This window comes from Suncus etruscus, chromosome 1 (assembly GCF_024139225.1).
Source record: "Suncus etruscus isolate mSunEtr1 chromosome 1, mSunEtr1.pri.cur, whole genome shotgun sequence".
Taxonomy (NCBI): domain Eukaryota; kingdom Metazoa; phylum Chordata; class Mammalia; order Eulipotyphla; family Soricidae; genus Suncus; species Suncus etruscus.
Window position 1 is genome coordinate 15,469,055 of NC_064848.1, and position 68,818 is coordinate 15,537,872.

The following is a 68,818-nucleotide window of genomic DNA, read 5'->3' on the forward strand; positions in this document are numbered from 1 at the left end:
GGTTGGTTCGAATCCCGGTGTCCCATATGGTCCCCCGTGCCTGCCAGGAGCTATTTCTGAGCAGACAGCCAGGAGTAACCCCTGAGCACCGCTGGGTGTGGCCCAAAAACCAAAAAAAAAAAAAAAAGAACTGGGTGCTGAAAGAGGTAAAGTGATGTGTACTATACCCTCTCAGTAATAATATTGCAAACCACAGTATCTAAAAGAAAAGAAAAGGGGTGGATTGGAGGATAAGTGTGTGGAGCAGGTTGCAGGGGGGGGGGGTTGATGGTGTGTAGACAACTATACCTTTTACTACAGCTCTAGGTCAGAATTTCTTTTTTGTTTGTTTGTTTGTTTGTTTTTGGGTCACACCTGGCAGCACTCAGGGATTACTCCTGACTTTATGCTCAGAAACTCCTGACTTTATGCTCAGAAATTGCCCCTGGCAGGCACAGGGGACCATATGGGATGCCGGGATTTGAACCAACGTCCTTCTGCATGAAAGGTAAATGCTTTACCTCCATGCTATCTCTCCGGCCCCTCTAGGTCAGAATTTCACTCACAAACAAGAGCAAACCAATATTTGTTACCTGTATTACCTGCTGTTTGCAAGAGCTAATAACCTACAACATATGGCCATACTATTTATAGTTTCAAAGGATCAAGCTGGGGGGTACATACAGACAAGGACAGACCAGCAAGCACCATCCCCCAAAGAAGGCAGAACAGAAATACTTTTGGAGAAGACAGTTTTAAGGCAGTTTTCCACCCACTATAGGGGGTGGGGGGGAGTACAGTGTGCCTAACAGCATGACTCAAAAGCATAAATAACAAAAGAGGAGAGATAATTATGAGAAAAAAATTGGAAGGATGGGCACTTGCAGCACATGCAGCAAACCCAAATTCAATCCCAGCACTCCATATGAACTTTTATTGGGGGGGGTTACACTTGGCTGGGCTCAGGTGTTATTCCTGACTCTAAGCTCAGAAACTACTCCTGACATGCTTGGGAACCATATAGGATACCAGGAATTGAACCTGGTTTGACTACATGCAAGACAAATGCTCCACCCACTGTGTGCCTCCCTCCACTCCTGTCCCCCCTCATATGAACATTTGAAGCATAATCTTAAAACACTATTTTACTATTTTACTTTTGGGGGGAAAGAAAGAGAAAAGGCAATGCATTTCAGGAAGAAAATCAAAACCAAAAATACTTCCTGCACATATTTTAATGGGGATTTTACATGTTTTAGTTTTGTTTGTTTTGGGTGGGCCACACCTGGCAGTGCTTAGGGCTTACTCCTGGCTTTGTGTGCAGTAATCACTCCTGGCCACTTAACACCACTTCAGGGTCATAATGGGGTGCTGGAGATCAAACCCATGTCTGCTGTGTGCAAGGCCAGCGCACTGCCCATTTTGTACTATCTTTCTGTTCCCCACATATAAGCGGAGCCCAGGCTCCAAAACAAGGATCTGGTGAGATGCAGGTCTGGAAGCAAACATTGATGCAGGAAATAATCCCACACAGTGAAAAGGTATAAGAACAGTTCAGAAAATGCAGCATTCAAGCAAGGAATCCCACCACGCAAGCCTTCTGCTCCAAAGAAGAAAAACAGTTTAGTGGAAGAAGACCAAAGAATGAGTGCTGCCTTCCTCAGATCCCAGCTTTTATTGACAAGAACCAGGCTACACCCTAGGGTGGGAGAGAAATACCCAGTAGGGAATAATCCAATAATCCCATCACCATATCACAATTTAGGGTAGAGTGTGAATATTGACTAGGATGGGACCAGTAATCCAACATCTTCCCCTAATTGACTTTATAGAAAAACAAAATAAGGGCCCAGAGAGATAGCACAGCGGCTTTGCCTTGCAAGCAGCTGATCCAGGACCAAAGGTGGTTGGTTCGAATCCTGGTGTCCCATATGGTCCCCTGTGCCTGCCAGGAGCTATTTCTGAGCAGACAGCCAGGAGTAACCCCTGAGCACCGCCGGGTGTGGCCCAAAAACCAAAAAAAGAAAAGAAAAGAAAAACAAAATAATTCACATCCCATGGTTCAGTGGTCGGCAACCCATGGCTTGCGAGCCACATGTGGCTCTTTACACTTTTTTTTTTTTTTTTTTTTTTTGTGGTTTTTGGGTCACACCCGGCAGTGCTCAGGGGTTACTCCTGGCTGTCTGCTCAGAAATAGCAGGCTGACTCCAGGTTCAGAAATTGCTCCTGGCAGGCACGGGGGACCATATGGAGTGCCGGGATTCGAACCGATGACCTCCTGCATGAAAGGCAAACGCCTTACCTCCATGCTATCTCTCCCGCCCTGGCTCTTTACACTTTTAATTTGGCTCTTCTGTGTGCCGGGCGGCCACTCCAGGAGTCAGAACTCTGCTCCTAGACTCTGTCAGTGCGCGCTCTGTGTGGCTCTCAAAATAAATTTCAATCGTGGTTTTGGCGAGATTTGGCTCAGTTGAAAAAAAAAGGTTGCCGACCACTGCCATGGTTCTAAGATTAGGGTGACTGCCTCTAGAGATAAATATAAAGGTTGACAATATTTTCATAGGTGCATAAAGAGTTGGGAAAATATAAAGAAAAATATAAGGAAATATATAAAATATAAAGAAAATTGACCTAAAAACAGTATCCCTTCCCACAAAGCATCCTGCCTTAAGATCATCTACAGGCTCCAGGTACTCTAAATTATCTAACCCAATAGTCTTTCTTCAAGGTCCCAGGAAAGGTTCTCCTCAAACAGTTTTCACTGTCAGGTTAGCGTGTTAGCCCATGCTGAGGTAAATGCCAAGACAATTCCACTCATTCCTAGATGATCTCTAATTTTCCCAGACCAACCGCCTTTATGATCTCCCTGTAATGTCAGGTTTACCCAGGCCTGGTCAATGTAAAGATGCAAAAATCAAATCAAAATGATGACCTGAAAGTGGTCTTGGGTCTCTGATCCTCTGCAGGAATGTCCTGTTGGAAAGGGGTCTGTCCAGTCCCTCTTCAAGATTAAGAGACACTCCATAAATTTTGGGAGATCTCAATAACTTTTTTAGATATTAAGAGACCAGGCTGTGGTAGTTGGTGCAAATCAGTGTTGGTACTGGTAGATTCCTGGTGCAGAGAACCATGCTAGACCCAAGGTTCAAGGGTAATCGGCTGATGTGCAAGTGAATAAAGATAAGTCAAGTCACCAAGGCAAATGTTCAGGGTGCAAGGTCCCTGTAGCAAGAAATTACTGAATTTTTATCCCTAATGGATAATAACTCCTCTTAGTTTCTAATATTGTCTGATTTTAATGTGCCTATGCAAAAGGAACAGTGCCATAAGATACTATTGGGGCCTAAGGGGAAGATAATAAACCAAACAATCCCTATCATGGTTCAAAAGAACAAAGACTTCAAGGGTACTGTTTATACTATCTTCTAAGAATTTCTACTAGCAAATCTAAATAAAAAGGGGAAAGCATAATACACCATAGAGAATATACATGTTAAAGAGAATCACTTAAGAAGTGTAAGAATAGGGTTTACCTATCCCCTAAGTCTTTTGAGATAGTCTGAGGAAAGTAGATAAACTCTGGATCCCAACTTAAGTTTGCAACACGGAGTGGAGTGGAGTGGAGTCTGAAAAAACATCTCAAAGCGTTCACTGTTCTAGGTCCAAGAATCTCTCAAAGCTGAAACTAGTTATGTTCAATAGTCTATAGTGAAATGAAGTGGTAGAAATGGACCACCAAGAACACATTAGCAACAGCAGTGTGCCTGCCTTCTTTGAGGATGACTCACAGTTCAAAGACTCAAGTAACTCTGACAGCAGCAGCCAGAGAGATGACATACAGCAGAAGACCTTCATGCAGGGTGAGTCACTGGAGAGGACCATGAGCAGTTCACACACCAATGATGCTGCCCAAGCCCCGCTTTTCATGCAGTGTGTTTTTCAGAGCAAATCCAGCTGGGTTGATTTATATTGATTCTTCAAACTTACACTGGAGCAGTACCATAAACGCCAGTGTTACTGCTGCAGCAGTGGTCTTCCTGGGAAAAAGAAATGGCCATATAAAAGAAGGGCTAATTACAATATAAACAGACATTACCTATATTACAGCTGAACATTAAACACAGAGGTGGGGCCCGGAGAGATAGCACAGCGGTGCTTGCCTTGCAAGCAGCCAATCCAGAACCTAAGGTGGTTGGTTCGAATCCCAGTGTCCCATATGGTCCCCCATGCCTGCCAGGAGCTATTTCTGAGCAGACAGCCAGAAGTAACCCCTGAGCACTGCCGGGTGTGACCCAAAAAACAAAAACAAAAACAAAACAAAAAACACAGAGGTGGCCACCAGACACACACACATAGACAAAAGGATTGACCCATAGAAAAAACTGACTCAGGTAGAATCGGTCAAAGTGCTTCAAAATATAAAGCCAGCGTGTCAGGTGAAAAAGTTTTTTAGTTCCTTGGAGTATTCAAGGAACATTGATTAAGGGGAATTTTGCTGGAAAAAAAAGTCTTCATGGTTTAGAACATGCATAAAAGCAATAATAATATTTAAGACTAAAATACTGATATGGTGATGAGCACTATAAGAGTCTATGGCATCCAGATGCTTTATGCAAGGATCTCTGTGGAGAGAGACATTAGAAGATATAGGCAGATAAAATCAAATGGAAAACGAATGATTTAAAATACTTGTTAAGGCAGATGAATGGCTAAAGAAACTGTGGTACACATACACAATGGAATATTATGCAACCGTCAGGGAAGATGAAGTCATGAAATTTTCCTACACATGGATGTACATGGAATCTATTATGCTGAGTGAAATAAGTCAGAGGGAGAGAGATAGACACAGAATAGTCTCACTCATCTATGGGTTTTAAGAAAAATGAAGGATATTATTGTATTAATCCCCAGAGACAATAGAGATGGGGGCCAGAAGAACCACTTCACAATATGAAGCTCTCCACAAAGAGTAGTGATTCAGTTAGGGAAATAAAGACACTAACAACTATCATGACAATCTTAATAAGTGAGAGAAGTAGAATGCCTGTCTCAAATACAGGCAGGGGTTGTGGGAGGAGGAAAATGGGGGGCATTGGTGGTGGGAACGTTGCACTGGTGAAGGGGGTATTCTTTTTGTGACTGAAATCCAACTATAGTCATGTTTGTAATCACAGTGTTTAAATAAATATTTATATTTAAAAATAATAAAAATATTTGTTAAGACATCATAATGAGCACTGTACTAGGAGTCCAACAGAAAATATCACTGTAATGTGAAACTAGGGTATCCAAACTATATCTCCATGGATCACTTTTAACAGAAGCATTAAAGATTATTATAAACTTAATAGAATATAAAGACATTTAAACATTCTAATAATGAGCACTGTAGTAGGAGTCTGCATCCTGCAGCTGTTTTTCTGTACGTAAAAATGCTAAAACATCATTATAGACATCTCTAAGGAACATTCAGTTAAACATATGCTAATTTATTATTTAATTTAATTTAAGCTGTATTCATAGCAGCAAGTTTCTTTGGAGTATAGAAAAGAATATAAACTACTGAAGATTTTACAGTTATTTCTAAAATTGCTTGATCATCAAAGTTAAACCAATGTTTCCTTGCTGTATTTTTACAATACATAGGCTGTGCAATGACCCTTTTCCATTTCACCATAATGGTTCGAAACAGAGAATAATTTGGTTTGTCATGGTTGTTTTTAGAATCCACAGTGTACTGTGATAGATCAAGGTTTTCTAAAGGAAAGTCCACATAGGTCTGTAGTTTTTTGTTTTGTTTTTGTTTTTGTTTTTCATCTTCTAGCCATTGTAGAAGCTTTTCAAATGTATTAAGAGCACAGGTGGTAGTTTCCAAATTTCTGTCTTTTTTAAGGAACATTGCTGTGTTCACAGTGGCTGCAATAAACCCTTTTATTGTCTCTTAGTTCCTCTTCATTTAAAAAAAAACTTTTGGGTTACACCTGGTGGCACTTAGGGGTTCTCCTGGCTCTGTGCTCAGAAATCTCTCCTGGCAGTCTCAGGGGACCATATGGGATGCCAGGGATCAAACCCATGTCTATCCTGAGTTGGTCACATGCAAGGCAAACAACCTATCACTGTGCTATCACTCTGGCCTAAAAATACACTTTAAGGCAAGCTTGCAATGTGCATCTATCTGTAGATGTCAAAGACAAGGATAAATGAGTAAAGACATATGATTGCTGAGATTCTTGTTGGCAGATGAGGTATGGAATTGTAGATTTAAGCTGGCCTTGGAAAAGTGTAGAAATAATAGACTCATTAAACTGCTTGTGTCACTGCAAAGCTTGTTTTAGAGCTTTTGAGTCAAGATATCTCTATTTTCTTCTATATGTCTATTCTGCATATCAACTTCGTTCAAATGTTGATGAAGACCTTCCATCAAGAATAGAAGTAGTGGGGCTGGAGAGATAGCATGGAGGTAAGGTGTTTGATTTTCATGCAGAAGGTCATTGGTTCAAATCCCAGTGTCCCATATGGTCCCCCAAGCCTGCAGGAGCAATTTCTGAGTGTGGAGCCACGAGTAACCCCTGAGCACTGCTGGGTGTGACCAAAAAAAAAAACAAAAACAAACTAACAAAAAAAAAAAGAATAGAAGTAGTTCATGTAGTTCCTGTTGACTGGCTCCTGAAAATTGATTATCTTTCCAATGGTCATCTTAAAGTCTTTTGGGTTGATATATCTGTTCTGTCCTGTCCAAACAGCTTTTATAATCTTACCAAACTCTTCTGCCACCTTGCCATTAGGTCCCAACGGATTTGATCTGTTAATGTCCTTCTTATAATGGTTCTGGTAAAAGTAAACAGTCAAACTGAGAATCTTTTTTTTTTGTTTGTTTGTTTGTTTTGGGTCACACCCGTTTACTGCTCAGGGGTTATTTCTGGCTAAGCGCTCAGAAATTGTCCCTGGCTTGGGGGGATCATATGGGACACCTGGTTAGTGCTTGCAAGGCAGACACCTTACCTCTAGCACCACCTCTCTGGCCCCAAACTGAGAATATTATACAGGCATTTTAGTACTGAGTTCATGTAACAAGTGTTTCCTAAATTATGAAGTCCAGTAAGAGCAAAGCCATGCCTCATTTATAGCATCCAGATTCTGGAACTGGTCATTTCCACTCCCAATAGTCTCTGCCTCATAGTGTGGTGTCAGCTGATTATCCAAGTTACCTGTTGAGGACACAGTTTGTTTTCTGATCACATTGTTTTGAATAATCTGTATTGGTTCTGAGGGAAAGTTGGCACTCCAATCATGTATTTGTATCTAAATTATTTCATTTGTCAGAATTCTGTTTTGAACAAGGAGTAGTGGGACCCAAAGTTTCTTTTTTTTTTTTTTTTTGGTTTTTGGGCCACACCCGGCGGTGCTCAGGGGTTACTCCTGGCTGTCTGCTCAGAAATGGCTCCTGGCAGGCACGGGGGACTATATGGGACACCGGGATTCGAACCAACCACCTTTGGTCCTGGATCAGCTGCTTGCAAGGCAAACGCCGCTGTGCTATCTCTCCGGGCCCGATCCAAAGTTTCTTGGCAGGATTGCCATTTGTAGAAACATAAGCATATCTTTTTCCTCGAATGAGATTACCAGCAATCCATTTATTATCCATTTTTACCCAAATAGGTGAAGTAATTGTTTTTCGTACAGAAACATCTTCTTTAAGGTGTTTTTCTGCAGCTGTATCAGGCTTTCCTTGGGGTAAGTTTAAGAATTTTAGTGAAAATAATGTTAAGGATAAAATGTCCATGGGGGTTGTGCCTATTTTTCTGTATTTTAATAGTTGAGTTTTGAAAGTTGTGTGAGCTTTCAGCTATGGCTTGTCCTTGCAGATTATATGGGATGCCAATACTATGTTTGATTTTCTATTCCTTACAAAATGATTGAAAAGTTTTACTGGTATAGACTGAGCCACTGTCTATCTTTACAGATTGAGAGACACCTATAACAGAAAAACACTGAAGCATGAAGGTGCAAACTGCTTTAGCTTATTCATTGGAACTCCCCATATAAAATGGGAATATGTATCTACCACCAAATGAAGATAGGGTTTCTTTGGGAAAAAGTCAACATGTGTAGAATCCATTTGCCACAATTCACTACTCTGTAAACTTCATCATAACTTACTTGGCCCCAGCTATATGTAATCTTTTATTCAATGGTGCAGAAATGGTACATGTATTGACTACTTGTCTGGCTTGCATCCATGGAATATGATAGTTGACATGCAAACAACAAACATTTGTATAAAGCACTGCATGTTCTTCTGCAGGCTACTTAAATATTGGCATAGTCAGACAGTCAGCAGTTTCATTCCCTAAAGCCATTGGCCCTGGGAGGCCAGAGTGGGCTCTTATGTGACTGATAAATATTGGCTCAGAACGTTTTTTCAGAAGGGCTTGTACTTGCTGCAACAAATCTTGAACAACCTGGTTATCAGCATTTAAAGAGGCACTTATTATGCCTGGGAACAATCATACTATGTAAGCTGTATTGTTTACTATGTTGTACAGCTCTTAAACATGAGATAATAAGTAATTTAAAATATCAAGTACCACTTGTTGAGTAGACTTGTAATTTGTATGTTGTGGTCAGAGAAGGACCATTAATACTGCCTTTTCCTGATGACGATCATCAATGTAAAAGAGACATCAGGTATAGGGAAGGAGCAGATAATAGATGAGACCACAACATGTGTCCTCTTAAAGAAGGCCCAGGCCTTTCCAGCAGGATAATGGTAGGAACCTTCTCCTGAATAATCAAATAATGCTCACTAAGAAGTAATATACATTCCATTTCTTTTTTTATAGTCAGTAGCACTATTATATCATAATCAAAACCTAACAAGGAAATTTTTCTGAGCCTTACCTTGATGATAAGAGCAGAGGTTAATTACAAATAGGGTAAAATCATGTGAGGTTGCTTTTTTTTTTTTTTTGGTTTTTGGGCCACACCCTGTGAGGCTCAGGGGTTACTCCTGGCTATGCGCTCAGAAGTTGCTCCTGGCTTCTTGGGGGACCATATGGGACGCCGGGGGATCGAACCGCGGTCCGTCCTAGGTTAGCGCAGGCAAGGCAGGCACCTTACCTCCAGCGCCACCGCCCGGCCCCGATGAATTTGATTCTTTTTTTTTTTTTTTTTTTTTTTTGGTTTTGGTTTTTGGAGGTTGCTTTTTGTGTAAATAAACCCATTCTAGAGGCCCAGGCAGCTGAGCAAAAGCACCATAGGGGAAAGAGGGGTTGCAAAAATTAAAAGCCTCACCTTCTCTACAGGTATGTACCTGAAATGATAGGACTTTTGGAGCTGATCCATGAAAAAATTCTAATTTCTGTTGGGTCTTTTGTGTTAAACACCTGGAGCTATTTAAATCTGGATTAGGGGCCAGAGAGATAGCACAGCAGTAGGGCATTTGCCTTGCAAGCAGCCAACCCAGGACAGACAGCAGTTCGAATGCCGACATCCTATATGGTCTCCGAGCCATCCAGGAATGATTCCTAAGCACAGAGATAGGAGTAACTCCTGAGCACCATCAGTGAGACCCAAAACAACAAAAAATTTGGATTACCTTCTAAAGTATTAAATAAGTTGCTGAGTTCTTAGTTTGGAATCCCAAAGGAGGGAAGGATCCAATTTATATCACCTAAGAGTTTTTGAAAGTCGGGCCCGAAGAGATAGCACAGCGGTGTTTGCCTTGCAAGCAGCCGATCCAGGACCAAAGGTGGTTGGTTCGAATCCCGGTGTCCCATATGGTCCCCCGTGCCTGCCAGGAGCTATTTCTGAACAGACAGCCAGGAGTAATCCCTGAGCACTGCTGGGTGTGGCCCAAAAACCAAAAAAAAAAAAAAAAGAAAAAAAAGTTGAAAGTCATTAAGAATTCTTAGATTTTTCTGATAAATAGAAATCTTTTGGGGATGCACTAAAGTATGCTACAACATAAAGCCCAAATATTGCAGTGAAGGTTAAGTCTGGATTTCCCCCCTGTGGCTACTGTTAAACCAGCACCCTGCAAACAGCTGAGGACAAATTCATAAATACATTGTGATTCCTTGTGTCTGAGCCAACAGTAAGATGTCATCCATGGGCCAGAGAGATAGCATGGAGGTGGGCGTTTGCTTTGCATGTAGAAGGCTTTAATTCCGGCATCCCATATCGTCCCCATGCCTGCCAGGGGTGATTTCTGAGCATAGAGGCAGGAGTAACTCCTGAGTGCTGCCGGTGTGACCCAAAAAATAAAACAAAACTTTTTGCCTTTATTTATTTATTTATTTATTTATTTATTTATTTATTTATTGGTTTTTGGGCCACACCCGGCGGTGCTCAGGGGTTTCTCCTGGCTGTCTGCTCAGAAATAGCTCCTGGCAGGCACGGGGGACCATATGGGACACCGGGATTCGAACCAACCACCTTTGGTCCTGGATCGGCTGCTTGCAAGGCAAACACCACTGTGCTATCTCTCCGGGCCCACTTTTTGCCTTTATATCACACACATGAATGAAAAGAATTCAGTATGAGTCCTTCCTCCTCCCTTCCTCCCCCTCCTCCTCTTCCTCCTTTTTTGGCTCACACCTGGTGGCGCTCAGGGGTTACTCCTAGCTCTAAGCTCAGTAATCGCTCCTGGCTGGCTCAGGAGACCATATGGCATGCGGGGATTCAAACCACCATCTGTCCTGGGTCCGCTGCGTGCAAGGCAAACACCCTACCGCTGTGCTATCTCTCTGGCCCCGTATTTTTCTTCTTTTGATTTTTTTCTTCTTCTTTTGATTTTTGAACCCCACTCAAAAACATTACTTCCAACAGTGCTCAGGGATCAAATTCAGGGCTCTTGTGTACAAGCCATATATCACACTTATTTATCCAATCTATTTTATGAGAGCACACCCTGAGATACTCAGGACTTTCTCCTGACTTTACATTTTGAGATCAATCCTGGTGAAGTGCAAAGTATCATAGGGGGTAACAGGCATCAAATCCAGGTTGATTATGTCCAAGCAAATGGCCTCTCCACTGTACTATTGCTTTGATCCCATATCTAATTTGGTATTGCTAGAAATATAAGTGGCTTCCAAATTTTAGCTTTTTGTTTGTTTCTTTGTTTGTTTTTTTGTTTTTGTTTTGGTTTTGGTTTTTGGGCCACACCTGGCGTTGCTCAGGAGTTACTCCTGGCTGTCTGCTCAGAAATAGCTCCTGGTAGGCACGGGGGACCATATGGGACACCGGGATTCGAACCAACCACCTTTGGTCCTGGATCGGCTGCTTGCAAGGCAAATGCCACTGTGCTTTCTCTCCGGCCCTAAATTTTAGCTTTTATAAATAACACTATAATCAGTACTGAGATGCATGTAGTGGTTTGTGTTTTTTTGGTTTGTTTCCTTTTGTTTTGTTTTTGTGACACCTAGTGGTACTAAGAGCTTATTTCTAGCTCTAAGCTCAGGAATCACTCCTGACAGTGCCCAGGGGATCATATGTGGTGCTAGGGATCAAACCTAGGATGGCCCTCCCCAATGTACTACTGCTTCAGTCTTTAATGTTTTTTATGTTCTCCAAATTAATACCCAGAAGTAGAATTGCAAGATCATATGAAACTTCTATTTTAAATTTACTTTTTTCTATTTTTAATTTTCCAAAAATTTTAAGAGTTAATTTTAATTTATAAAAAATGAATTCATGACAAATTTTTCAGCTTGATACAGAATATTTTATTTTTTGTTTGTTTGGGGGCTCTACCCAGCTGTGCTCAGGTGTTACTCCTAGCTCTATGCTCAGGAATGCTTAGGAGACCAAATAGAATACCAGGAAACCCTGATTGACTGCGTGCAAGGTAAACTCCCTAATCGTTTAATTTTAAAGTGTCAAATATTAAGTTGTAAGGCAATGGAAGAACTATACCAAGAGCATATATAATTATAGAAGCAAATTCATACTCAATTCACATGGTAAAGATATGATATAGAAGCTATAATTTTTCCTTTTAACACATTCTAGAAGTCAATTCAATTCAGCTATTGTTGTGGTACATAAATAACGATGGGGCTGGATGGCGATGGATGGAGGTGGATTTCTCTGTCTGCCATCCCAGGCCACGTGGCTCAGCAACCCCCATGCAGCCGGCGGGTTCCAGGCCCAGGTAATCGGCGTAATCAAGACTCACTCACAGGCAGGCATTAGGAACCATCAGCTTTATTCATGCCCTAGCCACCACGTGTGTGTGGCCTATCTCATAACCTTTTAAGCATTCAGCCATTCCAGGCTACCCTGCGTCTAAACTGTTTCAGCCATCATCCTCAGAGCGCCCAGCAGGGCCAAAAGGCAAAGACCCTTAATCCCCTGGCTTCCGGGTTTATTTACCTATTCCAAGACCCCTCCCAGGAATGGGCCGGGTCTTGCAGGTAAAGTCACACCTATTATCCGGTTCCCAAGACCCCTCCCAGAAATGGGTGGGTCTCAGATAAGTACCCTACAAGCTATTTAATTATTCTAATGGTTAAACTTTTAATTATACATTTAGTAGCAAGAAATACCAAATTACTAATACTGAATTTCTCATTTATAGTCATCTCAAAAGAATGATTATAGATTAATTGATGTTGGTATCTTTGCGCCACCACTCCAGCCCCTTCTTTTAGAGAGATATTAGCTGATTTGTTTACTTCTGGGTCCCACCAACATCCTGGCTGATTTATTTGGAGAAATTGGCAAAACTTATTCTAAAATTAATATGGAAGTTCATGACCCCCCCCAAAATCACAAAATAATTCTATAAAAGAAGAAAAAACATAGAGGACTTCCTGATTTCAAAATTTACTACAAAACTACAGTACTTAAAACAGAATGGTACTAGCATAAAGACGGACATATAGACTAGTGAAATAGGATCGAAATAAACTTATATTAAAGGTGCCAAGTGTCAATATTTAACAAAAAGGTGTCAGACAATTCAATTGGGATAGAATAGTTTGTTTGAATAAAAAATTTATGCTAGAAAAAAATATATAGCTCCATCAAAAAATGGGGAGAAGAAATGAACAGACATTTCTTCAAAGAAGAAATACAAATGGCCAAAAGACACATGAAAAAATGCTCCACATCACTAATCATCAGGGAGATGAAAATCAAAACTACAATGAGGTACCATCTCATACCACAGAGACTAACTGGCACACATCACAAAGAACAATCAGTGCTGGTGGGGATGTGGAGAGAAAGGAACTCTTTTTCACTGCTGGTGGGAATGCCATCTAGTCCAGCCATTATGGGAAACAATATGGAGATTCCTCAAAAAACTGGAAATTGAGCTCCCATTTGATCCAGCTATTCCACTCTTAAGGATATATCCTAGGAACACAAAAATACAATACAAAAACCCCTTCCTCACACCTATATTCATTGCAGCGCGATTTACAACAACCAGACTCTGGAAACAACCAAGATGCCCCTCAACAGATGAATGGTTAAAGAAACTGTGGTACATATACACAATGGAATATTATGCAGCCATCAGGAAAGATGAAGTCATGAAATTTTCTTTATTTTATTTTATTTTGGGAGGGGGGTTTTGAGCCACACCCGACATTGCTCAAGGGTTACTCCTGGCTGTCTGCTCAGAAATAGCTCCTGGCAGGCACAGGGGACCATATGGGACACCGGGATTCGAACCAACCACCTTTGGTCCTGGATCGGCTGCTTGCAAGGCAAACACCACTGTGCTATCTCTCCGGGCCCATGAAATTTTCTTATACATGGATGTACATGGAATCTATTATGCTGAGTGAAATAAGTCAGAAGGAGATAGACACAGAATAGTATCACTCATCCATGGATTTTAAGAAAAATTAAAGACATTACTGTAATAAGGCCCAGAGACAATAGAGTTAAGGGCTGGGAGGGCCAGAAGGACTGGCTCACAATTTGAAGCTCACCACAAAGAGTGGTGAATGCTGTTAAGGAAATAACTACACTAACAACTAGCATGACAATGTTAAAGAATGAGAGAAGTAGAATGCCTGTCGCGATACAGGCACTGGTGATGGGAATGTTGTACTGGTGAAGGGGGCGTATCCTATTTATGACTAAAACCCAACTACAAACATGCTTGTAATCATGGTGCTTAAATAAAGATTTATATTAAAAAATGTTGTGCTATAATGGGAGAAAATATTTTAAATCATAATTGAATGAATAACCCATATGTAAACACATTTTAAGCCCCAGAAACTCAATTAAAAATTGTAATTAATGGCAAAGGACTTGAATAGTTATTTCATATATATAAAATGCTAAAAGGCACATGAAAGATGCTGTAACATTCCTCATAACTAGGGGGAAGCCAGTCAGAAGAGATGCTGGTATGGGTACAGAGGAAAGCAACTTCCTGAGCATTGTTTCTGGGAATGCTGGTGGCATCCATGCTGGGGGTACATTGTGGGAAGAAAGGAAGGAAGGAGGGAGGGAGGGAGGGAGAAAGGAAAGAAGGAGGGAGGGAGGAAGAAAGGGAGAGAGGAAGGAAGGAAGGAAGGAAGGAAGGAAGGAAGGAAGGAAGGAAGGAAGGAAGGAAGGAAGGAAGGAAGGAAGGAAGGAAGGAAGAGGAAGGCAGGAAAGAAGGCAGGAAGGAAGAAGGAAGGAAGGAAGGAAAGAAAGGAGGGAGGAAGGAAAGGAGGGAGGGAGGAAGGAAGGAAAGGAGGGAGGGAGGAAGGAAGGAAAGGAGGGAGGGAGGAAGGAAAGGAGGGAGGGAGGAAGGAAAGGAGGGAGGGAGGAAGGAAGGAAAGGAGGGAGGGAGGAAGGAAGGAAAGGAGGGAGGGAGGAAGGAAGTAAAGGAGGGAGGGAGGAAGGAAAGGAGGGAGGGAGGAAGGGAGGGAGGGAGGGAGGGAGGGAGGGAGGGAGGTCTGGCGACTCAGCAGCATCTCTTGTAGACACACATGCGGAATCCCAGGAGGCATTTGCAACATTATTACAATGTCAGAGGAGTGAAAAAATCAAATGAGCTTTTTTTTTTTTTAAATGCATATTATTCAGCCACAGAAAAAATAGCAATTCTGATCACTTGCCATTGCAGAGATGACCCTGGGACAATATGCTAGTGAAATAGACACTATGATTCCATTTTAGTGAGCCAAGTGTTGCTAGGGAGCAAAGGGGGTAGGAGTCATGTAATGGGAATGCATTTTCACCATTTTTTACATTTAAAAAAACTTTTTTTTGGGGGGGGGCAAAAAATTAAAGAGAATTCAAGAGTGCTAAAAGAAAGACCAGAGCTGGGTGTGGCCACACCCATACACACACACACACACACACACACACACACACACAGAGCTGGAAGCTATGCAACGATGTGAAAATACTACAACTGGATAAGAAGCTAAATTTTATACCATGCATGTTATTTTTCCATTTAATTGTAAACTCGATTTTTTTTTTTTTTTGGTTTTTCAGGCCACACCCGTTTGATGCTCAGGGGTTACTCCTGGCTAAGCACTCAGAAACCGCCCCTGGCTTGTGGGGACCATATGGGACGCCGGGGATCGAACCGTGGTCCTTCCTTGGCTAGCGCTTGCAAGGCAGACACCTTACCTCTAGCGCCACCTCGCTGGCCCCTCGATTTTTTTTTTTTTTTAAATATAGACTGCTTCATAAATTTGCGTGTCATACTTGTGCAGGGACCTTGCTAATCTTCTCTGCATTGTTCCAATTTTAGTATATGTGCTGCCGAGGCGAGCACAACTTCTCGTTTTTATGAAACGTATAACATTAACCATTATAACAATAGAATTTAATATAATTTTGTTTGTTTGAGGGCCACACCCACCCAGTAGTGTTCTGGCTCTGCTCAGGAATCACTCTGGGTGGGCTGAGGACCATATGGGATTCTGAGACTCAAACACCGGTGGGTTACATGCAAAGCAAAAAGTGCTCTACCCACCGTTCTATCACTCTGACCCTCTTTCTATATTTTTTAGAATAAAAAGGAGAAATGTCAATGGCACTGTGATAAAGAAGAAATCAAACAAAGAAGAGGGCCCGGAGAGATAGCACAGCGGCATTTGCCTTGCAAGCAGCCGATCCAGGACCAAAGGTGGTTGGTTCGAATCCCGGTGTCCCATATGGTCCCCCGTGCCTGCCAGGAGCTATTTCTGAGCAGACAGCCAGGAGTAACCCCTGAGCAATTCTGGGTGTGGCCCAAAAACCAAAAAACCAAAATCCCAAAAAACAAAAAACAAAAACAAAGAAGAAAAATCACAAACCAAAAAAACTTATTTTAAACTTTATTTATTTATTTATTTATTTTAGCTTTTGGTCCACACCCAAACCAGGGCTTACTCCTGGCTCTGTGCTCAGGGAGGACTCAGGGAACCATAAAGAGTGCTGTGAATCCAGATCACCTGCAGAGAACTTACCCACTGTACTCTTTGCTCCCCCCCAAAAGAAACTTAAATATAAACTATGCAATTATAATGAATAATATTAAGAGAGATTGCCATGTGCACAACTAGCAATACATAATAATACATTATTATGTGAATCTCAGCATTTAGAAACATAAAATTTATGCAAACAATAGCACATGGAATAGTGAGTAACTTGTTTTATATTCAACTAACACACCATGGGTGGAGGGATATGATTTACATGAAACAGACTGCTAAAAATTAATGATCTGGGGCCAGAGCAATAGTACAGTGGGTAGGGTGCTTGCTTTGTATGGGGCTGAACCAGGCTCAATCCCCTGAACCACAAATGGTTCCCAATCCCTTCAGGAATGATCCCTGAGCACCACCAACTGTAGTTAAAAACAAACAAAAAAAATTAAAAAATCTATTTTGTAAAGCTTAAAAAGATATAGGGCCAGAGTGACAGCACAGCAGTAGGGCATTTGCCTTGCATGCGGCCAACCCAATATGAACAACGGTTTGATTCCCAGCTTCCCATATGGTCCCCTGAGCCTGCCAGAAGCGATTTCTGAGCACAGAGCCAGGAGTAACTTCTGAGCTCTGCCAGGTGTGACCCAAAAAGAAACAAACAAAAAGATATAACTGGGACCAGAGCAATAGTACAGCAGGTAGGGCATTTGCCTTGCATGTGGTCAACCTGGGTTCAACCTCCAGCATCCTCAGAATAATTCCTGAGTGCAGAGCCAGGAGCAACCCCTGAGCATTTCTGGGTGTGACCCAAAAGAATAAGAAGATATAAGTTTAAGTTAAAATAAGTTTTTTTTAAATTATCTTTATTTAAACATCGTGATTACAAATATGATTGTAGTTGTATGTAAAATAAAAGTTAAAAAAATTTTTTTTTGGTTTTTGGACCACACCCGGCATTGCTCAGGGGTTACTCCTGGCTGTCTGCTCAGAAATAGCTCCTGGCAGGCACGGGGGACCATATGTGACACCGGGATTCGAACCAACCACCTTTGGTCCTGGATCGGCTGCTTGCAAGGCAAATGCTGCTGTGCTATCTCTCCGGGCCCTAGATATAATATTTAAAAAAATAATACTCCCTTGTTCGTGGGTTTCGGCACCAAAAAACCAAAACAAACAAACAAAAATACTCCCAGCGTGAATAAAAAAGAAAAAAGAAGAAAAAATTATCATTGAATAAACAAATTTTAGTAAGAGAGCAAACTTTAACTGCCATCATACTCATAATTATATTGCATCAAAGATTAATATCTAGAATTTTTTTGAAAGCCTATAAATGAATATGAAAATACTCTTACAGGGACCAGAGCTGTGGCACAAGCGATAGGGCGTTTGCCTTGCACGCACTAACCTAGGATGGCGGTTCGATCTCCTGGCATCCCCGATGGTCTTCCAAGCCAGGAGCAATTTCTGAGTGCATAGCCAGAAGTAACCCCTGAGCGGCACCGGTGTGCCCCCCCCCAACCCCGACAAAAAAGAAAATGCTCTTATGCCAGAAACACTGGCGAAGGATACAAGGAAGAAACTCACTACTACTAAGTCAAGGGATGTTGGAATTTATTTTATTTTATTTTATTTTTGGTTTCTGGGTCACACCCAGCAGTGCTCAGGGGTTACTCCTGGCTCTATTCTCAGAAATCGCTCCTGGCAGGCTCAGGGGACCATATGGGACACTGGGATTTGAACCACTGACCTGCTGCATAAGAGGCAAATGCCTTACCACCATGCTATATCTGCGGCCCTGGGATGTTGAAATTTTTAATAGCCAGGAATATCCAAATGGTGATGCTAAGAAATGTGCTGAACTTCCTTTAATTCTCATCAAAAGTTTTTTCTTGGTTGCATTGGTGAAGGGGGGTGTTCTTTATATGGCTGAAACCCAACTACAATCATGTCTGTAATGAAGGTGCTTAAATAAAGATATAATTTTTAAAAATAAAATAAATTTTGATCAACTGATGAATAAACAAACATAGTAAATAATAATACGATAGAATGTTATTTAATCATAAAAATATATAAAATACTGTTATATGACTTAAAAAAAAAGTTTTTCCTCTGCCAACTGGGCCAGGATTTGAAAACCTGGTGGGGGTGTGACAAGGTCAACCAGAGAACGCTGAAGCTCCTACGACCACCACTATTAGTATTCTGAGTCTCTGCCTCTCTCGGAGAAAAGATGGAAAGCAGATGTTGCTCAGAGCTCACTCACTTTCCTCCCTGCCCAAGACTACCCACTAGTTCATCCTTGGGAGTAGTATGCAGCTGCAAACAAGATGGTTTCAGACCGGCCAGGATAAGAGCAGGTGTCGGAAACACAAGCACACTGGGAAGAAAGCGAATTGCAGCAGTCATGGATCAGGGTGACAACATTTCCGCCCGATCTTTCACTATCCAAGCTTGTTTCTGATCGTTGACTGACAGACAGATGGAAAGACCCCAAGAGAGACTGGGACCACCGACCTGAGAGTGCCAGCCCGAGTTAGTTCTTGTTGAAGAGACCCAGGGACCAACCAACCAAGCAAGCTACTGTCCTGGGGCCTCCCCTGACCTCACAAGGTCTCGTGAATGATTAGGGGGTGTCCCATCTACCCCCCATTCCTAATTTTATCGAGGGGCTCCTCCCTGGCAAGCCGTGTGTCTTGATTTTATTATTGTTATTTTGCATGTCCAGCACCTTGGAGGGATCGCTTAGCCACGTGTCCCCAAAACTGTCCAGGCCCTGGAGGGGGTGGTGGTGGTGTCGTGCTAGATTTCTAAAGCAGTTGTGCAGTCGTTTATTGGGGGGTGGGGGACTTTGGGGGGGGGGAGCAGGAATCCGGCTCTCAAGCTTCGACAGACAAGAGCCTGGGTAGGCCAGAAGGGACGGACCCGGCCAAGGGGAGGAGGGAATCCATCCAGCCGTCCTTTCCGCGCTGGGCCTCAGTTTCCCGTGGGCACTGGGCGAGGGAGAGGGGGAGGGCGCTCCGCAGCCCCGGGCGCCGCCGGGCTTTTCGAGGACGCGTGCGGGGCGGCCCCGCGCAGTCCCAGCCGCAGGCGCGGCCGCCCCCCGCCGGCTCTCCGGGGGCCCCCAGCGGCCCCGCGGCCCTGACCCCTTGGGCTGCGCGGCGCGGGTCACATGGACGCGGGGCTCTGCCGGGCGCGCCGGGGGGCTCGGAGGCCTTTGTGAGCCGCAGGTGGTGCGGGGCGCCGAGCCGGGCCCGAGCCGGGGTGCGAGCGGGGCCGGGGCGGCCGGCGGGAGCGAGGCTGTCGGAGCCAATCAAGCCGCCTCCAGCGCCCAGCACGTCGCCCGCTCGGCCGCGCGCCGTTGCCACTCCGCGGCGCGGCCGCCTCGCGCTGCTCCGCCGGGGCGCAGGGGGCCGGCGCGGAGCCCAAGGTGAGCGCGGGGGGCCCGGGCGCCCTCGGGGGCGGCGGGCGGGCGGGCGGGCAGGCCCGGGGCGGCGGGGGCCGGGGGCTCCGCGACGGGCCGGCCCCGGGGGCTCAGGGCGTGGCTCGGGCTCGCTCGCCCGCCGCACTGTTCGCTCCTACCGGCTGTAGATGGAGCTGTCTGGGTTCCGGGCGCCTCCGACGAGCCCCGAGAGCTCTCTTGGCACGGCCTGCGAGGGGACAGACATGCCTCCCAGGATGCAGTTTGGAGCAACATGGCAGCGGCGGCGCAGCTGCCCTGCTGAACGCGCGCCGGGACGGCCTGCGCGCAGCTCGCCGCCGGGGCCCGGGCCGGAGCGGGGGTCGCCGCCGCCGTTGCGGGGAAGCGCCGGGGCCCAGCCGCGCCGCCTCGCCTCGCCGCGCCGCCCGGCAGCCCCGCTCCGACGCCGCCCGGCCCCCGCGCGCGCGCGCCCCGAGCAGGCCGGGCCCGACGGCCGCGCCGCTGTCCGAGCGGGCCAGGCCGGGCGCGCTGGGCGCCGCCTGCCCGGAGGTCCGGGCCGGCCTAGCGGCGGCGGCGGCGGCGGCGGGCCGGGCCGGACAGCGCAGGGCCATGGCCGAGGCGGCCGCGGCTCCGGCGAGGGCGGCCCGCACGCGAGCGGACGCGCGGACTCGGGGCCCCGGGGACGGCCTGCGCGGCTCGGGCCCGGGCGCGGCGGCTCGGCCCGGGGTGCCGGTAAGGAGCCGGCGGGCCGGGCGCCGGGGAGTCCAGGCGGCGGGAGGGCAGCGGGGCGGCCGTCCGGGAGCCGAGAGGCGGCCGCTGGCCGGCCTGGCGCTCGAGCACGCGGGGCCGGGCCGCGGGTGGCCGTGGCGGCCGTCCGTCCGTGTCCGTGGCCGTGTCCGTCCGTCGAGGCGGCCCAGCCGTGGCGTGCTGCTGCCGCCCTGCCCCGATTTCGCAATGCGGGGACACTGAGGCACACGCACGACCCCTCGCCCGGCCCCCCAAGGTCACGTAGCGGCTCCCCGGTCTGCGGGCCTGGACGGGGCGGGGGAGGGGACGGCGCTGGCCGGCGGCCTCCGGCCTGTAGGGACAGGGACAGGGACAGCGGCGGGGCCCAGCGCACGGCTGGCTGTCCGTCGGGAGGTGCGGGGGACTCTGCATCCCGAGGGGAACCCGCAGAACTTTGGGGGTGGCGCAGAGCGGTGGGGCTGCGGGGGAAGGTACCTCCTCCGTGGACCGTTTTTTTTTGTTTTTGTTTTTTTTTAATGAGTTCGACGATCTCCCGCAGTCCAGTCCTGTCGGGGACCCCGCAATGGAATCGATGCTCACCAGAGCCTCCTCTTCCCAATGGCAGGAGGGGTCCGGATCAGAGCTTCCTCTGAAGCCCTTAATCTGAATATATATATATATATATATATATATTTGTGTGTGTGTGTGTGTGTGTATATATATATATATATATATATACTTAGATGTATACTAATTTCCCAAATCTCCTGGGAAAAGAAACTTAATGATTTTTAAAAAAATGCCTCCCTCTGGCTTAGACGTCCAGGGGGACCTTGAAAGGTTTGTTGTCATTCCCGATGGTACATGCTGGGTCTCCCTCCACCAGTTCATGGCTGGCAGGCCAGCCTGACAAGGTCAGAGGTTGTGTCTGATCAAGTAGGAATGGGTATGACTCAGGAGACACCCCCCCCACACACACTGCACCCCAGTAGGCAGACTGCAGGGTGTGAGGGTGAGATCTGATTGGAAAACGGGGCATGAAGATTCGGCCTCCGTCTTCAACAGTTGGAGTATGCAAGCTGACTTATAGTAGATATTATATTCATAGCTCCCTCTCCCTTTTTTAATTCCGTTTCGCTGGGACTGGTGAAATCCTAGCAAGGAGTAGGAAAGGGGTCTTCCTTGCTGCTTTCTTATACCCCCTCAACTTTCCATAGAAAAACAGACAGACAGACAGACCTGAACAGAGCAAATAAATGGCTTTTTTCCTCTGGGCACTAGTGAAAAAGTTTGCCCTGCTGGCTTTATTTACCTACTGAGCTTTCCCCATTGTCTGCCTTAAACCCCTGTGTTTCTGGGGAGACTAGCTTGATCCCCTGGGGGATTTTTGCTTCTTCCTACTAGTTGTTGGCAAATACCCTAATCCCCCTCCACAGAAGGAATATCAGGGCCCTGTAATGTGTTCAGAACTTGGTGTCTGTGGTCTTGTATGTTTATTTTATTTATTTATTTGGTTTTTAGGCCACACTCAACAGCGCTCAGGGGTTACTCCTGGCTCAACACTCAGAAATCGCTCCTGGCAGGCTCTGGGGTTATATAGGACACTGGGGATCAAACCCGGGTCTATCCCGGGTTGGCCGCATGCAAGGCAAACTCTCTATCACTGTGCTATCACTCTGGTTCCTTTTATGTTTTCTGAAGGGAAAAAGGAGACTCCATAACTCGTGAAATTTGGGAGAGACCTCCCAGATTCTCCTTTACTTTCCCTGGAAATGTTTGCCTGCCCCATGATAGACTAGCCTTTGGTAAACTCTCCAGGCCTCCAAATTGATCCTGCTGCAGGCCACAGAATTCAAAACACGTTCTGATGGTATGCATCCTCTGATAGCTGAGGCCAGGGGGTGGCCTACAAGATGGGCATTGGGCTTCACAGATTTGGCAGTATGTCTGGGCTTTTCCAATTCAGCTGTCTTTGTCTCCTAAGTGCAGCTGATTAGTCTGTTTATAACCCTACTCTTCGAATTCAGTTGGTTTGTGTCAATTAAATGAGATCATCTTTTCTCAAAAGTTGCTACCCTTTCTTTTTTGTTTTGTTTTGTTTTTTGGATCACACCCGGTGGTGCTCACGGGTTACTCCTGGCTCTGTGCTCAGAAATCATATCAGGCTCAAGGGACCATATGGGATACCAGGAATTTAACCACAGTAGGTCCTGGGTCAGCTTCCTGCAAGGCAACGCCCTACTGCTGTGCTATCTCTCCAGCCCCAAGTTGCTACACTTTCTAAGAGCCCAGTGACTCTGTTAGCTGTAGAGTATGGGACTGGTGCATACTTCAAAGACCATTTGCTTGGACAGGTCTTTTTGTCTGTGTGTGTGTGTGTGTGTGGTTTTTGGGTCACACCCGGCAGTGCTCAGGGGTTATTCCTGGCTCCATGCTCAGAAATTGCTCCTGGCAGGCATGGGGACCATATGGGACGCCGGGATTTGAACTGATGACCTTCTGCATGAAAGGCAAACGCTTACCTCCATGCTATCTCTCCGGCCCCTTGGACAGGTCTTTAATTCATCAGTTCATGTCTTGAAAGTGTGCAGCAGTCTTCATTAAACATGACTCAATGAATGAATGAATGAATGGATGAAGAAAGGAATTAGATAGAGAACATAAATTAGTCTACTGGAGTCTAATGGATGTCTGTGAGAATTTGTTATCTCTTGAGTAGCTGGTAGCAGTGCTTGGTTTCCTCCTCAATCAGCCTGCACCCATTCATGGAGGCTGAACGGACCCACAGGCCATGTTCCTTTCCAGTGGCCAAAACGGGAATTGGATAACTTTGATGCTTGCTTGCAAGTGGCACATAGCAGTTGGCGATGCTGCAAGTCACTGAAGAGCAAGAGGAAGGGGACAAACATTGTCATAGAAAAAAATTCTGTTTTGTGCCAGTGAGGCTATTGATTGCCTGGGTAGGTCATTAGTAGTATGTCACTCAGGAGACCTTGGCTTCACGTCCTGGTGACAATAGACTTCTCTTGGTGTGGCTGAGGCAGGTGAGGAACAGGGAGGGCATGAGAAGTCTAAATCAATCTTTATTTGGAGTCTGATTTCCGCTCCTTCACCCCAACCCCAATTTCCATACAAGTCTTGGTGCTGGGCTACCGCCACTATTTCTCCATCCTTCTGTTGTTGTTCTCCAACCATAAGTATGGAACCCAGATATCAGGTGGGCCCACCTGCCCAGGGGACCCTAACACCCAGAACAAGTAGTCCTCTTGAATCTCTTTTCTCTGTTCCTTCCTCTGCTCATTTTAATCTGAGTGGACTGTGCTGTTGCGCCCTCTGCACAGCAGGTAGGATGTTTGCCTTGCATGCAGCTCACCTGGGTTTGATCACCAGCATCCTGATGGTCCCCAGAGTCTTCCAGGAGTAATCAGGAGTAAACCCTTGGGTGCTGCTGGATGTGACTCAAAAACAAAAAAAGAAACTGCTGGTGAGGCTTCTGCCAGAGAATCTAGAAGAGTGAATGAAGGTGGTTGTGGGTGGTGTTGGCAGAGGGAGGAAGGGCTGAGTAACTGGAGCCCCATAATAAAAGTAAATGCAAAGGGGCCTGAAGTCAAATTCATCTCCCAGGTGAGCCAGTGAACAATACTGCGGCCCTAGGGCTGTCACCTCCTACCTGGCTGGAGCCTTGGCAGTGCCCCAGTGCCCAACACGGACAAAATTCTGCTCAGTCATTTATCAGTCTTATTGAACACTCAAGGCTTAGATACTAGCTCAGAACCAGCAGGTGACTGGGTGACTGGGAGGCAATCACCTGCGTTCCATGCTGAGAGCAGAGTGCCGTGTGTGTGTGTGTGTGTGTGTGTGTGTGTGTGTGTGTGTGTGTGTGTGTGTGTGTGTGTGTACAGTGGCTTATGGAAGAAAGAAATTAGGAAATGTGTTAGTAATAGGTTTATAGTAGCTGTGTAGATCAGATCTTGTGTCTCAGGAAGAGATTTGCACCCATGGAATTCACCTTACTTACTGTTTCCTAACCCCGGCCCTTCGCCCCCATGTTGCTACTGTGACCAGGGGTCATACATACTGGAGTCATGGTGCTTCCATTACTGGCTGTAGTGCTGGGGTGGGGAGTGATGATGTTCCCCCAGGCCATCAGAAATGCCCTATGGTGCCGGATTACTGCAGAGCCTGCAGGGTAGAGCCAAAGATGGTCATTCCAGGGAGCTGACGAATGACCACATGTTGGCCAGGAGGCCCTTGAGATGGGACCCTCCCTGTGGGTTTTAGGTTGCTGTCTGTGATCCTAAGTCCTGTTCTTCTCTTTCTGCCCCTAAACGCAGGTCCAGCACCTGGACATGGAGACACAGCGCTCATCACCTCTGTCGCTCCCCAACATCCTACAGGAAGAGCCCCCCCGCCAGGCTTCTGCTGTACCTCCTCGGGATTCGCTCTTCCCATCCCGGGTGCTTCCACACAAGGAAGTGCCACCTTTGTCGCCTGTCGCTGCCCACCAAGGCTCCGTCCCACACACACCCCGCGCTGCCAAGCACGACCCCTCTGGCCGCATGCTGCATGCACCCTGCCTGTATCCGGCCTCCGCCTCCTCCGAGCAAGACACGCACCTCCAAGGAGAGACCCAATATCCCACCCCCGCTGCTGCTGAGCAAGAACTTTCACTTCTCTCCCACCAGGAGACCCACATGCACTTGCCCGAGGTCCCCGACAAAGATCCTCTGACCCTCTCCCCGACAGTGCCCGAGACAGACATGGACCCTCTGCTCCAGAGCCCCACTTCCCAGAAGGACACCCCCTTCCCACTCACCCCGGCAGCCCAGAAGGACACACCGCTGCCCACAGCCGAGATCACGCGCTTGGCCGTGTGGGCTGCCGTTCAAGCGGTGGAGAGGAAATTGGAGGCCCAGGCCATGCGGCTCCTGACCCTGGAAGGCAGGACGGGCACCAATGAGAAGAAGCTGGCCGACTGCGAGAAGACTGCAGTGGAGTTTGCCAACCACCTAGAGAGCAAGTGGGTGGTGCTGGGCACGCTCCTGCAGGAGTACGGGCTGCTGCAGCGGCGCCTGGAAAACATGGAGAACCTGCTGAAAAACAGAAACTTCTGGATCCTCCGACTGCCCCCTGGTAGTAACGGGGAGACCCCCAAGGTAAAGCCCAGCCTAGAAGTCACCCTGGAGCAGTGGGATCAGGGAGAGTGTCGGAGGCTTTCCGAGCACCAGTTCAGGAAGATGTTGGGTAACAGGGAATGATGCCTACCCACCAGAGGGTCCCAGCCGGGTTGGGACATGCCAAGGTCAGTCCTAGTGGTGAAAGCTATGGTGACCAGAGAGGTGATTAGGGGCCTTGAGCCAGGAAGGGCCTTTGCTCTGTGAAGTCTGTGAAGATGCAGAGGCCAGAGGAAGGCCAGAGCAGGGTAGGAGAGAGAGAAGCTCTGCAACCACTCACTCGGTTGCACTCACTTCACTCTGTGCTCAGTGCTTTTCTCCGCCGACTCCTAAGTCCCGCTTCTGTTAATACAGAGGGGATTTCCCTAAGGAGGGGTCCTGAATACCCAGAGAACAGTCAGGTCTGAATCTTGCTTCCTGGGCAGTCTGCAGTGACAGGAATGAGGTCACTCTCTGCTTCTTGACTCTACCATTATAGTCCAGGAAGTGGACAGTCCATCTCAGCCCAGCTCTTCACAGTTCTCTCAGGAACTGTCCAGGGATCTCACTGAAAGCATAGGCTTGGATTTAGTGTGTCCTGGGAGGCCTCCACTTCTAGCAAGTTCCACCATGCCTCATTTTTATATTTTTTAAAACGTTGGGGATTTTTGGCCGCACCCAGTGATGCCCACGGGTTACTTCTGGCTCTGCACTCAGGGATTACTCCTGTCCGTGCTTGGGAACCATATGGAATACCAGGGATTAAACCCAGGTCAGCTGTATACAAGATAAATAGTGTACCTGCTGTACTATCATTCCAGCCCCACCATACCTTATTATTATTATTATTATTATTATTATTATTATTATTATTATTATTATTATTATTATTATTATTATTGCTCTTGTTTTGTTTCATACCCAGTTGTGCTCATGGATAACTCTTGGCAGATCTTGGATGACTATGTGATGCCAGGGATCAAACTTGGGTTGGCTGAATATAAGGCAGGCACCCTCCCCAATGTCCTGTCTTTCTGGGCCTGCCCCAGGCCTTTGTTTTTTTTTTTTTGTTTTTTTTTGTTGGGGGGGAGGCCAAACCCAGCAGTGCTCGAGGCCAGTTGCCTGCATGCTAGAAAAATGCCCTGTCTTCTGTAGTACTGCTCCTCACTCATCCCCAGGCCTTTTTGTTTGTTTCGTTTTTTGGTTTGGGGGCCACATCCAGTGATGCTCAGGGGTTACTCCTGGCTATGTGCTCAGAAATTGCTCCTGGCTTGGGGGACCATGTGGGACGCCAGGGAATCGAACTGTGGTTCATCCTAGGTTAGTGCGTGCAAGGCAAACGCCCTACTGCTTGCGCCACTGCCCAGGCCTTTTTACCCCTTCAAGGATGGAGATGTTAGAAAGGTGAGCCAGTAGCATATTAGCCCTACTGCTCAGGGGCCAGGAGAGTGGAAGGACCTTGGTCATATTTGAGGGTGGCACTTGGGGATACCCACATAGCCCCACAGGTTCATCCTCTGAAGAGCTGGCCCGGCCTCCAGCCTACCCACACTGATCCTGTTATGTGGTTCCAGGTCCCGGTCACCTTTGATGATGTGGCTGTCCACTTCTCAGAACAGGAGTGGGGAAACCTCTCAGAATGGCAGAAGGAGCTGTACAAAAACGTCATGCGGGGAAACTATGAATCACTGGTGTCCATGGGTAAGGAGGAGCCTACAAGCATGATTTGGGATTCACATGCAGCCTTAGTGCTCCAGTGTCACCAGCACTCACGAATAGGAGACCCTGGATTTCAGAGGTGCACCAGAAGAGAATAGACATCCCCCTGCATACCTACATCAGGGCTGACCCAAGGCAGACAGCAGTAGCCCTTGAATTTCCTTCTATAATTCACCTCTTCATGCTTTGCTTCCTCCTTTTCACTGTTTGGAAAGTAGTAAAAGTCAAAAAGCTCTTTTTATATCATTTAAGATAGTATCCCTTTGCCACAGAGATCAGACTTATTAAACTGTTCATTTGTGACCCCTTTGCACCTATGACATAACCATGGGCAAGAATACAGAGACACCTCATACCTACCCTGCAGTGGTTTGAGGGTCAGTTCTGGGTCATCATACCTTCAGAAGCCTTTTAAAGGTACCAGATTTCTCACAGCCCCCATCTACAGTCATGTGACTCCCATATGGGATGGTTACCCACAGTTTAAGAAGCTGGAATCTTGTATGACAAAATGCAAGCATGCTAGAACATTCTCTCCAAATTTCTCATAAGTTAACTTTTTATTTCCAAACAACTCTAAACTTTTTTTTTAAGTTTTTGGTTGGCATTTTGCAGCCTCTGGCTTTTGTTTTTATTTTCTAAAATGCCCAGTGTTTTGTGCCTTTGGCCTGGAAGCCCTGAGCAGCCAATGTCCACTATAAGTACCGTCCCCATTGGCTCCATGCAAGAGGATGTTCTTCATGGTTAGCACACGTGTGTACATATGCAGTCATGCCTACACACATACATGCAAGCATATACTTGTGCACACACAGCTTACACGGGGGCTCTGATATAGGGCTGGGAATGTGGTTGGTTCTGCCCAGGTCATGTTCCCCAGGAAGACAGCTGCTCTGCTCTCACACTCAGGGCAAGACTCGAGTGGCCTCACCCCATGAAATCTGTTTCCTTTCCTGTCCCCAGACTACGCAATTTCCAAGCCTGACCTCATGTCCCAGATGGAGCGCGGGGAAAGGCCGTCCATGCAGGAGCAGGAGGACTCAGAAGAGGGAGGACCTCCTGCAGACCCCAGTGCTGGTGAGTGACTGCCTTCAAGATCTAAAGGCTGCACCCTCGAGAGGACACTGCAGAGGGCCAGGGTGGATTACTGTGTGTCGGAACTGGCTGGGACCTTCTGGTCTCACTGTCTTGGGAAGTCTTCGCCATGACAGTGGGGGAGCAGAGGACCAGATGAGGAGTCACCTCAAGATTTGCAGGGAAGGTGGCTTGAAAGGTAGATGGTCACTGAGGTGTCTGTGGGTATTGTCTTCCTTTCACTGGAACCCAATATTTGGCCTGCAGGTGTTCTTGGGATGCTCTGCATAGATCCAGCCTCACCTCTGGACTTGGGGCCTTACTTAAAGGTCTCCAGGAGGTGGATTTGTCCTCTGTAACCAGGTATCAGAAGTGATTGTGTCCTTCGAGACCAAAGGACAGTCCGCAGGAGAATCAGAAACTAGGGCTTGCATGAACCAATGTCACTGATTGTGGGGATCCCAGTTGACTCCCCAGTGGGATCAGGGACACTTTGTTGCATCAACCCCAAGGCTGAGCACTCAGAGGCAGACATCAGGAACATGCAAGCCAGCATGATCCTGAGAACCCCAGTGACATGATTCAAATCAAGGGACCGACAAAGGAAACAGTTCAAAGTTGATAGGAATGGGGGCTGGGGCAAATAGGGAATCTTGTGGCTGGTTCATCTTTTGCATCTGAGGATCTGGGCTGACACATCCATAAACAGTGATTGGAGAGCAGAGATAGCAGCAAGAGGCATGGGAGCAAAAGGGGGACATGGGAAGTGACTTGGGACTCACATCCTGTCTCATACGAGGGCTTCTGTGGTCAGGGTTAGCAATTCTGGCATCTTCATAGCAGGGCCATTCTCCATCCCCTTCCCATCTGCTTGCTCAAACCCTCATTACAGATGGGCCTCCCAGTGAGGGCCAGCAGAGAGAGCTCACCTGCCTGTTCCACCAACCTAGATCTGTGCTGGCGCATATGCACACGTGCACCACACACATTCACACATGCAATATACATGCATAATGCTACATGCACAAAGGCATGCACAGTACACATGTGCACAGACATGGCTTGCACTGTGGAAGTGGGTGCTCTGTCATGGTCATAATGTGCCATTTATTCCCCTGACTCTCCATGGCCACTTGGAGCCTGGGCCCCAAAGAGAACAGAGCCCAGAACCCCAGCCAGCAGGTTGGCCCACAGCTCGAACCTCTGTGTGAAACTTAGCCAGGAGAGCTAGCACCATCACTGTGGATCTCTGTGTTGTAGTGTGGTGATCTGGATATCTCTGCATAGGGCTTCTCTCTCAAAGGGATCCCCGTCTCGATCCAAAGGTGTGATATCAACAGAGGCCTCAAAAATTGAGTCTTTATAGTTCTAACCCCACCAAACATGAAACTTTTATGAGCTGACCCAGTAAATGTGTCCTAAAATGTATTTATGGGTTTGAAAGCCCACAGGTGAGGAGGATCAAAGATGATTCAGGGGGCCGGGCGGTGGCGCTAGAGATAAGGTGCCTGCCTTGCCAGCGCTAGCCTAGGACGGACCACGGTTCGATCCCCCGGTGTCCCATATGGTCCCCCAAACCAGGAGCGACTTCTGAGCACATAGCCAGGAGTAAACCCTGAGCGTCACCGGGTGTGGCCCAAAAAAAAAAAAAGATGATTCAGCTGTGGGCTAAGACTAAAACTCCCTAAGCCAAGGGTCGGTTCCTTGGGGGTAGGAAGGAAGGCCCAGGGAAAATTAGGAGGAGTAAAACCAGCCAACTAGGACTCTGAACTGAAACTCAAAATCTCTCTTTTTTTTTTTTTCCTTTTGGTTTTGAGCCATACCTGGCAGTGCTGAGGGCTACTCCTGACTTGTTCCTTATGGTCACTTCTAGCAGGACTTGGAAACCCTGCATTCCTGGCACCAGAACCCAGGAAAGCATATCCGTCAGCCTTCGGAGCCCTATCAGTTTGCATCTTTTCTTAAAAAAGAATTTGACATCAAAATGGTTTATAGACTTGACCCTCTAAGATAATTTCCTTTATGAGAAGCTTAGCAGAGTTTTCTTAGTTGGCAAATTGCCCATTTAAAAAAAAGTTCACTCGGGTCAAAGAGATAGCACAGCAGTAGGGCATTTGTCTTGCATTCGGCTGACCCAGGGAGGGACTCAGTTTGATTCCCAGCATCCCATATGGCTCCCCAGCCTGCCAGGGGTGATTTCTGAGCACCGCTGGGTGTGGCCCAAAAACCATCTATAAAGTTTAAAAATCAAAAGTTTACTCAGCATTCCCAAATGCAACCCAAGCCACTGCCACCCCACCTCACCCCTGAATAGTTTCCAAAACTTCCCTGCCCCAGCAGGAGAACGTTGTCCACTTTGAGAAACACTCTGGTACAGCATGGAAAAAGATCTGAAACAGGCCGAAAAAGAGCCAGCAATGGCCCCTCTTCCCCAGCTGTTAAAGCCATTAGAATACACTCAGGTTAATCAGGCCATAACCAGCACTCACTGAGTCTCTTGTACCAGGCCTGGTGTTGAGAGATTAAAGTGAGCGGCCAAAACCCCAACTGCCCCCAATACACAGACTAAGACCCCAGCCATGACATGTGGGGAGCTTAGAGAAGGCCTAGGAGGAAGAAGCTGCTGTTCAGAGGAGACCATGAAGGCTGGAGAAACTCTCAGTAGGTGAAGGAACTCCAGAAAAGAACTGAGCTTAAAAGACCAGTGTCTCACTGAATGATCTGGTTCTCAGTTGTTGGAAAGACAAGAACCAGAGCATCTAGATTAGGCTGGGTCTGGCTCAAGGCCTGGTTTGTTTTGTTTGTTTTGGGCCTGCACCTAGTGAGTCTCCTTGGCTCTGCACTCAGGAATCATTCCTGGAGGTGCTCAGAGGACCATATGGGATGCTGAAAATTGATCTCGGGTCAACCACATGCAAGGCAAGCACCATCCCCGCTGTACTATTGTTCCATCAAATGATTCTCTTATGCAGTCAGGGCTGGCAACCTCTGCTATAGGGCTTGAGGAAGAGCTAGCGTATATGAAGGAACCAAGCATGAGGCAGCATCACTCAGCATTTCCATTGTGTTCCTGGGTATGGCAGTGGAAGCAGACTGAGTCTCAGGGTTGTACTTGAGCATAGTGGAGCATCAGGGACCTTAGCCAGAGGTGGCCACCCCAGAAAGCAGGAGCAGGAGCTGAGTCTGAGCCAAGACTTTCTGGCTGGGATTGGAGACTAGATTTGAACCCCAGCAAGGAAAGTGAGTGGTGCTTCTGAGCCTGTAAGAAATGGGGATGGGATGTAAACGCAATCGAGACAGGAAGTGGAACCGTGAAAGTTGATGTAAATATAAGCCACCAGTGTAAACAGAAAGTAGAAAAAAAAAAAGTTGGATGAAAGCATACCAAAACCAGACTTCTCTCTGCTCTCTAGAATCCTCAAAATGGGGCTGGAGTGATACCATAACAGGGAGGGTGCGTCTTGCACTTGGCCAATCTGGGTTAGATCCCTGGCATCCCATTTGGTCCTGTGACTACTGCTAGGAGAGATTCCTCTGGGGATCCTGAGCATCACCAGGTGTGACTTAAATACTAAAATAAATAGGGGGCCGGAGTGGTAGCACAGCTATAAGGCGTTTGTTTGCCTTGCACACTGCCGACCTGGGATGGATTAGGATTCAATCCCCTGCATTCCATATGGTTCCCTGAGCCTGCCAGGAGCGACCCCTGAAAGCCGCCAGATGTGGACCAAAAAAGCAAACAAAAAAGAGTAATAAAATAAATAAAATTGGGCCTGGAGAGATAGCACAGCGACGATACAGGACCAAAGGTGGTTGGTTCAAATCCCAGTGTCCCATATGGTCCCCCATGCCTGCCAGGAGCTATTTCTGAGCAGACAGCCAGGAGAAAGCCCTGAGCACCGCCGGGTGTGGCCCAAAAATCAAAAAATAAAATAAAATAAATAAATAAATAAAATTCTCAGAATGAGTCCATATTCTACATACTACTTTTTTGAAGAGTCTGGTGATATTCTGCCAACCAAGCTGGCAGGTCAGGGTTCAGGCTCTGCGATACCAAGGACCACCAGGGCCAGCCTAGCACTGTCGTGGGCCCTTAGGACCACCCTTGGTAGTGCTTGGGGAACCAGATTATGCTGCAATTGAGCCTGGCTGGCCACTCATGTTCCCTGACCCTAATCCTCTCAGTTAAATAAAAGTAAATAGTTCACAGCAGTGTGTAAAGAAAGACCTGGGGTTCAAGAGTCTGTCTCTACCCCTACCTCCCCAGACCCTTCTGAAAGAAGAAGAAAAGGGGACCAGAGTAATAGTACAGTGGCTAGACAGCTTGCCTTGCACGCAGCTGACCTAGGTTCAATCCCTGGCACCCTGTCAATGCTCAAGGGTTACTCCTGACTTTGCACTCAGAAATTACTCCTGAGTGCGTGGGGGAAACCCAAAACAAACACAAAGAATAGAAAAGAACTTTTAGCTCAGTGTTAAAGCACTTGTCTAGCATGTGATAAAATTGTGTTCTTGTTTATAAAAATAGAACAAAAGAGAGAAAGAAAATAGGGAAAAAATAAGAAGGCTTTGAAAGTCCAAAATCCATATAGTAGGAGTATCTGGAGAAGAAAAGAAAAGAACAGAAACAGGGAGGTAGGAATTAGTTTTGACCTAGTTCACGAAAATTCCCAGCACTGGAAGATAGATGCAATTTTTCACATTGAAAGAACTAACTAGGGGCCAGAGAGATAGCATGGAGGTAAGGCGTTTGTCTTTCATGCAGGTCAGTGGTTCGGATCCTGGCATCCCATATGGGCCCACGAGACTGCCAGGAGTGATTTCTGAGCATAGAGCCAGGAGTAACCCCTGAGCGATGCTGGGTGTGACCCAAAAACCAAAAAAAAAAAGACAAGGAAGGAAGGAAGGAAGGAAGGAAGGAAGGAAGGAAGGAAGGAAGGAAGGAAGGAAGGAAGGAAGGAAGGAAGGAGGGAAGGAGGGAGGGAGGGAAGGAGGGAGGGAGGGAGGGAGGGAGGGAGGAAGGAAGGAAGGAAGGAAGGAAGGAAGGAAGGAAGGAAGGAAGGAAGGAAGGAAGGAAGGAAGGAAGGAAGGAAAGTGATTCATTGTTTGTTTGTATTTGTGTTTGTTTTGGTGCCACGCCTACCGAACTCAAGGGTTACTCCTGGCAGGCTTAGGGGACCATATGGGGTGCCAATCAATCAATCAAGTTTAAAAAAGGAAGTATACAGACTGGTATAGCAATTGAGGGGCATTTATAGTCTTTAGTCAGATGTACCCTTTGCCAGGAGATTGTCTTTTATATACATTTCAGAAAAAGAACAAACTTTCTAAACTTTTTCTAAATGGTCTTTACTGGTAGACCAGTGATTGGAACTTTATTTAAAATGTATCCACAGGGTTTGAGGGACAGTACAGTGGGAAGGGCATTCGCTTCACATGCAGGAGACCCAGGTTCAATCCCCAGCAACCCATATGATCACTTAACACCACCAGAAGTGATTCCTGAGTGCATAGCAAGGAGTAACCCCTGGGCACTACTGGTTGTGGCCCCAAACAAGAAACAATAAATAAATAAATAAATAAATAAATAAATAAATAAATAAATAAATAAATAAATAAATAAATAAATTACAACCACACACAGATGATATTACCATCCGCTGTTTGGGAAAACAAGGTCCAGTGCCCAGGCAGACAGCTCAGTCCCATAGAGCATGTGGGCACATACTTTAAGTGCATAGAGTCTTAGGATCAGTCTCTGGCACCACATGGACCCTTGGGCACAGAGCTAGAAGCGAGCCCTGAAGCGAACTCTTACTACTGAACTGGAAACAGGTACGGGCACAAGAGTGTATGCCCTCCACAATAGGGCATATTTCCATGTAATGAAGTATGCAGATAACCAAGATATAGTAAATTAAAAAACAAGTTACCAAACAATGAGGTTTTTTATTGTTCCTTTTTTTTTTTTTTTTTTTTTTTTTTTTTAGCACTCAATGGGTTCTGGAGCCTTCCTAGTGATACACAGTTAATTGGGCTATTTCCCAAACCCTAGGTTTCTGAGGTGTTTATTATACCTAGCAGTGCACATGGGTTACTCCTGACTCTGCACTCAAGAATCACTCCTGGGTAGTCCGTTTGCCTGACATGAGGCTGATGGGTTCAATCCCCCCCGCATCCTTTATGGTTCCCTCTGCCTGCCATGAGAGATTTCTGAGCACAGAGCCAGGAGTAAACCCTGAGTGCCACCAGGTAACCCAAAAACCAAAAATATAAACCTTTGAAACCTGAAAGGCATTATTTTTTTTTGTTTGTTTGTTTGTTTGTTTGGGTCACACCCGGCAGCACTCCAGGGTTACTCCTGGCTCTATACCTAGAAATCACTCCTAAGCAGGCTCGGGGGACCATATGGGATGCCAGGATTCAAACCTCCATACTTCTGCATTCAAGGCAAATGCCTTACCTGCATGCTATCTCTCGGGTCCCCGAAAGGCATTATTGTTATGTGTGTAATGTAAATTTGTATTGCACCTTTGTAACTAATCCTTGTGTGTGTGATGTAGCTGTTGTACATGTTGAAGTATTCAAATATATGGATTTTCTAGTTTCTAATGTTTTGGATTTCCCAGTGATAGTTCTCTGTGGCATCTGGGTTTCCTATCAAGTGTAGAAAGATGGACTTGACCTCTTTTCACTCATTAAACATTATGATCGCACATCTTGGGCCTATGAGCTTTTCAAAAGCCTATAAAAATATTTGAAACCTGAAATAAAATTTACCTTGTGGGCTAGAAAAATAGAACAGCAAGGAGCGTGCTTGATTTGCATATAGCCAATTGGGGTTTGATTGCCAGCATCCCATATGATCCCTGAGCACTACCAGGAGTAACCCCTGAGCATCGCTGGATATGGCTCAAAAACCAAAGATAAGATGAAAATTTGTCTTGCTCCAGAAAACAAGAAATGAAAGAGTAAAATGTCAGTGATGAAATGCTTCACTAAGTGTCTGCAAACCTTACACCCTGCTTCTTCATTAATGATGGTGGTTAGTATTTATAAACATATAATAAATCCACAGCAGTTTGTGCTATAGTTCTGCCCATCTCACAGTAAGTAGTTCAAGCAAAAAATGTGATTACAGAGATTATAAACCCATCACAAATTAAGTCAATCTTACTGCCAGTGCCAAAGGCAAAATGACAGAAACATTTTCCAAAAGAAAAAAGAACAGTAGAATCCAGAGCAGAAACACTAAAGTTGTCTGGTGCCAGCATATTGGCTGCCCAGCCTGTGAGGGCATGGAAGGGGTGAGGTAGAGTGGCAGGATTGACTCGCTGCTTCAGTTAGTCCAAAGTGAAGAGCGATTTTTTTTTTTTTTTGCCAGTTTGCCTCTAGTACTCATATGGTTTCTTTATTGATGTCTGACTCAATTCTTAGTAAATTCCCTTTGATGTGAGATGTGAAGATGGTTGTTTTCTTCTAGCTTGAAAATCAGTTGCCTCCACTCTTTTGTTTTTGTTTTGGTTTTGGTTTGGTTTTTGGTTTTTCAGGCCACACCCATTTGATGCTCGGGTTACTCCTGGCTAAGTGCTCAGAAATTGCCCCTGGCTTGGGGGGACCATATGGGACACCAGGGGATGGAACCTAGGTCCTTCCTTGGCTAGCGCTTGCAAGGCAGACATTTTACCTCTAGTGCCTCCTCACTGGCCCCATCCTCCACTCTTTTAAAACTTTGCACCATCCCTCTTTGAAAGGCTCCCTTTAGTCACAAACTGTACCCCCCACAATGCATGCGTGACTCATGACATTTGTATGTTTGTTGTTTGGTTTGTTTTGGGGCCACACCCTGCAGTGCTTAGGTCTTACTGTTGACTCTGCACTTAGGAATCACTCCTGGTGATGCTCAGGGATCCATATAGATAAGATCCTGAGGGTTGAACTCCAGACAGCCACATGCAAGGCAAACGGCCTCCTTGCTGTGCCTGGGTCCTTTTTGTTTGAAGGAGAAATGTACAGTTTTTGTGTATCGGCCAGTTGTAGGTTCTCTTCCCAACATTGTAAGGAGGGTGAATATAGTACAAGTATATAGGATTTTGTTTCGTACTGGGTCAAACCTAGTTCAAATTCCTTGTACCATGTAAGATTCTCAAGACTTGCCAAAAGTGATCCCTAAACAGAGAGCCTGAGAGGGCCCTGAGAACCTTCAGAAATGGCCCAAAAATGGAAGGAAGAGAAGGAGGGAAGAACGAACTAATTGTAGGAGAGTGAGGAGAACTTCTTTCTGGTGGGTGCCCCCTGACTCTCTCTTGTTTAGGGATGGGATAAGCCACTGCCCTGTGTAGAATGAGTTCCCCAGAGAGACAGGCCATGCTGATCTGAGAGCTTTGCACACCCTTGGCCAAAAGGGCCTGGGTGAGGGGGCAAGAATCATCTTCCAATGGGGCCACCGATATCCTGGGACTTTCCTAGGGGACATATAGTGGCAGGCCTCCCACCCTCAACTCTCCCAAGTATTATACCAGCACTATGCTCAGAGCCTCCTGCTCAACGCAGCACAGGCAGCGCCCACCATCCTGTCCTCTCAGGAGCTCTATACTGAAATCTTGGGGCCCTGGTTCCCTTCCCCCAGGGTCAGGGTACACACCCAAGAAGTGCACTATCCCCACTGGTAAAGTGGTTAGCAAGTTTAATTGTCCAAAAAATTTCACTTCCAGTAAAACTGAAATCAGGAACCCTGATTACAATGCCAGCCAGATACCTGGCTTGATATCAAAAGCCCTTTTTGATAATACAGTAACCATGAGCCTTTGTGGTTCTAAGGACCAGTGATGGTGCCATAACAAAGCTGCTAGCTGCTGATGCGTTTACCTACCCAACTGCAGAGCGGAGGCCAGAGGGAGCTCAGAGGGCTCAATGCAAGGCTTTAAATGTAAGAGACCCCAGTTTGATTTTCTAGCACCAGCTGGCTTCCTGAGTGCTGCCAGAGTGACCCTGTTCTCCACTTGTATCTCCAGATGTGACCCACTCCCATGAAAGGAAAGGAGGGAAAGATTTATCCTGACCGTCTCATTCCATGGATTAGAATCTTCCTCTAGCACAGGGAAGATGGCCAAAGGAATGAGTGCATGTTTTTTTGCATGTGGGAGCCCAGGTTCAGTCCCCAGCACAGAGCTAGGAGTAGCTCTGAGGAACATTGGGTGTGGCCTCTCTCTGGCCCCTCATAAACAAAGAATCTTCTTGGGGCCAGAGAGGTCAAACTGTGGAGAGGTTGCTCCCCTTGCATTCAGCTGACCTTGATTTCATCACCAGCATTCCATATAGTCCCCCAAGTCTGCCAGGAGTGATCCCAGAGTCTCACCTGATGCCCCATCACCACCAATCTTCATTTTCAGATAAGGAAAGTAATTGGGGAGAAATTCCTTTGTGTTTTTATAAGAGATCCATTGATAACAAGGTTTTTGATTTGTTGTCTTGACATTTTTTTATTGTCACGATAATCTGTTGTCATGATAATTGCTTCTCACATGTTCATAACTAAAAATAACTAAAGGCTGGGGTGAGTGGGTACCCTTTGGGTATTAGAAATGAAGCCCCAATTCACCTCTGATTCACATATACTGTTGGCAGCAGAGAGGAAGAGGAGGTGACTGTCAATGATTCTAAGCATAATACCATGTTTTGTCAGGATTAAATCCAGTGGGTGGAGTGGGAAGAAGAGAGATTCAAGTGGAATCGTCAGGGTCAGAGAGAGTGAACACAGCCGGTGAGGCACTTGCCTTGTACACAGCTGACGTGAGTTCAGTTCCCAACACCACATAGGAACCCCTAGACCCCACAAGGAGTGACTTTAAAACCAAGAACATAAACATACAGTCAACCCTCAGAGCAGGGATAGGTGCTCCATTGCTAGTTTCTTAGGTTGACGGAACTGTAAGTATTGCTATGCCTGAGGGTCGCAAAATACTTGGGTATGGTGCACACACCTTTGGGTTGTGAGAAGCATTTTCTGTGTTGCTTCATAAAGGTACAAGGGGCACAGCATCCTTGAAAGCCACTTAGCGGTGGGCCGAGTGATAATACAGGTGCAAAGGCATTTTTCTTCTACATGGCCAACCTAAATTCCATTCCTGCCATCCCATATAGGCTCCAAGCACTGCCAGGAATAATTCCTGAGTGCAGAGTCAGAAGTGACCCCTAAGCCTCGCTGGATGTGACTCAAAAACAAGGATATTAAGGAAGTTGATGAGGCTTTGATTAAGTAAGGGAAGTTTATTTTGTGACACCACAGTCACCTGATCAAATGCAGAAACGAAGACAGTAAAGGGGCACAAAGATGGTGGACTTTCCAGAGAGAAGTGGGGGTCCAGATGGGGGTGCCAGAGAGAGGAGGGGCCCTCTGAAGGATGGTTTTGAGCTGAAGGAGGAGGAAGGAAAGGACAAGACATTGCTGGAGGACTTCTGCCTGCCAGAGGCACCCCCTGGATGTTATCTCCCCTCTGTGTCCCATCTGCTCTCCAAAGGTGCCAGCAGATGAGGTGGTGGGTGCAAACAGATGGTGCTGCCAGGGCTCTGGGCCACTTGTGTCCTGGGTCTGTTTCTGTCCTTGTCTGCCACATTCGCTGGACAGTCAGGGGCCCCGGCAGTGAGGCTTCCCTCAGCTTTCTCACCACCATCCCTACCATCTGCTGCCACCATGTAATTTATCCATCATACGTCCTGCCCAGAAGGTGGACCCTCGAAATGCCAGGAAGAAAAGGCTTGTCTTTAATGCAGGAGTCAGAGGGCCATTGGTAAGCACTATTTCACAGAAACAAAAGACACAATATCTGGATTGCTCTGACCCAACAACTGACCTATAGTCTTTGGTTGCCATGGACCACCTTGGCAGGGAAATGAACCAGAGTAGAGGACTTTGCTACCTAGGGTGTAATAAAGGATGTTCCTAGTGGGACCCAGAGAGGCACATGGTGGCATCTCTCGGAAGACATACCACAGGCCCCTGGGACTCTGCCATGGAACAAAACCTCAGTCTAGTGGGTAGAAATCAGTGGGCCACTGCAGTGCCATCTGTGGGGGAGAGGACCAGGTGAGAGAATTCCTCCGTGTGGGAGAACAGGACAGTCTGGTGGGATTTCTGCAGGTTGTTTGGGGGAAGAAAGGAAGGAGAAGACTATGGTCTGAACACTGAGGCATGTAACATGGCATAGTCGGTGGCACCCAAGAGGACTATCCCTGATTAGTAGCAGGCTTTTTAGGACAGTTACCTCCATGGCTGAACAGGGCATATCAAAGATCAGAGTCAGACAAAGGTGCAGTGAGTTACATTTTCTGCAGTGCCACCATCACAAGCCAAAGATCAATTCTAGTAGACTCGGGACTATGGGGTGCTGGGGCTGGGGACTCTGGCCCTCCCTGTGAACTCCGGTTTTCTACCAGCCAGGACACCCATCACTCCTGCAGCTCTTGAAAATCTAGCTAACAATACAATTTACAGCCTTTAGGAGCTCCTGTGAACAGGTTTACACCCAGGTCAGCTTGTTCCCCACCTGCATAAGTGTCCAAGCTAGAGATTGCCCAGAAGTTCTGCTAGCTCAGTGCCACCCAGGTTTGACATCCAATGAGATGTAGTGATCCTGTCCTCTTGTTCCCCATCCCATCATGCTTAGCACACGATGGCATTGTCATCAAAATCGAGGTGCAGACCAACGACGAGGGCTCCGAGAGCCTGGAGACTCCCGAACCACTGATGGGACAGGTGGAGGAGCATGGCTTCCCCGACACGGAGCTGGGTGAGCCAGGCGCAGAACGACCTGACCTAGATCTACCAGAGCCTGAGCACGCACTGGAAGAGTCACCGGGCGCCTCCAGTGAGTTCAGCGAGCTCAAACACATGCTGGCACAACAGAGGCATGGCGCAGGTCTGTGGGGGCCGGGGAGGGCACACAGATACACCCTAGGGTACAAGGGAAGCACGTGGTCTAGGACTGGGCAGGGCCCCCAAAGAGTGACCTTGGAGGCATCTCTGCCCACCTGGTCTGGGAGACTTGTTGATACTGTACTAAGTGGGAGGCTCTTTCTGTTTGATTTTGGGGCCACATCTGGTGATACTCAGAGGTTACTCCTGGTGAGATATGCCCTGAACCCACTGTCTAATCACTCCTGCCTGAAGTGGAGTCTTTTGCTATTCTTTCCTATGAAAAAGTTAGGAACTGGGTATAGCCTTAAAATTTGGTAGAGCGTATGCATGCGTATGTGTGTGTGTGTGTGTGTGTGTGTGTGTGTGTGTCATGATGGTGTGTTTGGTGGGCTTTGGTTCCATTTGGGAGTGGTGTGTGGCATATGTGTCTGTGTTTGTGTGTGTCTGTGTAATTCCTTCCCTAATGTATCAGTTTATGGCCTCTTCAGGCCGGGAAATATATCCACACCCTCAACAACAAGGCTTTGACAAGTATGACATTGACTTTTTCAGAGTCTCTTTATCTGTAGATTTATGGCTCAGCCTTTCATACTAAATAACCAAGTACTTAATAATGGGAAGACAGAGGCCATTCTGACTTCTTATCTATAAACAGCTTCATGATGTTCCAGAGCCTTTGCATCATGTTGTCTTTCATAAAAGAATAGTCGAAGAGTCAGGCAGACAGAGACTGGAGTTGGGACCTCCTAACATAGATCCCACACCAAGGATGCCTCTGGGCAATTACCCAGCCAGACATGGTGGGTCCTGGTGCTCAATGCTTCATTCTCAGTTCACTATGGAAGAAATAACTTTGATGCTGTTTGTCCACCTCTCATATGTAAACTCAAAGCATCATCCCTTCCTGGTGAACCTAAAGGCAACTCTTAACTTTTTCCTGAGTACACGGGGCAGTCCCATTATGTCGGACACCACATTTCAGGTTTCAGGAAGTGCCAGAGCATAAGGCACTTTAGATGGGCTAAGAGGCCAAGAGCAGGAGCAGGGCAGTCATTGCCCCAAGGATTTGGGGGACACTTTCTGAACCCTCGCATCAGAGCCTAGAGCTGTGGGAAGGAGAGGTAGGCGAGGTGCTGTGGGAGAGATGAGGGGCACAGCAAGCAGAGTCCTGGGGAGGGTGAGCCTGAGAGCTGTACAAGGGTTAGGGGTCCAGGAAAGACATAGGGATAAGACATGGGTGCAGATTTTTTGGGAGGCATTTGGGGGTGAGTGGAGTGGAAGGAAAGACCCCATGGTGCAAAGTCAGAACTTGGGGTGTGGGCTCAGATCGGGGTAGGCCTCAGGGATGCTGAGATCTGAAAGCCCAGGGGGATCTGGGCCAGGGACCTCTTAGGAAGGTAAGAAGGGACCTCTTAGGAAGAAGGGGAGCTGGCCGTAGCCCCCAACAGCAAGGAATGTGTTTGAGGGCTGGGCTTGACACGTGCACATATCCCATTTCCAAGTCTGTTGGAAGGGGACAAGATAGAAAGGGACAGTCTCCCCCGAGATGACTTGGGGCCACTCCATCACGCTTTCCCTGAACTAGGTTGGCACACTAAAATGCTCTATTCTGTCTCTCCCTCTTTCCCACCCGCAGAAGGAGGGATCGTGATCAAGACCGAGGAGCAGGACGAGGAGGACGAAGAGGAGGAGGAAGAGGACGAGGATGATGAGGAGGAGCTACCTCAGCACTTCCAGTCCCTGGGGACAGTGCCCGGGAGGTACGAGGCCAGCATGTACCCGCCGCCGCTGCCCGGAGAGCTGTCCCCGGAGCTGTCCGCCGAGGAGGAGCGCGAGGAGGAGGGTCCCCCGCCACTGCCGCTGGCTCTGCCGCTGGTGTCACCTGCGGGGAGCAAGCGGCTGTTGCCGGGGGGTGCGCACGGCGAGGGGCGGCACTCCGGCGAGGGCCGGGGCTCGACGGCCAGCCAGCAGCAGCAGCAGCAGCGCAACCGGCGCGGGGAGCGGCCCTTCACCTGCCTGGAGTGCGGCAAGAGCTTCCGACTGAAGATCAACCTGGTCATCCACCAGCGCAACCACATCAAGGAGGGCCCCTACGAATGCAACGACTGTCACATCACTTTCCGACACAAGCAACAGCTCACGCTGCACCAGCGCGTGCACCGCGGCCGGGCCAGCTACGCGTCCCCGGAGCGCCCGCCAGGCTTCGGGCCCAAACACACGCTCAAGCCGCGCCCCAAGTCGCCCAGCTCCGGGAGCGGGGGCGGCAGCAGCCTCGGCATGGGAGGCAGTAGCGGCGTTGGCGGCGGCCCCCCGAAGCCCTACAAGTGCCCCGAGTGCGACAGCAGCTTCAGCCACAAGTCGAGCCTCACCAAGCACCAGATCACGCACACGGGCGAGCGGCCCTACACCTGCCCGGAGTGCAAGAAGAGTTTCCGCCTGCACATCAGCCTGGTCATCCACCAGCGCGTGCACGCGGGCAAGCACGAGGTGTCCTTCATCTGCAGCCTGTGCGGCAAGAGCTTCAGCCGCCCGTCGCACCTGCTGCGCCACCAGCGGACTCACACGGGCGAGCGGCCCTTCAAGTGCCCCGAGTGCGAGAAGAGCTTCAGCGAGAAGTCCAAGCTCACCAACCACTGCCGCGTGCACTCGCGGGAGCGGCCCCACGCCTGCCCGGAGTGCGGCAAGAGCTTCATCCGCAAGCACCACCTGCTCGAGCACCGGCGCATCCACACCGGCGAGCGGCCCTACCACTGCGCCGAGTGCGGCAAGCGCTTCACGCAGAAGCATCACCTCCTGGAGCACCAGCGCGCGCACACGGGCGAGCGGCCCTACCCCTGCACGCACTGCGCCAAGTGCTTCCGTTACAAGCAGTCCCTCAAGTACCACCTGCGGACCCACACGGGCGAGTGACCCCGGCGCCCCTCCCGCCCCCCCTCCAGGGGCACCCACTCCCCCCAGGCCCTTCGTGCCGCGAGCACCCCCTTGGCCCTCTCCAGGACACACGGCGGGTGGGCGGGCAGGGGATGGGGTGGAAGCCAGGTCCAACCGGGCCCCCAAGGGTGGCAGGACAGGGGCGGGAGGGGGGGCTAAGAGCTTGGACTCGGGGGACCCCCCCCCCCACTTCGAGCTGTTTATTTCCCTAAAAAATAAAATGAATGGAAATGATCATGTCCATGCCCCTGCGGAGGCGCAGTGATTAGATTGGGCCCACAGCTGCTTGAAGGGATGGAGGGAGGCATGGGCCACAAAGAGGTTTGGGAAATAGGGTGGGTGTTGGAGGGGCAGCTAGAACTTTCTAATTGCATTTTGGATACTACTGTGGCTTAATTTGAGAGTAATAGAGTGATTTTTTTTTTAAAAGATGGGCGTTTCCTGTTTGCCAAATTGTTTTGTTTTGCTTAGTTTTGCCGGAGAGCGCTTGAGCAAAGTGGCCTGAGTCCCTTGTGACTGTTAGTGGCCAGTGGCTGAGTCCCCGGCAGATGCTGGTGCCCTGGGTGGAGGAGTGGAGAGGACACAGAGTGGACAGATTCACTGAAATGGAAGCCAGAGACAAACCCTAACTCATGCCAGTGGCCCTCAAGGGGGCCTCTTTGGGATCGGGCAGGGCAGGTCCAGTCAATCCACTGTCGGGACATCTATTGGCATGTGGGAGCAGCCCCTGTCTTCATAAGTGCTCCTATAGAGTACCCCATCTTTCCTAGCTGATTGCCTCCTGCTTGCTGTGAACTCCAATTGTCACTGCTCCCGGCAGGCCATGCAGGTACCTATGCAGCCGGCATTGGACAGTGACCACTGGACACTGGACATCCAGGAATGCTCACTTCAATAGGCAGGATAGTTACTATGTCAAAGGCTCTGAGGGGGTCCTGTGGACAGAAGAGGGGACTTTGGGGAAATAGAAGAGAAAAATCAAGGAAGCCTTCCTAGTACCCCTGTTCTTGGAGCTGAAAGTGCAGAGAAGTTCTACAGTGATTGGCTGAGACAAGCTGAGGCAGGGAATTGTGGAAGGAAACTGGGGTCCTCGTGGTATGCATGAGCAATGGAGGTGAGTGGGTTTTGGATCTAAACCTTAGAGACTCTGAAGCTTGAATCTGACCCTGTCCACTGGGAAAGGTGTCTGGGGTGAGACAATATGGGGCTCCAGGGAGGCTGCCACTGAACTCATGTAAGGTCACAGGTATTAGACATGAAGATAAAGATGGCCCCTCTCAGTTATTGGGGAGCTCTTGATAAGGATTCAGAGGCTGTTCTTTAATGCCCTGAAATTGTGTTCCAAAGAGCCAACAAGAAACTCAGGCCAGGGGGCTAGAGAGAGAGCATGGAGGTAGTGTGTTTGCCTTGCATGCAGAAGGACAGTGGTTCGAATCCCCCCAAGCCTGCCAGGAGCAATTTCTGAGCGTAGAACTAGGAGTAACCCCTGAGTGCTGCCAGGTGTGACCCAGAAACCAAAAAACAAAAAGCAAAAAAAAACTCAGGCCAGGGGCCGGGCAGTGGCGCTAGAGGTAAGGTGCCTGCCTTGCCTGCGCTAGCCTTGGATGGACCGCGGTTCGATCCCCGGAGTTCCATATGGTCCCCCTAGCCAGGAGCGACTTCTGAGTGCATAGCCAGGAGTAACCCCTGAGCGTCACTGGGTGTGGCCCAAATACCAAAAAAAAAAAAAAAAAAAAAGGCCAGAGGTTTGTGGGGAAATGCAAGAAAGAGTCCCTAAGAATAACCTCCCTGTTCCTTGTGATTGGGACCTCCAATCCCCCAGCACTACAGGTCTGGAATTTTGATGAGCTTTGCTTCTCATAGTAAATTTTTTCAGGGGGCCCACCTGGCAATGTTCATAGTTTATTTCTGGCTCTGTGCTCAGGGAATCACTTCCAGTGGGCTCTGGGACCACATGAGATGCTAGAGATCGAACCCAGATTTAGCTGTGTGCTAGGCAAGTGCCTTCCCCACTGTACCATCACGCAAGCAGTTTTCTCTCCTAGGAAATTTGGTGGCATTAAAAATTAAAGTTCTGGGGCCGGGTAGGTGGCGCTGGAGGTAAGGTGTCTGCCTTGCAAGCGCTAGCCAAGGAAGGACCGCGGTTCGATCCCCCGGCGTCCCATATGGTCCCCCCAAGCCAGGGGCGATTTCTGAGCACATAGCCAGGAGTAACCCCTGAGCATCAAACGGGTGTGGCCCAAAAACCAAAAAAAAAAAAAAAAAAAAAAAAAAAAAAAAAATTAAAGTTCTGCCCTGGTTCTGTAGGTTGGCCTGGTAGGGTTCACACCTCTTCTTTCAAACTCTTGCTCCAAATTCGTGCTTCCACCATCTGCAGTGCTCAGAGCCTCTCAGAGGGTGGTCCCAGAGTGTAGACAGAGGGAGGAGCAGAAACACACTTCAACTTGATCGTGTATGACATGGAAACAAGTTGAATCACAGAACATCTGTTTTATCATCTGTTCAACACTGACAAGAAAAGACTCCTTGTTCTGAAGCTTCAAGAGTGAAATGCAAGGATGGAGAAAGATAGTAGAATTGACTGGGCACAACCTTTGCATGTAAGAAGTCAGGTATAGGGGGCCGGGCGGTGGCGCTGGAGGTAAGGTGCCTGCCTTGCCTGCGCTAGCCTAGGACGGACCGCGGTTCGATCCCCCGGCGCCCCATATGGTCCCCCAAGAAGCCAGGAGCAATTTCTGAGCGCATAACCAGGAGTAACCCCTGAGCATCACAGGGTGTGGCCCAAAAACCAAAAAAAAAAAAAAAAAAAAAAGAAGTCAGGTATAGTTTCCAGCACCACAGGGACCCTGAACAATGCTGAGAGTCTCCTAGCACCATAGGGTATGGCAAAAAAAAAAAAGGGGGGGGGAGTGGAGCAATAGCACAATAATAGGGCATTTGCTTTGCATGCAGCAGATCCATGATGGACCTGGTTCGATCCCCGGCATCCCATATGGTCCCCTAGTCATAAACAATTTCTGAGCACATAGCCAGAAGTAACCTCTGATCATCACCAGGTGTGGTCCAAAAAAAAATCAGGGTAGAAGAAATGCATTAAGTGCTGCTGGCACATAGAAGTTTTGGAGAGGCTGATCAGATAGTACAGCGAGTAGAGTGCCTTACACACAACCAACTCAGGTTCCATCCCCAGCACCCCATAGGATTCTTATAGCTCACGAAGAGAGATCCCTCTTTATGAGCCAGGGAAAAACCCTGAGCACTGCCAGGTTTGGCACCAAAACAAAAATAAATAAAAGGTATATTGGAGGGGCTGGAGAAATAGCATAGAGGTAGGGCGTTTGCTTTGAAAGCAGAAGGATGGTGGTTTGAATCCTGGCATCCTATATGGTCACCCAAGCTTGCCAGGAGCAGTATCTGAGTGCTGCCGGGTGTGACCCCCCCAAAAAAAAAAAAAGATTGGGGCCGGAGAGATAGCATGGAGGTAAGGTGTTTGCCTTTTATGCAGGAGGTCATCGGTTCGAATCCCGGCGTCCCATATGGTACCCTGTGCCTGCCAGGAGCAATTTCTGAGCCTGGAGCCAGGAATAACCCCTGAGCACTGCCGGGTGTGACCCAAAAACCACAAAAAAAAAAAAAAAAAAAAAGATATATTAGAAGCCAAACAAACCTTAATGTGCAGGACATATAGGGATAGTCCTCAGCTATCCCCTACTCAGATGGAGAATATGCAGAGGTCCACACAGTTTGTGGGTCACCCAGTGCCATGCTGAGTTCCAGGGAGAAACACCAGGACTAGGGCCCTGCTGGTCTCACATGAAGAAAGCCTTTGGGGGACAGGTGAGCTAGCAGTATCAAAGAGGCCATGGGCATCTGAAAGAGGGACGGTGTCCCGCTCCTTGATGCCCTGTCCTGTGCTACTATACCCAGTCAGGTGTCTGCAGGGACCTTTCCTGAGCCACTGTTGTGGCTGCTCTTCAGATTAAAGGATCAGGACAAGGCCTCAGGGCCTTCTGTTGCCAGGGCAACGGTGAGTCAGGCCAAGGCCTCCCCTCCTGCTTTGGGGGAAGCCTGGAAGCCACCTCCTGCTTCTGGGCCCAGCAGGACCCTTGGAGACTTCAGTTTGGGGGAATCCATTCCGCGCTTCCCACTTTCTAGAAGAGCTCCTTGAAATGAAAAGAGCCGGAAGGTAAAACTGAAAATTACCTTCCACCCTTTTATTTCTTGTCTCAAAAGCAGAGGAGGAGAAAAAAATAGAAAGTGGGAAGGGAAGGAAAAAAGAAAAATCCTGCCCAGTCCACTGGCTTACAACGCCTTCCGGGAGACCTTCCCGTCAGAGACAGACTTGAATTGCATTTATCAGAGATAATAATTATTGTCACTCACACACATGCCCTCCCGTGCTTTTCTTTCATCTTGTGACAATCTGTGTCAAGCTCTCCCAGCCCTTCTGCTGAGAAAGCTGAGGTCCGTGGGCTGGCATTGAACCAGTACAGCCTGCAGGAGCCTCCAGGAGCCTTCAGGACTTCTGCCACCCACTTCTGCCTTTCTCCAAAGGCAAATGGATGCTTTCGTCTGAGCAGCTCTTTTGCAAGCGTTCACCTTCTCAGCCTGCAGAAGGCATATGGGATTGGCTGGGGACTACCCCTGAGTTTACCAGGACAGAAACAGTATGCAGGTCAGGCTGGTTCCTGTCTCAAACTGAGCCTGCCGATCTTGCAGAAGGGAGGGTCCTGTTATGTGGGTCTTTGGGGAAGACCAGAGGAAGGATGGAGAGGAGAAGGGCACATAGGCTCTTCTCAAAGGGACACTCTGCCTCAGTTCTCACTTGCTGTTTCTCTTTATAAAATAATATCCATGTTCTCAAAATAAACTATGTCCATCAATCTGGGAATGGCACTATGACCAAGGAACTTGGGAAATGGAAAATTGAACTTGTGTTTTTTTGTTTGGTTTGGTTTTTTTGGCTCCCATCCAGCAGCGCTCAGGGGTTGGTTACTCCTGACTCTATGCTCAGAAATCACTCCTGGCAGATTCGGGGGACCATATGAGATGCTGGGATTCGAACCGCCATCCTTCTGTATGCAAGGAAAATGTGCTACCTCCATGCTATCTCTCTGGCCTGGAAAATTGAAATTTTATGGCAATTGATACAATCTAATTAAGTATGAAACTTTTCTTTTTTTTCCCAACTAGATTCAGTCAGGTCTATATTTACAGGAAATACAAATACTAACCTTAGGCTCTCCATTGATCAGTGTAGATTGAATTTAAAAGCAGTTCCAGAGAGGAAAATGAAACTATGATGGATTTTTTGACAGTGAATTGTCAATGCAAATTAAGATAAAATTTTTATGCACAAATTATCTTGCTAGGATTGACATCATCACTGAAAAATCACACTCATTTTGTCCAGCAGTAGAATAATAAGTTGGTCTGGAAAGTTGCCTCCTACACAATTTCATGACAAATGTCCAACTATAAGCATTTATTTTTTCCTTACTTTAACTCAGTCAGTAGTCTTCTAAGTTTATTCAGAAATGTTGCTTTACGGACCCGGAGAGATAGCACAGCGGTGTTTGCCTTGCAAGCAGCCGATCCAGGACCTAAGGTGGTTGGTTCAAATCCCAGTGTCCCATATGGTCCCCCGTGCCTGCCAGGAGCTATTTCTGAGCAGACAGCCAGGAGTAACCCCTGAGCGTCAAATGGGTGTGGCCCAAAAACCAAAAAAAAAAAAAAAATGCTGCTTTACCACACCAAAGATTTGTGATACATTTCATAATAAGCCTTAAAAAGTACTTCAAGGGCCAGAGAGATAGCATGGAGATAAGGCATTTGCCTTCTATGCAGAAGAAGGACGGCAGTTTGAATCCCAGCATCCCATATAATCCCATCGAGCCTACCAGGAGAGATTTCTGAGCATAAAGCCAGCAGTAACCTCTGAGCGCTGCCGGGTGTGACCCCTCCCCCCCAAAAAAGTACTTCAATAATAAATTGCGGGAAGGAGAATTTAGGGCCACACCCAACCATGCTCAGGGATTACTCCTGGGTCTATACTGGTGGTTACTTCTGGTGATATTGAGGGGGCTTGAAGTACAATACTGGAGTTCAAACTAGGCGTCCAATTTGATCAGTTCCAATTTTATCAGTTGAGATTTTGTGTTTTTGTTTGTTATGCTGCCACATTTAGCAATGCTCAGAGGTTACTCCTAGCTCTGCATTCAGGAATTACTCCTGATAATGCTTGGGAATGCCGGGGATTGAAACCAGGTCAGCCATGTGCAAGGCAAATACCCTCCCCATTACACTATGGCTCTGGCCCCTTTAGTTGAGATTTGATCAAACTACAATCAAATCTCACATTCTTTTTATGGGGGTACTGGGTGATGAGGCTTCAGAAGCTACCCCATTGGGGGCGGAGTGATAACACAGCAGGTAGGGCATTTGCCTTGCACACAGCTGATCCACGCATTCAATCCCCAGCATCCAATAGGGTCCCCTGAGCATGCCATGAGCAATTTCTGAGTACAGAGCCAGGAGTGCCTCCAGGTGTGGTCCAAAGACAAACCAAAACAAAAAGGGAAGCTACCCCACCCAGGCCCACTCCACCCTCAGCTAACCAGGCCACTATGACATGTGCTCTGGCTCTGTGGTGCAGAGGGCAAGGGCTCTATCTGGGACCCAATTCCAGTCCTCAGTCATGCAAAACATATTGCAGCCCTTTGTGTTATCCTCAGCCTCAAAGTTTCAAGTACTGAAAAGGAAAAAAAAAAAAAAGCAAATCAATACCCAGACCAAATCACGCCAATTTCTAGTATATTTAATTCAAACAGTAGACAGAGCAAGAAAAAATAGACACATTTTTTCTTGTCTGAATCTGTGCCAGCACTTCTGTCTTGGAACAAGTGTCAGCTGCACACAAACATTCTCTGGTGCTCATTTTATCCAAAAACTGGGCTCACATCAGGAGAACAATCATAGCACAGAACCTCACAATCTGATTTAAATACACACACACACACACACACACACACACACACACACACACGTGCACGCAAAAATAGCCTGGCTTTCTCTGAATAAAAAAAAGTATTTCCAAGTTCCCAATAACAGTTATCTTTGGCTTGAATGAAGCCCACCAAGAGAAAGGCCAGAAGCTCTTCCACCTACCAGAAAGAAAATAATGGTTCCCTGCCCCTCCTGAGAAGATTAAGTTCTGAACATACAGGTAAGTATGTGCCTCTGAAGATTTCTTCTTCTCATTAGACATTGCAACTAATATTTCTATTTGAGAATCTCAGGGGATGCAAAACCTTCAAGTTTTTAATCATCAGCCAATTTTTCTGTACTTTGCCTGTGATTGATTACAAGTTTTTGTTTTCAGCCTTAGAGTCCCTTCTTTAAATGAAGCATTCGGGGAAGGTGTTAAAGGAATTAAATAGTAGGAGGCAGGCTCAAAGCAATAGTAGAGTGGGTAGGGCATTTGCCTTCCACACAGCCAAACCAGGTTCGATACTCAGCATCCCTTATGGCCCTCGAGGCCCACCAGGAGTAATTCCTCAATGTAGAGCCAGGAATAATCCTTGAGTAATGCCAGGTATGGTGCAAAAGCAACGGGAGGCAGAGGGTTGTAGTGGGTAGTAATAAGTCCACCTACTCCTTCCCTGATGTGTGTGTGTGTGCGGAGGGGTCCTTGGTAATTACCTTGAGGAATGTCCCCTGGGAAGCTATTCTGCCTACCCTGGTTTCACCTTGCCATGGTCAACCCAGACTGTAGTAAATCCAGCTTTAGTGAATGCCCAGGCAGCTTTGATGAGCTCAAGGCTGGTCAGCATGTTTCTCCTTCCTGTGTTCTCTTGTCTCCGTTATTCTCTTTGACCTCCACAGTTGAGGAAGTATGAAGTCCCATAGGAAAGTGCAAGACCCCAGTGGCTTGCTCATGAGATCTGGCAGCCTGACCCCCACAGATAATTGCACAGATGGCAAAGGAGCACTGTGAGAAGCTACAGGGAGTTCAAGAGTTCTTTCAGGGTGCAGCAAGAGAAGACCTGAATGTGGTGACAGCTCCGTTCCATGGTTCTAATGCAATAATGGGTGGGGGCTGGTCACCACCTGGCAGCTAGCTGGCCCCTGCCAGGTCTTTGTTCCCATCAACTAGCGGTAAGCAAGTCATAAAAACATAAAACATGAAGGAAAGAAGCACTTTAACTCACAAAAAGTCTTTATCCAGGTGGGGTGCAGGTGGTTTTCTTTAGCAAGACTAATTAATCCAAGTCTTTCAAAGGCACCCAGAAAAAAGGCATTCATTTGCTCGTTACCACTGAAATTTCAGCCCAAATATGATTCTTCAAAAACAAGGCCATGAACTGCCTGATAAGAGAATAAAGGCAGGGGCTGGCGAGGTGGCGCTAGAGGTAAGGTGTCTGCCTTGCAAGCGCTAGCCAAGGAAGGACCGCGGTTCGATCCCCCGTCGTCCCATATGGTCCCCCCAAGCCAGGGGCAATTTCTGGGCGCTTAGCCAGGAGTAACCCCTGAGCATCAAACGGGTGTGGCCCCAAAAACCAAAAATAAAATAAAATAAAATAAAGGCAGACAGTCATATGTGGGGAGTTTTCCTCTTTTTCTCTGTGGGGGTATGGGGTAGGTATAGAAGTGGGGACAGAAGATTTAGAGGCTTTTCCTGGTTTCCTGTCGTGCTAAACCCTGCCCCACTTCTCATAGGGTGCACAGAAACACATTATGGGCGCCAGTGGCTGCTGCAGACTATCTCTTCCCCATGCCAGCCCAACCACCCATTAAGGCAGTCTCGTCCCTGGGGTCCCAGAGGGTGATGTCCAGCTTCTGTCTCTGCAGGCCTCAGAAAAATCCGGACCCCCAAGCCTGCAGGGAATGAAATGGGGGGCCACAATGAGCAACGGTGAGAATGGGGGTGAGCTGGGATGGGGGGAGGGCTTCCCAAAGGTATTTGCATAAATCTATAGATTTCTCTGCATATGCATGTGTGCATATGCACTTTGCAAATTTGCTTTTCGAGGACCCGGTTATTTTGGTGGTTTTGTGTGGTTGGAATGCTCCTCGGGCCGAGTCTCAGCCCGCGGTGCCCCAGAGCCCGCCACCAGCGCCACGTGGGGCGGTGGCCGGCTCAGTGCTTCCCTCTGCCGGCCAGAGCCGGGAAGAAGCCCGGAGGCCCCGGCCGCACCTGGCCGCCGGCGGCCGCTCTAGGAACACGCGGCCCTCTCGGTGGTGGTGCGGGGTGGCCGTCGTGTCGTGCGCTCGGAAGGGACAGCCCCGAGAGCAGTGACTGTGCCCGCGCCGCGGCCTTTCCTTTAACCCCTTGCATCCCTGGGCCAGACGTCGGAACTAGCCGCTCAGCTTCCCTGGGTCCAGCCTTTGTCCAATTCTTTCTAAGTGGTGCATTCCAAAGTCCAGGTCTGGGCAGCAAGTGAACCGATTGCATGCTCTGACAGATTGCATGCTCCTTTGCACTGGGCAGATTGCAAATCTGCACTTTTCTTGCTGCCCCTCCCTGCTCTTAGGAGAGAAAAAAATAATCCCCAAATCTCTGCTCCTCCTGCCCACCTCTGCAGTCCTTCACACACTACCTTAGAGAAAGAAATGTGTGTGGACTGGCAGACTCCCTCCCCTGACAACTTATCCTGTTCTCTGACCACACAAGGCAGGCTGAACTGTAGGAGAATAAAGAGGCAGATAATCGTCATGTTACTGCAGAGAGAGTCCCAAAACCTCCGGCTCCCTGCAGCCAGAGAGTTCAGAAAATTCCCCACTGGAATAAAAGATTAAGTCTTCTGGGGAAGGCCTGTCCTCCCTTGTGAATTTGCATCCCTTTGCTTAGAAGCACCCTTAAAAAAAAAAAAAAACAGGACTGTGGGGGCCTGAGCCATAGTACAGCATACTAGTGCTTACTTTCTAGTTTGATTCCCAGCATCACATATGGTCCCCTGAGCCCCACCTGAGCCAAAAGTAAGCCCTGAGTACTGCCTGGTATGTCCCCCCAAACAAAACCAAAAAGGCTAGGACCCCATTCTCTTTCTTTGAGTTTACCCAAGCTTTATCTTCTTTTTTTTTTTTTTTTTTTTTTTTTTTTGGTTTTTGGGCCACACCCGTTTGACGCTCAGGGGTTACTCCTGGCTATGTGCTCAGAAATCGCCCCTGGCTTGGGGGGACCATATGGGACGCCGGGGGATCGAACCGCGGTCCTTCCTTGGCTAGCGCTTGCAAGGCAGACACCTTACCTCCAGCGCCACCTACCCGGCCCCAAGCTTTATCTTCTTTAAAGCATCCACCAACTTCCATAAAACTTCCTTGGCTTTATGAAAGGGCTTCTCTCAAATTCCTTCTTATGATAAAGACAAAGGCCTAGACCCCAAGTGAAGATTAAGATTGGTTGTTTCCTTTTCTTTTTAGGGAAGAAGGGTATGCCTGGCAGTACTCAGGTCTTACTCCTGTTTTTATGCTCAGAAATCACTCCTACATGGGGCCAGAGCAATAGCACAGTGGTAGGGCGTTTGCCTTGCACACAGCTGACCCAGGACGGACTGCAGTTTGATTTCCTGGCATCCCATATAGTCCCCCAAGCCAGGAGCGTTTTCTGAGTGCATAGCCAGGAGTAACCCCTGAGAGTCACCGGTTTTGACCCAAAATCAAAATAAAAGAGAAAGAAAAAAAAGAAAGAAATTACTCCTACTTTGCTTGAGAAACTATATGGGATGCGAGGGATCAATCCTAGGTCAGGCATGTGCAAGGCAAAAGTCCTACCAGTTGTGCTATCTCTCTGGCCCATCCTTTTTTTTTTTTTTTTTTTTTGGTTTTTGGTTTTTGGGCCACACCCGGCGGTGCTCAGGGCTTACTCCTGGCTGTCTGCTCAGAAATAGCTCCTGGCAGGCACGGGGGACCATGTGGGACACCGGGATTCAAACCAACCACCTTTGGTCCTGGATCGGCTGCTTGCAAGGCAAACGCCACTGTGCTATCTCTCTGGGCCAATGGCCCATCCTTATTATACTTTTATTTGAATGTTTTCTATACATAAAGTTTTAATCCACATGGGTTTATTTTAATATGGAAAAAAATTAGTACTTTCTTCATTTTTCTGGAATGGCCATGTATTTTCTCTTAGTAAATCCTCCCAGTAGAATGAACAAGTATCTCTGGGTAAGAAGCTTTGCCAGGTAGGAAGCATCAGAGTTCTAAGCAATAGTGCTTAGAGATGGTGCACCCTAGAGAGTTATTTATCCACTTGCTTTGTCTCTTCCTCTCTAAATAGGGTGACAATTGTAGCATCTCCTCAGTCTTATACATAAGGTCTTGCTCCCCAACACCTCCCATGTCTTGTTTCACTTCTGTATAAACACCTCAGTGATGCCCAGGCCAGGGTCTAGTCCTTCTACCCTTGACTGGGTGCCCTCCTGTGTTTGCTGATGCACAGCTCAGAGTGACATGCCTTATTCTCAGCTTCCATCATTAGCAAAGAAAGAGCCCAAAAACCAAAAAAAAAAAAAAAAAAGCAGAATGTCCATGGCCAGAGAGATAGCACAGCGGTAGGGCATTTGCCTTGCAAGCGGCCGACTGAGGATCAATGTTGGTTCGAATCCTGACATCCCATGTGGTCCCCCATGCCTACCAGGAGCAATTTCTGAGCACAGAACCAGGAGTAACCCCTGAGCGCCTCTGGGTGTGGCCCAAAAACAAAACAAAAAAAAGAGCAGAAGGTTCATATACAACAAACCTGAGAAGATAGTGGCCTTGTGAGTATAAAGGTGAGAACAAAGTGGCCTGCCAGGGCATGGCTCAGGTGAGGGCATGTATTTGCTTGAAAATAAAGAGCTCCTGGTTGAAATCTGGCCTAATTTCACCTGAGAACACAATTCAGTACCTACAGCTGGGTGATTTTAGGATTTTTTTGTCTACCAGATGCAAGAAACAAAGCACAGGTGCCCCATCATGTGCCCAGTTCTGGGAAGGGAGCTAGAAGCAGGTATGAGACTAACCCCAACTTTCCCCTATTTCCTGCTTGTTTGCTGCATCAAAATTGGGGGTGCAGAGATAGGATAGGAAAGTAAGGTGATCCAAAAGGAACAAACTTTAGTCCTGAAATTAGTGAGGCATGGGGCATGTCTTGACTATAATTATCAACACTCATGATCACTGAGAATAAAAAAATTTCACTGAAAAAACTAAACCCCAGGGGACTGGAGCAGTAGCACAGCAGGTAGGGTGCTTGTCTTGCACACAGCTGACCCAGGTTCCATTCCCAAAATCACATATAGTCCTCCAAGCACTGCCAGAAGTGACATCAGAGTACAGAACTAGAAGTAACCTCTGAGCACCACCATATGTAACTAAAAAAAAAAAAAAGTTTTTAAACCAACAAACAAAACCCCACACCTCATCCTTTACACAAACCTATCACAGTATCAACATCAGCATATATGCTCTTGGATCCTGACTTGAACACTGCAGTAACAGGTTGAAGCTGTGTGAAATTTCAGCCTGAAATGGACACTCAAGATATTATAAATTGGGGCCGGAGAGATAGCATGGAGGTAAGGCGTTTGCCTTTCATGCAGAAGGTCGGTGGTTCGAATCCCATCCCGGCATCCTATATGGTCCCTTGAGCCTGCCAGGAGCAATTTCTGAGCATAGAGCCAGGAGTAACCCCTGAGCACTGCCGGGTGTGACCCCCAAATAAAAAGATATTATAAATTATTGTTCTTCTTCAGCCAAAGACATAGTACACTTGCCTTGCATGTGGCCAACCCTAGTTCAATCTCTGGCACCACTTACAGTCCCCACTCCCCACTCCAGCACTGCCAAGAGTGATCCCTGAGTACAGAGTGAGGAGTAAATCCTGAGCACAGCCAGGTGTGGATCACCACCATCCCCAAACACACAAACAGAAATTGTGATTATTCAGTGGAATAAAGGTGCCATTGTGATGCCCAAGAGCTACCCCTTGTCTTTCTGAACTAGTTGGTAAATAATCTACCAATGAAATCCTCTATGGAATTTGCTTCAAAACAAAAATGTTGCTGAGAGTAGACCTTGAAAGTTGTCATGCGGGGAAAAACTGTGGAGTAGATTCTTGTGGTTTTCTTTTCTGTGTATCATATAAAATATGACTATCATATTACTTGATAGCATACTGTGAAAGGCCCATTATAACTTAATAAAACATCATATAAAATTATAGTTTAAAGAAATCAATGAATTTTATTTCCATATTTATAACCTGATATATCAAAAAACATTCTCACTAATACTGCCATTGTAGACAAACCCCTTTACCTTTGGTGGGAGTATTTGGACTCAGTCTTTCAACCCTGAGTGTGGTTTCTTTTTAAAAAGGCATCAGTGATGTGCAGCTTGGAAGCAAGGGCACTCTCCTGGCTTCTGGAATTTTCCTGGGTGTGATGGGTGCTGTGGGCTGACCAGTCTCAGAGGACCTCCAAAACCAGAGAAGTTCAGTTCCACTATTCTTGAGGGGCACTTGAACAAGAAATCTGATGATGGGTTGAGAAAGAGCTTTTTTTTGGTTTTTCAGGCCACACCCGTTTGATGCTCACAGGGGTTACTCCTGGCTAAGCGCTCAGAAATTGCCCCTGGCTTGGGGGAACCATACGAGACGCCGGGGGATCGAACCGTGGTCCTTCCTTGGCTAGTGCTTGCAAGGCAGACACCTTACCTCTAGCGCCACCTCGCCAGCCCCTGAGAAAGAGCTTTATTGGTGATACAAGAGCTGATGGGAATATGGCAGCTCATTGTATCGAAGCCGCCATCTTGTCTGCACAGTCCTAAGAAAGGATTTTACAGGGAAGGGTGGGATGCAGGCCAGTGAGCACCAGAATGATCAATAAAATTTCCTCATGGTAGTTCTCTTAAGCAAAGTTCATCTATTTACACCCTAAATAAAATCAGGGGTAGGATTTGGGAAGGGAGAACTGCAGTTTTGCAATGTAGCTTTGGTAGGCGTAGAGACAATATAGCTCAACTGGATGCATTGGTGAGTCACATCAGCACCATGAACAGTGCCAATGATATTTCCACTCTGTTGGCATGGAACTTATAGGCTATACCCACTGTCTTATTTCTGGCCTTTGCTCATACTGATTTCTAACCTTGCTTCCACCCCTGAACAGTCTTTAAACCTGTTAGGGAAAGGCATTGGAATCTAGCTTGGTGTGCAGACTTGAATATATATAGAAGCACAGAACAAGTGAAAATCCAGTTGGTTTTCAGTTTGAGGGTTGTTGTAGTCTCTTGTTTTTTGGGGTATGTGTGTGTTCTTTTTTGTCTACCATTGACTTGTATGATCATTTTTCATCCTTTCACTCTGAGTTTATGTTTATCCTGTGAATTTTGGTGTGTTCTCAGTATGCAGAAAATAGGTGGATTTAATTTCCTGATTCATTGCTCTATGCCATTTGATGAAAGAGTTTAGATCATGCCACTAAGAGAGAACTTTGGGGCCGGGTAGGTGGCGCTGGAGGTAAGGTGTCTGCCTTGCAAGCGCTAGCCAAGGAAGGACCGCGGTTCGATCCCCCGGCGTCCCATATGGTCCCCCCAAGCCAGGGGCGATTTCTGAGCACATAGCCAGGAGTAACCCCTGAGCGTCAAACGGGTGTGGCCCAAAAACCAAAAAAAAAAAAAAGAGAGAACTTTGATATAAAGGATTGCATTACTATTTTTCTATAAAGATATTGATGGAGGAAGGTTGACACTGGTGGAGGGATTGGTGTTTGGAACATTGTATACCTGTTGGAACACTGTATGCCTGTGAATAACTAAATCATGGTATCTTAATATTCAATAAAAAATTTAATTAAAAGGGCAGGGGCTCAGGGGCGGCGAGGTGGCGCTAGTGCCTTGCAAGCACTAGCCAAGGAAGGACTGCGGTTCAATCCCCGGGTGTCCCATATGGTTCCCCCAAGCCAGGGGCAATTTCTGAGCGCTTAGCCAGGAGTAACCCCTGAGCATCAAATGGGTGTGGCCTGAAAAACAAAAAAAGGGCAGGGGCTGGAGCAATGGTGCAGTGATAGGGCATTTGCCTTGCATGCGGCTGTCCCAGGTCAGACGGTGATTTGATCCCCTGGCATCCCATATGGTCCCTCAAGTCAGGAGTGATTTCTGAGCACATAGCCAGGAGTAACCCTTGAATGTCACCAGGTGTGGCCCCCGCAAAAAAATAAAATAAAAGGGGGAGGGGTCAAAGAGATAGCATAGTGGTAGGGCTTTTGTCTTGCACACAGCCAACCCAGGACAGACAGTGATTCAAATCCTAGCATCCCATATAGTCCCCTGAGCCTGCCAGGAGCAATTTCTGAATGCAGAACCAGAAGTAACCCCTGAGCCTTGCAAGGTGTGACCCAAAAACAAAAACAAAAACAAAAAAAATTAAAAGGGGACAGAGCTATATAGTACAGTGAGTAGGGATTTGCCTACCCAAGTTTAATATCCAGGTTTTTTGGGGTTTTTTTGTTTGGTTTTTTGGGTCACACCTGGCAGCACTCAGGGGTTACTCCTGGCTCTAAGCTCAGAAATCACTCCTGGCAGGCTCAGGGGACCATATGGAATGCCGGGATTTGAACCACCGACCTTCTGCATGAAAGGCAAATGCCTTACCTCCATGCTATCTCTCCGGCCCCTAATCCCCAGGTTTAATCCTCAATACTCTATATAATCCCTTGAGTATTTCTAGATGTGATTCTTGAGCATGACAGAAGTAAGACATTAGGATAGCTGATTGTGTCCCCAAATAAAAATTTAAATTGTTTAAACTAGGGCCAGTGTGATAGCACAGTGGGTAGTGCTTTTGCCTTGCATGTAGCTGACCTGAGTTCAATCCCTGGCATCCCATATGGTCCCCAGAATCTTCCAGGAGTAATTTTTCTTTCTTTTCTTTTTTTGGTTTTTGGGTCACACCTGGTGACGCTCAGGAGTTACTCCTGGTTATGCGCTCAGAAACTGCTCCTGGCTTGGGGGACTATATGAGATACCAGGGAATTGAACTGTGTTCAGTTCTAGGCTAGTGCAGGCAAGGCAGACACCTTACCACTTGCGCCACTGCTTCAGTCCCATTCCAGGAGTAATTCTTTTGTTTTTGTTTTTTGGGTCACACCCAGCAGTGCACAGGGGTTACTCCTGGCTCTGTGCTCAGAAATCGCCCCTGGCAAGCATGGGGGACCATATGAGATGCCAGGATTTGAATCACTGTCCTTCTGCATGCAAGGCAAAAGCCCTATCTCCATGTATCTCTCTGGTCCCTCCAGGAGTAAATGTTTTGCACAGAATCAGAAGTATCCCCTGTGTGCCTCCAGGTGTGGCCCCAAAAACAAAGAAAAACATTTTTGTTTATTTGTTTTGGGCCACACCCAGCGGATGTTACTTCTGGCTCAGAAATCACTCCTGGGGCCTGGAGAGATAGCACAGCAGTGTTTGCCTTGCAAGCAGCCGATCCAGGACCAAAGGTGGTTGGTTCAAATCCCGGAGTCCCATATGGTCCCCCATGCCTGCCAGGAGCTATTTCTGAGTAGACAGCCAGGAGTAACCCCTGAGCACTGCCGGGTGTGGCCCAAAAACCAAAAAAATAAAATAAAATAAAATAAAAAAAAAGAAATTGCTCCTGGCAGGCTCGAGGGACCTGATAGAATGCTGGGAATCGAACCCGAGTTCGTCCTGGGTCAGCTGCATGCAAGGCAAACACCCTACTTCTGTACTATCACTCCAGCTCAAGAAAAAAAAATTAAAGTGGGGGCTGGAGAGATAATACCATGGGTAAGGCACTTGCCTTACATGTAACCCACCTGAGTTCTCTCCCTGGCATCTCATATAGTCCATGAACACCGCCAGGAATTACTGAACATCACTGAGTGTGACCCCCACCCCCATATAAGCAAAAATAAAACAAAAATTCTTAACTTCGTATGGATATATATGTTTATGTACCATAGAAGGAGATTCTTCCCTGTTACTGCCATTTCACTTTGGCTTTGATTGGTTTGACCCTGATAAGCATCAGCCAATATAGATCCTGAGGGTGAGGGGTCATACTTTTTTCTCATGTGCTAGGCAAATGGACATTTTCTGTTGTTTTGTTTTGTTTTGTTTTTTGTTTGTTTGGTTTTGGTTTTTGGGTCACACCCTGCAGCACTCAGGGGTTACTCCTGTCTCTACGCTCAGAAATTGCCCTTGGCAGACACGGGGGACCATATGGGATGCCGGGATTTGAACCCCCATTCTTCTGCATGGAAGGCAAACGCCCTACCTCCATGCTATCTCGATGGCCCCAAGATGGACATTTTTTTTTTTTTTTTTTGGTTTTTGGGCCACACCCAGTAACGCTCAGGGGTTACTCCTGGCTATGTGCTCAGAAGTTGCTCCTGGCTCGGGGGACCATATGGGACACCGGGGGATCGAACCGCGGTCCGTCCAAGGCTAGCGCAGGCAAGGCAGGCACCTTACCTTTAGCGCCACCGCCCGGCCCCCAAGATGGACATTTTTAAAGGGAGGAGAACTAAGCAAGTAACAGCACTCAGAGAATCACTATGGACCATGGGTCTGGCTCCTGACAGCATCAGGAGTGACAACAGTGGGACACCAGGGAACCCCCTACCCATTTGGTCAAGTGGGCCCCAGTCTGATGAAAAAGACTTTTCTGCAGCTTCAACCACATCTATTCCCACTTGGGCCAGCCCTGAGAGAAAGCCTCCAGAAGGTTCTTAGTCCCTCCTTCACAGGAATTATGACCAAGAATCTACTGTAGGGCCCAGAGAGATAGCACAGCGGTGTTTGCCTTGCAAGCAGCCGATCCAGGACCAAACGTGGTTGGTCCCATATGGTCCCCCCGTGCCTGTCGGGAGCTATTTCTGAGCAGACAGCCAGGAGTAACCCCTGAGCACCACCAGGTGTGGCCCAAAAACAAAACAAAAAAAACAAACAAACAAACAAAAAAGAATCTACTGTAGAGTGGTGAGGAGGAAGGCAGCACTGGGAAAAGTGATCCAGCATTCTTTGTGATTTCTTTCTACAGAACCTTCTAGAAAATGGGCCCAGACTCTCTCAGCCTTGACCCTGAGTGCCAGTCAAGGGGGACAAGAGAGAAGCTGGCCCACAGCTGGTATCCTTAAAGCCCCTCTCTGGTACAATGGTCTTGCAATTCAACCACCCAACCCATGGGACAAAAACATTGCTTTTTGTTTGTTTAAATTTTTAGGTAATTTTAAATAACTGTGAGATATGAAGTTAAAACATCATTGATAGCTGAGTTTCAGTCATGTTCCAACGCCCCTTCCTTCACTAGTTCTCATTTGCCACCACCAATCTCCTCTAGTTTCCCTCTAGTCCTCACAACCCCAACCTTCCTTGTGACACTTTTCTTATGTTCTTTTTTCCTTCCTTCCTTCTTTCTTTCCTTCTTTCCTTCTTTCTTTCTTTCTTTCTTTCTTTCTTTCTTTCTTTCTTTCTCTATTCTTTATTTCTTTCTTTCATTTCTTTCTTTCTTCCTTTCTTCTTCCTTCCTCCCTCTCTCCCTTCCTTTCATCCTTCCTTTCTTTTTTCTTTCTTCTCTTTCTTTCTCTCTTCCTTCTTTCCTTCTTTCTTTCTCTCTTCCTTTCTTCTTTCCTTTCTTTCTTTCTCTTCTTTTTCTTTCTTTTTTCTCTTTCTCTTCTTCCTTTCTTTCTCTTTCTCTTTTTCCTTCCTTCCTTCTTCCTTTCTTTTCTTTCTTTCTCCTTTCTTCCTTTCTTTTCTTTCTTTCTCCTTTTTTCTCTTTCTTTCTTTCTTTCTTTCTTTCTTTCTTTCTTTCTTTCTTTCTTTCTTTCTTTCTTTCTTTCTTTCTTTCTTCCTTCCTTCCTTCTTTCCTTTCTCCTTTCTCTCTCTTCTTTTTTTTCTTCCTTCCTTCCTTCCTTTCTTTCTCTTTCTTTTCTATCTTTTCCTTTTAGGCATAAACCATAGTTTGTCACACTGTTTTGTAGAAAAATAAAGTCACCCTTGGCCTTGATGTATGGACCAAGATTTTCACACACATTGAAAACCAAAGGGCCACCAGGAACTGGCAGAGGACAAGGGATGACAGCCCCTAAGGCTCCTAGAGTGAGTGAGGAGGTGGGGATGAGCCTCCAGAGAGAGGGGACAAGACTTTAGAGTGGAGCTAATTTGCAGCCATTCACAAGGGCCAAGAAGATTCTCTCCAGGACACTAAGCTCTTCTGTTCTGATTACAGCCTCACCAAGCAACCTTCCCCCGAGAATGGATCTCGGGGTAATCTAGCAGCATCCAGTTTATTGTGGGATGGCCAATGAGGTCGATGAGGTTCTTGAGATCCATATCAAAGCAGGTCGTAGCCAGGTTCTGCCTGTAGGTCTGGGAACTTGATATCAAAGAGAACTCATTTCACTGAGAGGGATCAGTTCAAGATTTCTGGAACCTTTCTGAAGTCTGTTGTGAACCTACTGTGAGGTGCTCTGTGAATTTGAGGTGATGGTGTTGCAGAGTCTCACTGGGGAGAGACATGCATGCCTTTAGGAATCAATCTAGGAACCGAGAGATGTTCATTCATCTAAGAGTTATTGACACTCTTGGAGTTAAATGCATCCACTTGCATTTTTTTGTTTGTTTTTGGGCTACACCCAGTGATGATCAGGGGTTACTCCTGGCTATATGCTTAGAAATTACTCCTGGCTTGGCGCATGCAAGGCAAACGCCCTACCACTTACACCACTGTTACATTGACTTTTATTTTCCTTTTTTGTTGTTGTTGTTGTTGTTGTTGTTGTTGTTTTTGGGGGGGTCTCACCCAGCAGCGCTCAGGGGTTATTCCTCACTTTATGCTCAGAAATCGCCCCTGGCAGGCACAGGGGGTCATATGGGATGCCACCATCCTTCAGCATGAAAGGCAAATGCCCTAACTCCATCAAAAAATGGGGAGAAGAAATGAACAGACACTTTGACAAAGAAGAAATACACATGGCCAAAAGACACATGAAAAAGTGTTCCACATCACTAATCATCAGGGAGATGCAAATCAAAACAACGATGAGATACCACCTCACACCCCAGAGAATGGCACACATCACAAAGAATGAGAATAAACAGTGTTGGCGGGGATGTGGAGAGAAAGGAACTCTTATCCACTGCTGGTGGGAATGCCGTCTAGTTCAACCTTTATGGAAAGCGATATGGAGATTCCTCCAAAAACTGGAAATCGAGCTCCCATATGATCCAGCTATACCACTCCTAGGAATATACCCTAGGAACACAAAAATACAATACAAAAACCCCTTCCTTACACCTATATTCATTGCAGCACTATTTACCATAGCAAGACTCTGGAAACAACCAAGATGCCCTTCAACAGACGAATGGCTAAAGAAACTGTGGTACATATACACAATGGAATATTATGCAGCTGTCAGGAGAGATGAAGTCATGAAATTTTCCTATACATGGATGTACACGGAATCTATTATGCTGAGTGAAATAAGTCAGAGAGAGAGAGAAAAACGCAGAATGGTCTCACTCATCTATGGGTTTTAAGAAAAATGAAAGACACCCTTGTAATAATAATTTTCAGACACAAAAGAGAAAAGAGCTGGAAGTTCCAGCTCACCTCAGGAAGCTCACCACAAAGAGTGATGAGTTTAGTTAGGGAAATAACTACATTTTGAACTGTCCTAATAATGAGAATGTATGAGGAAAATGGAGAGCCTGTCTAGAGCACAGGCGGGGGTCGGGTGGGGCGAAGGGAGACTTGGGACATTGGTGATGGGAATGTTGCACTGGTGATGGGTGGTGTTCTTTACATGACTGAAACCCAAACACAATCATGTATGTAATTAAGGTGTTTAAATAAATTAAAAAAAAAAAAGAAAGGCAAATGCCCTACCTCCATGCTATCTCTCCAACCCCGACTTTTATTTTCAAAACTATATTTTGTTAGTTTGTTTTGGGGTCATACCTTACAGTGCTCAGGGGTTACTCCTGGCGGTGTTTGAGGGACCATATGGGATGTTGAGGATCAAACTTGAGTCAGTGACATGGGAGGCACACACTCTATCTGCTATACTATCACTCCAACCCCCAGCAGGTAGGGTGTTTGCCTTGTACTCAAACGACTACCAGGTGTGGCCCCAAAACAAAACAAAAACAAAAGATTTTGGGAGGTTTTGGGGAGGTCAGTCTGGCAGTGGTTACATGAAGCTCTGTGCTCAGGGATCATTCTGGGATGCTATATGAGGAATCAGACCAGGGTGGACCAGTGGACTAGATCCACTGTACTATCTGCAGATCCCCAAATAGATGTGGGTTTTTTCATTTGTCTTTTTTTTTGGGGGGGGAGGGGGGTTGGTGTGTCACATTCAATGGTGCTCAGGACTGACTCCTGGTTCTGCCCTCAAGGAAACCTTCTCCTAAGGCTTAGGGGATCATGTGTGGTGTTAAGGATTGAATCCAGGTCAGCTGCCTGCAAAGCAAGTGGACCCTCAATAGGTGTATGTGTTGGTCATTTGTTTTATTGGGGGGGGGCACACCTGGTGGCACTCAGAGGTTACTCCTGGCTCTGGGCTCAGAAATTGTCCCTGGAAAGCTCAAGAGACCATATGTGATGCCAGGGATCAAATCCGAGTCCGTCCTAAGTCGGCTGAGTGCAGAGCAAACGCCCTACCACTATGCTATCACTCTGGCCCCAATAGATGTGTATTTAAAGAGAGCCCAGCTGGAACCAGAGAGGTAGTAAGAGGTAGGGTAGGACAATAGCCTTGCACTTGTTTGCCCCAGGTTCAATCCCCAACATTTCATGAGAGATATCCAAGTACATAGCTCAGTAGAACATTTGACTGCAGATCAAAAGTTCCTCAATTCAAATCTGAATGCCTCCTGGGTGACTCAACCGTTTTTTGTTTTTTTGTTGTTTTTTTTTTTTTGGAGAGGGGCTCATTCTCATTAACGCTCGGAGGTTACTTCTGGTTTTGCACTCAGGATCTTTCCTGGGAGAGCTTGGAGGACTATAATGGGTACCAGCGATCAAACTCAGATCAGCTGTGTACAAGGCAAGCACCCTACCCACTGTGCTATCTATTGCTCTGGCCTGGTTCAACCTTTTACACCTGTGGAATCATACATAAATCCTAGTTTTCTAGTAGGTCCTGATGTGAACCCGGTTTACAGCTGCTGGTTGTAGACTATGCAAGGTCCTTGTCGCATTCCCCACTCACATGCCCAGCCACACTCCAGCAGGAGTGAGCAAGCCTGCAGTTTCCCTGGTGCCTCATTAGTGCCATCTGGTTTTCCTTGTTTATACCAAGCTCGCTAAAAAAAAAAGGGGGGGGACCTGAGGCAGCTGGTAATAAAAGACACAATGAAAGTCCAACCCATCCACTGAGTAGGAATAAATCAGCAAGTTTCTAAGAGACAGGAGGAAGAATGGGGACATAGTGGGATAGAGGTGGAGGAAGGAGGAGGTGAAGGTCAGGAGTTGACTCTGGTGGAGCCATTCATCAGGAGTTCTGAGCCATTCACCGCCACTGACCTGACCTCTCAGACCCAACACTCTGATTGTGGGTATCCCCAACATTTTGAAAGTTGAACGACTACCTGGGGAGAATCATCCAAGAGACAGGCAGAGAAATAAGGACAGTGATTAAGGTAATGTTGCACCATTTATGGTCCCCTGAGCATTGCCAGGGGTCACTCCAGAGCCAGGGCCAGGAATAGCTTTTGAGCACAGCAGGGTTCGACCTTCAAAACATAAACAACAGGGGCCGGGCGGTGGCGCTGGAGGTAAGGTGCCTGCCTTGCCTGAGCTAGCCTAGGACGGACCGGACCGCGGTTCGATCCCCCGGTGTCCCATATGGTCCCCCAAGAAGCCAGGAGCAATTTCTGAGCGCATAGCCAGGAGTAACCCCTGAGCGTCACAGGGTGTGGCCCAAAAACCAAAAAAAAAAAAAAACCATAAACAACAACACCCTCAGATAGTGACTCAGAGGAAGCTCCACCCAGTTCTTAGCTCTGCTTCTTGGGACCAAGTAGAAGTGGAAATAAAATGCTGCTGGCCAAGTGAGCTCTTTATGAACTCTAGAAAGCCATGGGCATTTTCCTGCCCAGACTGGACAAAACATGACAGAGGTGAGCATTAGTGGAGCATAACAATCTTGGGTGCCACATTACCATATCTCAAGGAGCATACTTCCTTCCTTTATTTCAAGGCATATGTGTGTGTGTTTAAGGGCATGAAATCAAGTACCCAGTAATATCCCTCCTTCCTTAGTGAGAAAACCCCAATTTTTTGTTTTTGTTTTTGTTTTTGTTTTGGGTCATACCCGGCGATGCTCAGGGATTACTCCTGGCTCTGTGCTCAGAAATCATCCCTAGCAGGCTCAGGAAACTATATGGAATGCTAGAAATCGAACAACTGTTGGTTCTGGGTCGGCTGTGTGCAAGGCAAATGCCCTTCCACCATGCTTTCTTTTCAGCCCCCAAAACCCCAACTTTATACCAAGCAGCTATTGGCACTGTTAGGGTCCAGAGTCTAAGGACGAAACTACACAATTGAAATATATAGCAAAGCAAAGCTTTATTCTATCTACTAACCAGCTACCAACTGATTGATCAGGGCCACCTACCAGACGGGGCAACCCCACCCAGGAGCCACAAGCCAACTTATATAAGGCTACAAGCAGGAAGTCTTGATCTTTAAGCTGATTGACTGTTGTCTAGTGTGTTTCTAGGGTGTTTCATCATGTCCCTTTTTTTGGGCTAGATATCTAGGGTGGGATATTGTGATTGATAGGGCCTTGGGGTCTCCATTAGTGTTGGGATAGAAACTTAGCTTTTAAATGAAAACTTAGCTTTCTTAGCCTTAAATGGAAACTTAACTTGAGGTTGACAAAATGGAGTCTCTTCTGCTCCAGGCTTCGCATATCTGACCTATCTGCAGCGACGATAATTCTACTCCTCTGACTTGCTTCTGAAGACACCAGGACCCCTGGAAGTTGCCAGCCTCAGGAATCACCCCCCCCCCACTCCCTCTAGAATCAGTATCATGGTAGTGAAGTACCCAAATTTATCCCCGAGAATTGTAGGTACACGAGAAACCTGTTTTAAAGGCCACTAAGGGGGATGGAGAGATAGCATGGAGGTAGGGCCTTGCATGCAGAAGGACAGTGGTTCAAATCCTGTATCCCAGATGGTCCCCAGAGCCTGCCAGGAGCGATTTCTTAGTGTAGAGCCAGGAGTAACCCCCGAGCGTTGCCAGGTGTGACCGAAAAAATAAAAAAAATAAAAAAAAAAAAAGGCCACTAAAGATGGTGTGAAGTTCAAATGCCTTAGATGGAGAATTGGAGTGATCTGGGAGGAGTCATCTTGGTACCACTGTGAGTTACTTAAAAGTGACTTCAACAGACCAGTGGTTGTGGATGTTTGTGTCCTTGCTCAGGAAGGCAGCAACTCACCTCACGTCTGGGTTTCATCTCCCACCTATTCCCCAACACAGGCAGGCAACTTTGCTGTCTCAAATGGAATGTTCAATTACCTTCCAAACTGGTACCAGGAAGAGCTGGTCCCTTTTTGAAAAGGGTAATTTGTGAAGCTTAAAGTGAGCATTTACCATGGCCATGACCTGCATGCTGAGTGAGGGCAATATAAAGTGCCAGTTGCACAGGAGGTTCAATAGAAAGGGGTATATCTCAGGGGTAGAGCATTTGACTGCAGATCAAGAGGTCCCCGATTTAAAATCGGGCGCCCCCTAGTAGTATTTTCTTTTCTTTTTTTTTTTTTTGGTTTTTGGGTCACCAGGATTCGAATCAACCACCTTTGGTCCTGGATCGGCTGCTTGCAAGGCAAACGCCGCTGGGCTATCTCTCCGGGCCCTGTATTTGGTTTCTGAGGCTGAACCTCTGATTTCATCCTTACCTCACCTTGCTTGGAGCTCTTTTTTGTTTTGTTTTGTTTTGGGGCCACACCCAGCGGTGCTCAGTGGTTACTCTTGGCTCTGTGCTCAGAAATCGCTCCTGGCAGGCAACAGGGGACCATATGGGATGCCAGGATTTGAACCTGGCATAGGTCCTGGGTCGGCCACTTGCAAAGCAAATGCCCTACTGCTGTGCTATCTCTCAGGTCACTTGCTTGGAGCTCTTTTTTTTTTTGGCTTTTGGGCCACACCCGTTTGACGCTCAGGGGTTACTCCTGGCTATTCGCTCAGAAATCGCCCCTGGCTTGGGGGGACCATGTGGGACGCCGGGGGATCGAACCACTGTCTGTCCTATGCTAGCGCTTGCAAGGCAGACACCTTACCTCTAGCGCCACCTTCCCGGCCCCTGCTGGGAGCTCTTAAGTGAAGAGTCACTGCCTTTGAGATAGCCAGTGAAAAAATCTGAGGTCACCTACAAAGAATGCTAGAGAGGGCAGGAGAGATAGTACAGCAAATGGGTTTGATCCCTGGAACCCCTGAGTGTCTCTAGGAGTGATTTCTGAGCACAAAGTCAGGAGTAAGCCATAGATGGAA

The 68,818-nt window shown here is 47.3% G+C and overlaps 1 protein-coding gene and 1 non-coding gene across 3 annotated transcripts; one reads left to right on the top strand and one right to left on the bottom strand.

Moving 5' to 3' along the window:
* Window positions 1-15,620: 15,620 nt before the first annotated feature.
* LOC126027291 (U6 spliceosomal RNA) lies at window positions 15,621-15,727 on the bottom strand. Its single transcript, XR_007502240.1, has one exon. It is a non-coding gene; the product is annotated as a U6 spliceosomal RNA (small nuclear RNA).
* Window positions 15,728-20,110: 4,383 nt separating this feature from the next.
* Window positions 20,111-43,351, top strand: ZNF777 (zinc finger protein 777). Of its 2 annotated transcripts, XM_049769406.1 has the most exons (7): window positions 20,111-20,118; window positions 20,491-20,523; window positions 24,852-25,673; window positions 27,245-27,371; window positions 28,353-28,466; window positions 40,130-40,381; window positions 42,017-43,351. In XM_049769406.1, exons 3-7 carry the CDS (start codon window positions 24,867-24,869, stop codon window positions 43,288-43,290), a joined length of 2,574 nt encoding a protein of 857 aa, XP_049625363.1. In that variant the 5' UTR covers window positions 20,111-20,118; window positions 20,491-20,523; window positions 24,852-24,866; the 3' UTR covers window positions 43,291-43,351. The 2 variants fall into 2 exon arrangements, with proteins under 2 accessions (XP_049625363.1, XP_049625362.1); XM_049769405.1 differs by lacking the exon at window positions 20,111-20,118 and having other exon boundaries at window positions 20,410-20,523; window positions 42,017-43,350.
* Window positions 43,352-68,818: the final 25,467 nt, after the last annotated feature.

Bases quoted from the DNA above. Each gene is read 5' to 3' on its own strand.
- ZNF777 (XM_049769406.1), top strand. From the start codon at position 24,867: ATGGAGACACAGCGCTCATCACCTCTGTCGCTCCCCAACATCCTACAG. The intron at 25,674-27,244 runs GTAAAGCCCAGC...ATGTGGTTCCAG, and splicing joins GTAACGGGGAGACCCCCAAG to GTCCCGGTCACCTTTGATGA. The intron at 27,372-28,352 runs GTAAGGAGGAGC...TCCTGTCCCCAG, and splicing joins TGAATCACTGGTGTCCATGG to ACTACGCAATTTCCAAGCCT.